The sequence below is a fragment of the Cibotium barometz genome, chromosome 52, assembly GCF_041138505.1.
Source record: "Cibotium barometz isolate CiBa-2024 chromosome 52, ASM4113850v1, whole genome shotgun sequence".
Lineage (NCBI taxonomy): Eukaryota > Viridiplantae > Streptophyta > Polypodiopsida > Cyatheales > Cibotiaceae > Cibotium > Cibotium barometz.
In genome coordinates this window covers 20,286,070-20,358,158 of record NC_141097.1, presented here as the reverse complement: position 1 = coordinate 20,358,158, position 72,089 = coordinate 20,286,070, and the positions used below count along the sequence as shown (strand labels likewise).

The window sequence follows — 72,089 nt, the reverse complement described above, 5'->3', positions numbered from 1 at the left end:
AGGTTTAGCAATTCTGCTTATGGCTCTCCATGCTCCTCGGCTTGCTCTTTCAATCCATTCAGACAGATTAGGAAGAGGATTAGTGCAGAGGAAGGTGGTTTTATGGTTTTGGGAAACCCACTAATGGTTTTCCACCTAGTTTTATCCTTTGGGCAATAGATTGATGGGGATTGATTACCCAATGGTCAAAAACAAGCTTTATTTCATCCATACATAAACAAAAATCCCTAAACGTGTTCTTCTTCAATTTAAATTCAAGAAAATTACCAAAATCACCTCTGTTTTTGTCTCTTTCACCTCTTTTCATTGCTTTCAAGAAAATTAAATTACACCAAAGCTCTGATACCACTGCAACCGGACCTTTAATTTTCTTGAAGAGAATAATCAAAAGACTCATAAATTAAATCAAATATCAAAACAACTACTTGAATTAAATGGAAAATTAAAGCATATAACAAAACATAGAGTAAGAGAAAGAAATACATCACCAACACAAGAATGGGTGCAATCTTCCCCCCCCCAACGTGAGTGGCTTCTTCTCGCGTGGGTATTTGTGTTATATTCCAAAGTAGGCTTTCAGCCAAAAATAAAGTACATATCCATATTTGGACTTTGCCATTTAATTAGCCTTTGTCCTCAATTAACCTTTGTCCTCAAACCTTCTAAGGTTTGTGCAATTTTTCTAATGCAATAATCTAACTTGTGCACATATGCACATTACAAAATAAATCAACTAATGCTCGTATGCACACTGTACAATAAATTGACGCGTGCACACACACACATCACACTGATGTCAAAATAATATCAAATGCCATAGTACAGCAACAAAACATTATGAATATAATCTGTCCACACACCACGACCCAATCCACCATCCGTGCAACTTTTAATTTTCTTGAAGAGAATAATCAAAAGACTCATAAATTAAATCAAATATTAAAACAACTACTTGAATTAAATGGAAAATTAAAGCATATAACAAAACATAGAGCAAGAGAAAGAAATACATCACCATCAACACAAGGCAACACAAGACTGGGTGCAATCTTCCCCCCCCAACGTGAGTGGCTTCTTCTCACGTGGGTATTTGTGTTATATTCCAAAGTAGGCTTTCAGCCAAAAATAAAGTACATATCCATATTTGGACTTTGCCATTTAATTAGCCTTTGTCCTCAATTAACCTTTGTCCTCAAACCTTCTAAGGTTTGCGTAATTTTTCTAATGCAATAATCTAACTTGTGCATATATGCACATTACAAAATAAATCAACTAATGCTCGTACGCACACTGTACAATAAATTGATGCGTGCACACACACACATCACACTGATGTCAAAATAATATCAAATGCCATAGTACAGCCACAAAACATTGTGAATATAATCTGTCCACATGCCCCACGACTCAATCCACCATCCGTGCGACACCTAAATCGGTACCCTCGCACTGTGCAACACCTAAATCGGTACCCTTGCACACCTCATCACCTAAACTCATAAACATAAACCACGTCAGTAGTAACAATCAATTGACATCACATCAGTCAATCCTAACGTGTTCATGATGAGAAATAGGCATCATAAAAAATATATACAAATTTAAATGACCATGATTATTATTCAAATAACATGGGTCATAACAGCCCCCCTGTTGGGAATCAACTGTCCTCAGTTGCGTAATCAATGAGTGGATGGCTTCATGGCACAAGTGGAGGACAAGATCATCACATCAAACAATTTCTAAAAATAAAACCAAACAAGTGAACGCATGTGAAAAGGATCTAAGTGTCCCATACCACATAGGTACCTTCCACATACAAACACTTGCTAGTGAAAGATAGAAGACATAGATACGTCTGGGGTAGGCATGTAAAACCAATCTAATGTCCCATACCATAGATTAATTCCACACGACACTACCTTAAGAATAGAAGTTTGAGACAGAGTAGCTAATTCCCTCTGAAACTCTCATTCCGACATAACTTTTCTCTATCCTCAAAATTAGACTACAAGTCTTATTCCAAAAATGAATTAGGTCGAAATGGAAATTCTTATCAACTTAAGATTGAAAAATAGTCACTTACATTACTGTCAATAACTTGATGAATTCTGGGGATTTGTTCTTGATCTTAATCTTGTAATTGTCTAACTAAATTCTCAGGATTTGTTTTTGATCTTAATCTTGATGAATTCTCGAGATTTGTTTTTGATCTTAATCTTAATCTTGATCTTGTAATTATCTAACTAAATTCAAAAATTATAGTCTTTGAATAGGTTTATAATTCTTGAATTTGTGAATCTTACTTGTAAACAATGAAATCTAAAGGGGATCTTGATCTTAAGCTTAATCTTAAACTTGAAATCAGAACTTGAATAATGATAGACATCTTGCGTCCTAGTTGATAGCAAGAACTTGATATACTAGTAATGAATCTTGGCTTAGATTAAAAATACTTGAATGGACGAAAATTGAGAGATTAGTCTTTAATTAATCATAATTGCAATTCTTGAATAAATCTTGTTCGTAAGGGGTTTAAATCTTGTTCTTAAGGGGTTTAAATCTTGTGGTTGAATATATCTTTGACTTAGAGCAATTCTTGGTCTAGAAATAATCTTGTACTTGGATAGATCTTAAACTAGAACACTTGAAAATTTTAACAAAACTTTACTTGAATTGGTATAAACTTCGTAATTGTGATTGGTATACAACTTAAGCTTGGTTTCTAGTCACTTGAGAGCTATTTCTTTACTTTTCTCATCATCACTAAATTTGATGGTGAAGCAATTGATAACTTGAATCAAAGACTGGAGAAACTTGCTTGGTTCTTGAATTCTTCAAATTGGTCTTAATCTTCTATGAAATGTCTAGCAATCATTTTTACTTGAATTTGGGCAACTAGATCTTAAAGATAACTTTTGCTAATCTTGTCTCGATCTTTCTAGTTAGGCCACTGTATCTAAAATTCTTTTCAGGAGCTAAGGTTTTCTAACTAGGTCTAGAAGAAAAGAATATTCAGAAAACAGATACAAAAGCAAACAAGAAGTATACAATAAATAAATTTTTTTTACACATACCTCCACCTTTGGTTAATGTGTCGAGTGCGTTAACTTCTTCGGTGTCAAGCATGTCCTTTTGTGCAATTTGGTTCTTCTTTCTAGTTGGGCAAGATTTAGCATAATGTCCCAACATCTTACACCTGAAACACTTGACAATAGGTAGCTTGGATATGATGTCATTGGTCAGGCCATGCATGTCAGATGCTTCCACAATTTTAACTTTCTTCTTAATATATTTGTTTATTCTAGATAGACGTCGTTCAATCTTTCTTTGAAAGTTGTCTCGATGCTCTCGCTCTTGATTCAAAAGAATATAGAGAGAATCAAGCTGTTCCTGAATAGTACGATAATGTTGCGGATATTCACCCATTTCCTGACAATTAAAAAGAATAGAAAAAAATTTAAAACAAGAGAAAAGATAGGGTTTCTTATCTCATTTGGAATGTCGTAGATGTGAATCCTGCCAAGTTAGCTCAATACACAAATGCATAAATTTTTAAATTTTTTTTCAAAAAAATAATTCATGTACCCTTTAAAATTAGAAAACGAGCCGTAGGTTAAAGCTTCATTTTAATGATATCTTCACTAACAAGCTGTTTATATTATTCGAACTTCACGAGGATTGAGAAAATAACATTACTCACAAGAATTTGACAACTCTGAAAATTTCTCTTGAGATAAGTTCTAAAAATCTGTAGAAGAAATTCAAAGTAACTATATGTACATGAGATTCTTTTCCATAAAATATGATGGGAATAGTCAAAAAATATTTTTTTCGTTTGTAAAACTTTTGATTGGTCTCATTTGTAAAGCTTTAAGCATATTGGAAAGCTTATTTTAAAGGTTTTAAAACTTAGTCAAAAGCTTATATATATATATATATATATATATATATTAAATCTATGAAATTTTTATGGTACTTAATAAGCTTAATAAAGCTTTTAGCTAACATAAGCTTTGTAATAACAAAGCTCTCTTTTTATTTTTTAAAGCCTCAAAAAGTATAAAAGAATAAATCGTGGTCTGAAAAAAAATTCCTTCTCCCCTGAATTCGCAACTCTTGCCGCCGGCCACAGGATGGAGAGAGGAGAAAAACAAAACAAAAAAAAAAATCTATGCCTCCTGGGTTTTTACGCAAACTGAAAATGTTCTCCCCTCCCTAAATTCACAACGATCGCCGCAGCCGGCCGGATGGAGACAAAAAAACGTGCTGTCGCCCGGGTATGAAGGAGGGAGAGAGGGGAAAGAAATCAATTTGAAAATTATATATATATATATATATTAGTCCAAGATTTGCGCCCAGCGTAGCGCAGCGCAGCGGAGGAAAAAAGAAAATAAAAATTTAAAAGTAATTCTTTTTTTTAAAAGCAACTCTTGAAGAATTCTCATCCCTCTATTATAGAAATTGAGCAAAGGGAAGGTTTAGCAATTCTGCTTATGGCTCTCCATGCTCCTCTGCTTGCTCTTTCAATCCGTACAGACAGATTAGGAAGAGGATTAGTGAAGAGGAAGGTGGTTTTATGGTTTTGGGAAACCCACTAATGGTTTTCCACCTAGTTTTATCCTTTGGGCAATAGATTGATGGGGATTGATTACCCAATGGTCAAAAACAAGCTTTATTTCATCCATACATAAACAAAAATCCCTAAACGTGTTCTTCTTCAATTTAAATTCAAGAAAATTACCAAAACCACCTCTGTTTTTGTCTCTTTCACCTCTTTTCACTGCTTTCAAGAAAATTAAATTACACCAAAGCTCTGATACCACTGTAACCGGACCTTTAACTTTCTTGAAGAGAATAATCAAAAGACTCATAAATCAAATCAAATATCAAAACAACTACTTGAATTCAATGGAAAATTAAAGCATATAGCAAAACATAGAGTAAGAGAAAGAAATACATCACCATCAACACAAGGCAACACAAGACTGGGTGCAATCTTCCCCCCCCAACGTGAGTGGCTTCTTCTCGCGTGGGTATTTGTGTTATATTCCAAAGTAGGCTTTCAGCCAAAAATAAAGTACATATCCATATTTAGACTTTGCCATTTAATTAGCCTTTGTCCTCAAACCTTCTAAGGTTTGCGCAATTTTTCTAATGCAATAATCTAACTTGTGCACATATGCACATTACAAAATAAATCAACTAATGCTCGTACGCACACTGTACAATAAATTGACGCGTGCACACACACACATCACACTGATGTCAAAATAATATCAAATGCCATAGTACAGCCACAAAACATTGTGAATACAATCTGTCCACACGCCACGACTCAATCCACCATCCATGCGACATTTAATTTTCTTGAAGAGAATAATCAAAAGACTCATAAATTAAATCAAATATCAAAACAACTACTTGAATTAAATGGAAAATTAAAGCATATAACAAAACATAGAGCAAGAGAAAGAAATACATCACCATCAACACAAGGCAACACAAGACTGGGTGCAATCTTCCCCCCCCCCAACATGAGTGGCTTCTTCTCACGTGGGTATTTGTGTTATATTCCAAAGTAGGCTTTCAGCCAAAAATAAAGTACATATCCATATTTGGACTTTGCCATTTAATTAGCCTTTGTCCTCAATTAACCTTTGTCCTCAAACCTTCTAAGGTTTGCGTAATTTTTCTAATGCAATAATCTAACTTGTGCACATATGCACATTACAAAATAAATCAACTAATGCTCGTACGTACACTGTACAATAAATTGACGCGTGCACACACACTCATCACACTGATGTCAAAATAATATCAAATGCCATAGTACAGCCACAAAACATTGTGAATATAATCTGTCCACATGCCCCACGACTCAATCCACCATCCGTGCGACACCTAAATCGGTACCCCGGCGCACTGTGCAACACCTAAATCGGTACCCTTGTACACCTCATCACCTAAACTCATAAACATAAACCACGTCAGTAGTAACAATCAATTGACATCACATCAATCAATCCTAACGTGTTCATTATGAGAAATAGGCATCATAAAAAATATATACAAATTTAAATGACCATGATTATTATTCAAATAACATGGGTCATAACAGTCCCCCCTGTTGGGAATCAACTGTTCTCAGTTGCGTAATCAATGAGTGGATGGCTTCATGGCACAAGTGGAGGACAAGATCATCACATCAAACAATTTCTGAAAATAAAACCAAACAAGTGAACGCATGTGAAAAGGATCTAAGTGTCCCATACCACATAGGTACCTTCCACATACAAACACTTGCTGGTGAAAGATAAAAGACATAGATACGTCTGGGGTAGGCATGTAAAACCAATCTAATGTCCCATACCATAGATTAATTCCACACGACACTACCTTAAGAATAGAAGTTTGAGATGGAGTAGCTAATTCCCTCTGAAACTTTCATTCCGACATAACTTTTCTCTATCCTCAACATCAGACTACAAGTATTATTCCAAAAATGAATTAGGTCGAAATGGAAATTCTTATCAACTTAAGATTGAAAAATAATCACTTACATTACTGTCAATAACTTGATGAATTTTGGGGATTTGTTCTTGATCTTAATCTTGTAATTGTCTAACTAAATTCTCAGGATTTGTTTTTGATCTTAATCTTGATGAATTCTCGAGATTTGTTTTTGATCTTAATCTTAATCTTGATCTTGTAATTGTCTAACTAAATTCAAAAATTATAGTCTTTGAATAGGTTTATAATTCTTGAATTTGTGAATCTTACTTGTAAACAATGAAATCTAAAGGGGATCTTGATCTTAAGCTTAATCTTAAACTTGAAATCAGAACTTGAAGAATGATAGACATCTTGCGCCCTAGTTGATAGCAAGAACTTGATATACTAGTAATGAATCTTGGCTTAGATTAAAAATACTTGAATGGACGAAAATTGAGAGATTAGTCTTTAATTAATCATAATTGCAATTCTTGAATAAATCTTGTTCTTAAGGGGTTTAAATCTTGTTCTTAAGGGGTTTAAATCTTGTGGTTGAATATATCTTTGACTTAGAGCAATTCTTGGTCTAGAAATAATCTTTTACTTGGATAGATCTTAAACTAGAACACTTGAAAATTTTAACAAAACTTTACTTGAATTGGTATAAACTTCGTAATTGTGATTGGTATACAACTTAAGCTTGGTTTCTAGTCACTTGAGAGCTATTTCTTTACTTTTCTCATCATCACTAAATTTGATGATGAAGCAATTGATAACTTGAATCAAAGACTAGAGAAACTTGCTTGGTTCTTGAATTCTTCAAATTGGTCTTAATCTTCTATGAAATGTCTAACAATCATTTTTACTTGAATTTGGGCAACTAGATCTTAAAGATAACTTTTGCTAATCTTGTCTCGATCTTTCTAGTTAGGCCACTGTATCTAAAATTCTTTTCAGGAGCTAAGGTTTTCTAACTAGGTCTAGAAGAAAAGAATATTCAGAAAACAGATACAAAAGCAAACAAGAAGTATAAAATAAATAATTTTTTTTTACACATACCTCCACCTTTGGTTAATGTGTCGAGTGCGTTAACTTCTTCGGTGTCAAGCATGTCCTTTTGTGCAATTTGGTTCTTCTTTCTAGTTGGGCAAGATTTAGCATAATGTCCCAACATCTTACACCTGAAACACTTGACAATAGGTAGCTTGGATACGATGTCATTGGTCAGGCTATGCATGTCAGATGCTTCCACAATTTTAACTTTCTTCTTAATATATTTGTTTATTCTAGATAGACGTCATTCAATCTTTCTTTGAAAGTTGTCCCGATGCTCTCGCTCTTGATTCAAAAGAATATAGAGAGAATCAAGCCGTTCCTGAATAGTACGATAATGTTGCGGATATTCACCCATTTCCTGACAATTAAAAAGAATAGAAAAAAATTTAAAACAAGAGAAAAGATAGGGTTTCTTATCTCATTTGGAATGTCGAGCTAGATGTGAATCCTGCCAAGTTAGCTCAATACACAAATGCATAAATTTTTAAATTTTTTTTTTCAAAAAAATAATTCATGTACCCTTTAAAATTAGAAAACGAGCCGTAGGTTAAAGCAACATTTTAATGATATCTTCACTAACAAGCTGTTTATATTATTCGGACTTCACGAGGATTTAGAAAATAACATTACTCACAAGAATTTGACAACTCTGAAAATTTCTCTTGAGATAAGTTCTAAAAATCTGTAGAAGAAATTCAAAGTAACTATATGTACATGAGATTCTTTTCCATAAAATATGATGGGAATAGTCAAAAAATATTTTTTTCGTTTGTAAAACTTTTGATTGGTCTCATTTGTAAAGCTTTAAGCATATTGGAAAGCTTTTAAAACTTAGTCAAAAGCTTATATATATATATATATATATATATTAAATCTATGAAATTTTTATGGTACTTAATAAGCTTAATAAAGCTTTTAGCTAACATAAGCTTTGTAATAACAAAGCTCTCTTTTTATTTTTTAAAGCCTCAAAAAGCATAAAAGAATAAATCGTGGTCTGAAAAAAAATTCCTTCCCCTCTGAATTCGCAACTCTTGCCGTCGGTCACAGGATGGAGAGAGGAGAAAAACAAAACAAAAAAAAAAAATCTACGCCTCCTGGGTTTTTGCGCAAACTGAAAATGTTCTCCCCTCCCTAAATTCGCAGCGATCGCCGCAGCCGGCCGGATGGAGACAAAAACGTGCTGCCGCCCGATATGAAGGAGGGAGAGAGGGGAAAGAAATCAATTTGAAAATTATATATATATATATATATATTAATCCAAGATTTGCGCCCAGCGCAGCGCAGCGCAGCGGAGGAAAAAAGAAAATAAAAATTTAAAAGTAATTCTTTTTTTTTAAAGCAACTCTTGAAGAATTCTCATCCCTCTATTATAGAAATTGAGCAAAGGGAAGGTTTAGCAATTCTGCTTATGGCTCTCCATGCTCCTCTGCTTGCTCTTTCAATCCGTACAGACAGATTAGGAAGAGGATTAGTGAAGAGGAAGGTGGTTTTATGGTTTTGGGAAACCCACTAATGGTTTTCCACCTAGTTTTATCCTTTGGGCAATAGATTGATGGGTGATTACCCAATGGTCAAAAACAAGCTTTATTTCATCCATACATAAACAAAAATCCCTAAACGTGTTCTTCTTCAATTTAAATTCAAGAAAATTACCAAAATCACCTCTGTTTTTGTCTCTTTCACCTCTTTTCACTGCTTTCAAGAAAATTAAATTACACCAAAGCTCTGATACCACTGCAACCGGACCTTTAATTTTCTTGAAGAGAATAATCAAAAGACTCATAAATCAAATCAAATATCAAAACAACTACTTGAATTAAATGGAAAATTAAAGCATATAACAAAACATAGAGTAAGAGAAAGAAATATATCACCATCAACACAAGGCAACACAAGACTGGGTGCAATCTTCCCCCCCCAACGTGAGTGGCTTCTTCTCGCGTGGGTATTTGTGTTATATTCCAAAGTAGGCTTTCAGCCAAAAATAAAGTACATATCCATATTTGGACTTTGCCATTTAATTAGTCTTTGTCCTTAATTAACCTTTGTCCTCAAACCTTCTAAGGTTTGCGTAATTTTTCTAATGCAATAATCTAACTTGTGCACATATGCACATTACAAAATAAATCAACTAATGCTCGTACGCACACTGTACAATAAATTGACGCGTGCACACACACACATCACACTGATGTCAAAATAATATCAAATGCCATAGTACAACCACAAAACATTGTGAATATAATCTATCCACACGCCACGACTCAATCCACCATCCGTGCGACATTTAATTTTCTTGAAGAGAATAATCAAAAGACTCATAAATTAAATCAAATATCAAAACAACTACTTGAATTAAATGGAAAATTAAAGCATATAACAAAACATAGAGCAAGAGAAAGAAATACATCACCATCAACACAAGGCAACACAAGACTGGGTGCAATCTTCCCCCCCCAACGTGAGTGGCTTCTTCTTACGTGGGTATTTGTGTTATATTCCAAAGTAGGCTTTCAGCCAAAAATAAAGTACATATCCATATTTCGACTTTGCCATTTAATTAGCCTTTGTCCTCAATTAACCTTTGTCCTCAAACCTTCTAAGGTTTGCGTAATTTTTCTAATGCAATAATCTAACTTGTGCACATATGCACATTACAAAATAAATCAACTAATGCTCGTACGCACACTGTACAATAAATTGACGCGTGCACACACACACATCACACTGATGTCAAAATAATATCAAATGCCATAGTACAGCCACAAAACATTGTGAATATAATCTGTCCACATGCCCCACGACTCAATCCACCATCCGTGCGACACCTAAATTGGTACCCTCGCACTGTGCAACACCTAAATCGGTACCCTTGCACACCTCATCACCTAAACTCATAAACATAAACCACGTCAGTAGTAACAATCAATTGACATCACATCAATCAATCCTAACGTGTTCATGATGAGAAATAGGCATCATAAAAAATATATACAAATTTAAATGACCATGATTATTATTCAAATAACATGGGTCATAACAGTCCCCCCTGTTGGGAATCAACTGTCCTCAGTTGCGTAATCAATGAGTGGATGGCTTCATGGCACAAGTGGAGGACAAGATCATCACATTAAACAATTTTTTGAAAATAAAACCAAACAAGTGGACGCATGTGAAAAGGATCTAAGTGTCCCATACCACATAGGTACCTTCCACATACAAACACTTGCTGGTGAAAGATAGAAGACATAGATACGTTTGGGGTAGGCATGTAAAACCAATCTAATTTCCCATACCATAGATTAATTCCACACGACACTACCTTAAGAATAGAAGTTTGAGACGGAGTAGCTAATTCCCTTTGAAACTTTCATTCCGACATAACTTTTCTCTATCCTCAAAATTAGACTACAAGTCTTATTCCAAAAATGAATTAGGTCAAAATGAAAATTCTTATCAACTTAAGATTGAAAAATAATCACTTACATTACTGTCAATAACTTGATGAATTCTGGGGATTTGTTCTTGATCTTAATCTTGTAATTGTCTAACTAAATTCTCAGGATTTGTTTTTGATCTTAATCTTGATGAATTCTCGAGATTTGTTTTTGATCTTAATCTTAATCTTGATCTTGTAATTGTCTAACTAAATTCAAAGAAAAGAATATTCAGAAAACAGATACAAAAGCAAACAAGAAGTATACAATAAATAATTTTTTTTAACACATACCTCCACCTTTGGTTAATGTGTCGAGTGCGTTAACTTTTTCGGTGTCAAGCATGTCCTTTTGTGCAATTTGGTTCTTCTTTCTAGTTGGGCAAGATTTAGCATAATGTCCCAACATCTTACACCTGAAACACTTGACAATAGGTAGCTTGGATACGTTGTCATTGGTCAGGCTATGCATGTCAGATGCTTCCACAATTTTAACTTTCTTCTTAATATATTTGTTTATTCTAGATAGACGTCGTTCAATCTTTCTTTGAAAGTTGTCCCGATGCTCTCGCTCTTGATTGTAAGAAAGCATTATGGGCCCAAGGCCATGGACAACTAGTAAGTAGGTGTGAACTCTTGGGTGGAGTATAAATACCAATGTAAATGGGATTATGGCTCATTCATGATAATGTTATCTGTTCCAAGAATCAATGGTGAGCTTCTCCCATGAGATGCTAAGTGGTGACTCCTTCATGAGCCACTCCCTTGGTGAGGGACTAACCCACTCCTGTTACTTTCTTTCATTGGTATCAGAGCATGGCTTTTGATCCATGATTTTAATTTTTCTTTTCTTCTTCTCATTTTGTGAAATTTCTGCTTCATTTGATTCATGGGGGAAGGGGATATGGCTAAGGTAGAGTTTGTGGTTCAAATCTGAGCACATGGACCTAATTTTTTTTGAATGAGTGGACCAAATTGGGGAAAATTCACTAATCTTGATTAGCAATTGTTAATCAAAAATGTTTTTCTGTTTGGGAGCTTTCTTGCAAACCCTAGCCATGGAATCTCAACATGAGCAAAGGGCATTGAGTCTCCAAGTCAATTGGGAGTGAAAGCAACTTTTCAAAGCACACCAAAGAGCACCAGAAGAGGGGCGGCCAACTGCAGCAGCCCGCCTCAGAAAACGTGATTTTTCAAGCTTACAAAGAGCTTGGCTTACTAAGCCAAGCTCCCCATTGAAGCTTGGGTATGTTCTCTCATGTATGTAGCAATGTTTTATGAAGTATTTCACCTATTTTCCATGAGCAATGGGGCTCCCAATGTGGCTGAAAATCACTACCAAAGCTGCCCACATTTTTCACCAAAGTGACCCTAATCTTCATCTCCTTCAACAAATTCAAGCATTAAGGCTTCCCGGGTGACATTGGTGAGTTGCTCCATCACTTCCTTACAATTTTGAAGCATTCTTTCAAGCTATGGAGTGAATTAGGGTTTTATTACACATAAAACCTTAATTTTCAGAAATTAGACTTTAATCATGGCCATTCATGCTCTTCTTTATGCATTATGAATGCTTGAATGCTACACAGAGCCATTCAATGCTATGTCTTGCATATTGGCATAAGTGAGCATAGCTTTTGGCACATTTGGGGGATTGAATACATACTTCACATGATTTGGATGTTGTTGATGTATGTGGAAATGTATTGACATTGCCATGAGTGGATGTGATGAAGGAAGCACTATGAACCATGTATTATGATATGAATGAGCATGAGTCATGCTATAAATCAATTGTAAGTCAACTCTACTCATTCATTTGAGCTTGTAACCACATTCCACTCACGATTGTACCCCACTTTATTCCTAGAATCTAGCATGAAGTAAGGGTACCTTGGCATTTGGAGGAGAGGCCAAGGGGAGAATGTCTTGAATCTTCCTTGCCGTTAGTGCCGGGTAACGCGGTAAGGAAGAGGATTAGGTACTTGGTGGTAAAGAAATGGCCTCAACCTTCACCTTGGATGTAAACTTGGTGAAGGGGTGAGAAGTGCTTGGCCGGGAGATCGGCAAGCATCGACGCGCTTCATCGACCACTTCATTCGACTTGAGCAAACAAGCAAATCCTCTACATCGACTTCTTATGCAAAAGGACAAAATTGATGCCATAAGGTCACATGCTCAGATGGAAAAATGATTGAGGATTGATTTGCTTACAGTGGTCAAATGCATAAGGATTTTAATACTTGATTGAGATGCTTTGATTTGATTGAGATTTGGTGCAAAAAGAGGGGAGACTATGGCAAAATTTTTACAAAATTTGCCTACTTGCAGCCAAGACAAATCCTTGAATTTCTAAGGTTTTTCAAAAGCTTTTCAAATCTATCCTGAAAGCCCTTCAATCTACCCGAAAACCTCTTTCAAACAAGCTAAAGATCACTCAAATCGGAGTAGTATTGAGCGGTCAAAGTCAAGAGTTGACTTTCAGCTAGAATAGTTGACTGGTCAAAGGCTGTTGACTTTTTCAAATATGTTTTTGGGGATCCTTACTCGTCTCGTCAAGAGCTTCACATCGATATAAAGATCACCCAAATCGGATAAGAATTGAGCGATTAACATCAAGAGTTGACTTTCAGCCGGTACAGTTGACTGGTCAAAGGCTGTTGACTTTTTCAGATCTATTTTTGGGGATTCTTATTCGTCTCGTTGAGAGCTTCACGTCGATATAAAGATCACCCAAATCAGATACCGTTTGAATAGAGAAAAAAAAATCAAGTAAGTGGTCTTTGCAAGGAGGGATCAATTACGCGCATGGAAATGACTAGAGGAGGTCAAAACAAGGGAGCCCAGAATGAAAATGATCAAAGACAACCGGAAGCAATGATGGCAACGAGCTCATCAACGAGGAATGAAGAAAGTTCAACCATAAAAGCATCATCTCCAGATGAATCTCAGCCAGTAGAAATGCCTCAATCTTTGAGAACTACTCCGCTAACAGTGGACATGATGTTAATGGCTATGGAGAGTATGTTTCAAAGGATTGAAAATAACCAAACAAATCGGCAACAACAATTTGGTGAACACCTCATGGAACGGTTCGACAAGCGACACCACTACCTGGATGACGTGATGCAAAGAGGGTTAAAAGACTTGGAGAAATCCATTAGTGAATTGGCTCCTCTCAAGCTCAACCAAGAAGCCGATATGAATGCAATGGATGGTGTACATTATGATGCCAAACATGATGGAAAGCCTTCTATGCCAGAAGAGAACAAAGTAAGACAAATGATGCCACCTCAAATGATGCCACATTCTTCTTACATGGACAAGGGCAAGAGACCTATGGGTGATGCTTCTTATGAGAGATCAAATGCTAGTATTCCAAGAACTTCATCCTTTATGCAAGATGCAAGAAGAGGGTATGAACAGAAGGGATTTAAAGATGCAGGTGATTGGCAATTGGAAGATGAGCAAATGCATAGACACTTGGGTGAAGGAAGAGTATTTGATGATCCAAGAGCACGGCAGAGGGGTTCAAGAATGCATGGTGATTTTGACAATGCTGTGAAGGACAAAATCATATTTAATAAGTTCAAAGGAGAATCAAATTCTATCGAAGACTTTGAAGAGTGGGCAAACAAGATGGATCTATACTTCGAAATCAGCCCAAGGAGCGAGATTGCCAAAGTCTACTTCGCCTCACTTCATCTTGAAGGTTTTGCTCACACTTGGTGGAGGAGGAAGCAATCTCATGGTTATGTCATCACTACTTGGGAAGAATTCAAGAATGACATGGCAGAAGAGTTTACTTCTCGCATGCAAAGGGACAATCACATTGTGGAATGGGACAAGCTAGAGCAAATCACTATCGTGAAGGAATATTCTCACAAGTTTCTAAAGCTTCTATTATACTTGGACGACTTTGATGAGCATTATCTTGTTGTCAAGTATATAAGGGGCTTGAAAGCTCCTATTGGTGGTGATGTCAAGTCTCATGAACCCGCCACTTTGAAGAAGGCAATGATGCTTGCAGAAATTCATGAAGAGAAGTACTTGACAAAGTGGGCTAGCAAAGGGAATATCAAAGGGGAAGTGATCACAAGGACTGAAATGGGTTCTCATGCAAACACAAGACCTAATCTTCCAAGATTTCCTACCGTGTATGGTAGAGGGTCTAATAGACTTCCATTTAAACCACCATTTATGTCCAACAAAGCTATATACAATGAGTCCAAGCCAGCAAATGGGGGTTCAAAAAGCAAGGTTATCAAGGAGGACCGTTTGCATGAAATGAGGCTCAAAGGTCTATGTTTCAAATGTGGAGAAAAATGGAACAAGGATCACTTCAAAGTATGCAAATCCAAGGATATTTCCATAAGCTACATTATCACTGAGGACAATGCTAATCATGAGGAGGAGGAATTCCTTGAATGCAATGATGCCTTAGGATGGGGAGATCCTCATGAGGGTGGAGGTTCTCATGATGATGGTTTTGATGAAGAAAATCCTGAGTTTCCTTTTGATCCGGGTGGGAAACTAAAGTTTGCTCATGACAAAATGGATGATGGGATGCCTCTATGCGTGTGGAATGAAAACAATAGTGCACATACTACCTTGTGTACAATCTCTCATGATGCTTATGCAGGAAGTAAGAGTGCCAACACATTGAGATTGAAGATCAAGGTGAATGGAAGAATAGCATATGCACTCATTGATACTGGAAGCACGCATAGTTTTGTCAATAAAAGGTCTTTGAACACTCTCAAAATGCAACCAACTTCTTTACCAAACAAGCACATGGTGCAAGTGGCCAATGGTGATTCAATGGGTTGCAATATGAAGTGTCAAAGTACAGAATTGGAGTTGTCCAAGAACTACTCTTGCAAAGTTGATCTTTTGGTGATTCAGTTGGGACCAATTGACATAGTACTTGGATGTGATTGGCTGTCCACTTTGAACTCTTTTACCATGAACTTACAGAAAAGTTTCATGAGTTTTGTGCATCATGGAGGGGTTATTACATTGAATGGAATGCAAGGGTCCAAGCTCTTCATGATCAATGCTACTCAAATGAAGAAAGAGTTCAAGAAAGAGGGCTATGTTTATGTACTACAGCTTTGCAAAGAGGAAGATAATAGCAAAAAGGATTGCATCGAAAATGTGGACATGGTTAAGCTACTCAAGGATTATGAAGATGTGTTTACCATGCCAAAATCAATGCCGCCAAAGAGGAGTGTTGATCACACTATTGATTTGGAACCAAATGCCAAACCAATCAACAAGCCTCCCTATCGTTTGTCAAAGGTTGAAAAGGAAGAGGTGGCAAAGCAAGTCAAAGAACTCATTGACATGGGATGGGTTGAACCAAGTCAATCTCCTTTTGCTTCTCCGGTGCTACTTGTGAAGAAAAAGGATGGTACTTTCCGCATGTGCATTGATTACCGTGATTTGAATAAGATCACCATCAAAAATCGATTTCCAATACCAAGGGTGGATGATCTTTTGGATGAGTTGAAGGGTGCCACATGCTTTTCAAAGATTGATTTGCGTTTCGGATACCATCAAATAAGGATGAAAAGTGGTGATGAGTTCAAAACAGCATTTCGTACAGAAAGGGGTCTTTACCAATTCATGGTTATGCCGTTTGGATTATGCAATGCACCGGCAACTTTTCAAGCATTGATGAACAAAGTGCTTCAACCTTTCCTCTACAAGTTTGTATTGGTCTTTTTCGACGACATACTTATCTATAGCAAAGATGATGAAGTGCATTTGAAGCACGTGAAAGAGGTTTTGGAGGTCTTGAGGCAAAACAAGTTGTATGTTAAGGAGACAAAATGTACCTTCATGGCACATGAGGTGGAATATTTAGGTCACATTGTGAGCAAGGATGGCATTTGTGTGGATCCAAAGAAAGTGGAATGTATTAGGAATTGGCCGGTTCCTTCAAACACTACTCAATTGAGGGGATTTTTGGGGTTATCTTCATTCTATAGGCGCTTTATTGCCCACTATGCAGAAATTGCAGCCCCAATGACGGACAAATTGAAGAAGGAAACCTTCTTTTGGGATGCCATTGCCAACAAAAGCTTTGAAGATATGAAGAAGATGCTCACATCAACACCTATTTTGGTATGTCCAGACTTCACCAAACCTTTCACAATAAGGGCGGATGCAAGTGGAAGAGGGATTGGTGCGGTACTTTACCAAGACCATGGAGTCATTGCTTATGAAAGTAGAAAGCTGAATGACAAAGAAAGAGAACTCCATGTGTATGAGCAAGAGATGATTGCTATACTCCATGCTATCAAGAAATGGCACCATTACTTATATGGGAGTCATTTTTATATGAGAAGTGATCATAGGGTGCTGAAGTATTTCCTCACACAACCCAATTTGTCTCCTAAGCAAAGAAGGTGGGTAGCAACACTACAAAACTATGATTTTGAAATCACATACACAAAGGGCAAAGAAAATGTGGTTGCCGATTCCTTGTCTCGTATGTGGGCCTACTCATTGTATGCTATTTCTGAGGTGCATAAAGATTGGATCATGGAGATACAAGAAGAGTACTTGTTTGATGAAGAAACCTCACAAATAGTGCAGAAATTACAGCAAGGTGTATGTGAAGAGTTACCCCATTATGAGCTGAAAAATGGTCTCCTCTACTACAAAGGAAAAGTCTACTTGATTCCTACTTCATCATTTATCAAGAAGATCATGGAAGAGATGCATTGTACTCCTATGGCTGGTCATTTGGGTGTCTACAAAACCTTTGATGCAATAAGGAAAAGTTTCTTTTGGAAGGGGATGTGGAAGAGCATTCATGCTTATGTAAGTGGGTGCCGGTCATGTCAATTGAACAAGGATCCTACACATAAACCGAGAGGTTTGCTTCAGCCATTGCCCATTCCCGAAGGCAAATGGAGTCATATATCAATGGATTTCATTACTAACCTTCCGCGCACAAAGAAAGGGTGGGACAGCTTGTATGTTGTGGTGGATAGATTGACCAAAGTGGCCCATTTCATTCCTTACAAGGTCACATATTCAGCCCAAAATGTTGCCAAGCAATTTGTTGATGGGGTTTTCAAGTTGCATGGTATGCCGTCACAAATTGTGAGTGATCGTGATGTCAAATTCATGAGCACTTTTTGGAGAACATTGTTTGAATATATGGGAACTAAGCTTACTCCAAGCACCGCCTATCATCCCGAAACCGATGGTCAAACAGAAAGAGTAAACAAATGGGTGGAAACATATCTATGCCACTATTGTCATGATACTCAAAGCACATGGGATGATTGGTTACCTTTGGCTGAGTTTGCTTACAACTCAACATATCATGTGAGCATTGGCATGTCACCCTTTGAGGCTTTATATGGTTACAAGGTCAATTTGCCTATGTTGGTGGGTACATATGAAACTTCTAACCATAATGCCAAGGAGGAAGCTGAAAGGATGCAAGCTTTGTTGCAACAATGCAAAAGTAATTTGAAGGTTGCACAAGAGAAAATGAGACAATATGCCAATGTTCATCGAAGACCATTGGAATTCAAAGTGGGAGATTGGGTTCTTTTGAGAATACCAAAGTCAAGATATGCGTCTTTGAAGGGAAGCACCAACACCAAGCTAGCTCATCGCTATTATGGTCCTTATCAAGTGATACGAAGAGTTGGGGAGGTTGCATATCAACTCTTACTTCCATCTACAACAAAGATTCATGATGTGTTTCATGTCTCTCACTTGAAAGGATATGTGGGTATGATCGATCAAATGGTTGATGAGTTACCTCCAATGAATGAAGAGGGAATGATTGAATACATTCCAGAAGCTATCTTGGGTACAAGGAAAAAGGTACTTCGCACTCGTACCTTGGTGGAGTATCTTGTTCAATGGAAAGGTTTACCTAAGGAAGAAGCTTCATGGCAACCTATTTCAGCATTGGAGGGATATGAAGCATTGATAGAGCAATATGGGTTGGTGTAAATTCAGCCACATGGAACATTCTTCTCCGAATTTGGGGTATTCATTTGAGGTTTCGAGGACGAAACCATTGGGGAAGGGATGGTTTGTAAGAAAGCATTATGGGCCCAAGGCCATGGACAACTAGTAAGTAGGTGTGAACTCTTGGGTGGAGTATAAATACCAATGTAAATGGGATTATGGCTCATTCATGATAATGTTATCTGTTCCAAGAATCAATGGTGAGCTTCTCCCATGAGATGCTAAGTGGTGACTCCTTCATGAGCCACTCCCTTGGTGAGGGACTAACCCACTCCTGTTACTTTCTTTCATTGATTCAAAAGAATATAGAGAGAATCAAGCTGTTCCTGAATAGTACGATAATGTTGCGGATATTCACCCATTTCCTGACAATTAAAAAGAATAGAAAAAAATTTAAAACAAGAGAAAAGATAGGGTTTCTTATCTCATTTGGAATGTCGAGCTAGATGTGAATCCTGCCAAGTTAGCTCAATACACAAATGCATAAATTTTTAAATTTTTTTTTTCAAAAAAATAATTCATGTACCCTTCAAAATTAGAAAACGAGCCGTAGGTTAAAGCAACATTTTAATGATATCTTCACTAACAAGCTGTTTATATTATTCGGACTTCACGAGGATTTAGAAAATAACATTACTCACAAGAATTTGACAACTCTGAAAATTTCTCTTGAGATAAGTTCTAAAAATCTGTAGAAGAAATTCAAAGTAACTATATGTACATGAGATTCTTTTCCATAAAATATGATGGGAATAGTCAAAAAAATATTTTTTTTGTTTGTAAAACTTTTGATTGGTCTCATTTGTAAAGCTTTAAGCATATTGGAAAGCTTTAACCATATTGGAAAGCTTATTTGAAAGCTTTTAAAACTTAGTCAAAAGCTTTTATATATATATATATATATATATATTAAATCTATGAAATTTTTATGGTACTTAATAAGCTTAATAAAGCTTTTAGCTAACATAAGCTTTGTAATAACAAAGCTCTCTTTTTATTTTTTAAAGCCTCAAAAAGCATAAAAGAATAAATCGTGGTCTGAAAAAAAATTCCTTCCCCCCTGAATTCGCAACTCTTGCCGCCGCCGGCCACAGGATGGAGAGAGGAGAAAAACAAAAAATAAAAAAAAATCTACGCCTCTTGGATTTTTGCGCAAACTGAAAATGTTCTCCCCTCCCTAAATTCGCAGCGATCGCCGCAGACGGCCGGATGGAGACAAAAACGTGCTGTCGCTCGGGTATGAAGGAGGGAGAGAGGGGAAAGAAATCAATTTGAAAATTATATATATATATATATATATTTTACTCCAAGATTTGCACCCAGTGCAGCGCAGCGCAGTGCAGCGCAGCAGAGGAAAAAAGAAAATAAAAATTTAAAAGTAATTCTTTTTTTTTAAAGCAACTCTTGAAGAATTCTCATCCCTCTATTATAGAAATTGAGCAAAGGGAAGGTTTAGCAATTCTGCTTATGGCTCTCCATGCTCCTCTGCTTGCTCTTTCAATCCGTATAGACAGATTAGGAAGAGGATTAGTGAAGAGGAAGGTGGTTTTATGGTTTTGAGAAACCCACTAATGGTTTTCCACCTAGTTTTATCCTTTGGGCAATAGATTGATGGGGATTGATTACCCAATGGTCAAAAACAAGCTTTATTTCATCCATACATAAACAAAAATCCCTAAACGTGTTCTTCTTCAATTTAAATTCAAGAAAATTACCAAAATCACCTCTATTTTTGTCTCTTTCACCTCTTTTCACTGCTTTCAAGAAAATTAAATTACACCAAAGCTCTGATACCACTGCAACCGGACCTTTAATTTTCTTGAAGAGAATAATCAAAAGACTCATAAATCAAATCAAATATCAAAACAACTACTTGAATTAAATGGAAAATTAAAGCATATAACAAAACATAGAGTAAGAGAAAGAAATACATCACCATCAACACAAGGCAACACAAGACTGGGTGCAATCTTCCCCCCCCAACGTGAGTGGCTTCTTCTCGCGTGGGTATTTGTGTTATATTCCAAAGTAGGCTTTCAGCCAAAAATAAAGTACATATCCATATTTGGACTTTGCCATTTAATTAGCCTTTGTCCTCAATTAACCTTTGTCCTCAAACCTTCTAAGGTTTGCGCAATTTTTCTAATGCAATAATCTAACTTGTGCACATATGCACATTACAAAATAAATCAACTAATGCTCGTACGCACACTGTACAATAAATTGGCGCGTGCACACACACACATCACACTGATGTCAAAATAATATCAAATGCCATAGTACAGCCACAAAACATTGTGAATATAATCTGTCCACACGCCACGACTCAATCCACCATCCGTGCAACATTTAAGTTTCTTGAAGAGAATAATCAAAAGACTCATAAATTAAATCAAATATCAAAACAACTACTTGAATTAAATGGAAAATTAAAGCATATAACAAAACATAGAGCAAGAGAAAGAAATACATCACCATCAACACAAGGCAACACAAGACTGGGTGCAATCTTCCCCCCCCAACGTGAGTGGCTTCTTCTCACGTGGGTATTTGTGTTATATTCCAAAGTAGGCTTTCAGCCAAAAATAAAGTACATATCCATATTTGGACTTTGCCATTTGTCCTCAATTAACCTTTGTCCTCAAACCTTCTAAGGTTTGCGTAATTTTTCTAATGCAATAATCTAACTTGTGCACATATGCACATTACAAAATAAATCAACTAATGCTCGTACGCACACTGTACAATAAATTGACGTGTGCACACACACACATCACACTGATGTCAAAATAATATCAAATGCCATAGTACAGCCACAAAACATTGTGAATATAATCTGTCCACATGCCCCACGACTCAATCCACCATCCGTGCGACACCTAAATCGGTACCCTCGCACTATGCAACACCTAAATCGGTACCCTTGCACACCTCATCACCTAAACTCATAAGCATAAACCACGTCAGTAGTAACAATCAATTGACATCACATCAATCAATCCTAACGTGTTCATGATGAGAAATAGGCATCATAAAAAATATATACAAATTTAAATGACCATGATTATTATTCAAATAACATGGGTCATAACAGTCCCCCCTGTTGGGAATCAACTGTCCTCAGTTGCGTAATCAATGAGTGGATGGCTTCATGGCACAAGTGGAGGACAAGATCATCACATCAAACAATTTCTGAAAATAAAACCAAACAAGTGAACGCATGTGAAAAGGATCTAAGTGTCCCGTACCACATAGGTACCTTCCACATACAAACACTTGCTGGTGAAAGATAGAAGACATAGATACGTTTGGGGTAGGCATGTAAAACCAATCTAATGTCCCATACCATAGATTAATTCCACACGACACTACCTTAAGAATAGAAGTTTGAGACGGAGTAGCTAATTCCCTCTGAAACTTTCATTCCGACATAACTTTTCTCTATCCTCAAAATTAGACTACAAGTCTTATTCCAAAAATGAATTAGGTCGAAATGGAAATTCTTATCAACTTAAGATTGAAAAATAATCACTTACATTACTATCAATAACTTGATGAATTCTGGGGATTTGTTCTTGATCTTAATCTTGTAATTGTCTAACTAAATTCTCAGGATTTGTTTTTGATCTTAATCTTGATGAATTCTCGAGATTTGTTTTTGATCTTAATCTTAATCTTGATCTTGTAATTGTCTAACTAAATTCAAAAATTATAGTCTTTGAATAGGTTTATAATTCTTGAATTTGTGAATCTTACTTGTAAACAATGAAATCTAAAGGGGATCTTGATCTTAAGCTTAATCTTAAACTTGAAATCAGAACTTGAATAATGATAGACATCTTGCGTCCTAGTTGATAGCAAGAACTTGATATACTAGTAATGAATCTTGCCTTAGATTAAAAATACTTGAAAGGACGAAAATTGAGATATTAGTCTTTAATTAATCATAATTGCAATTCTTGAATAAATCTTGTTCTTAAGGGGTTTAAATCTTGTGGTTGAATATATCTTTGACTTAGAGCAATTCTTGGTCTAGAAATAATCTTGTACTTGGATAGATCTTAAACTAGAACACTTGAAAATTTTAACAAAACTTTACTTGAATTGGTATAAACTTCGTAATTGTGATTGGTATACAACTTAAGTTTGGTTTCTAGTCACTTGAGAGCTATTTCTTTACTTTTCTCATCATCACTAAATTTGATGGTGAAGCAATTGATAACTTGAATCAAAGACTGGAGAAACTTGCTTGGTTCTTGAATTCTTCAAATTGGTCTTAATCTTCTATGAAATGTCTAGCAATCATTTTTACTTGAATTTGGGCAACTAGATCTTAAAGATAACTTTTGCTAATCTTGTCTCGATCTTTCTAGTTAGGCCACTGTATCTAAAATTCTTTTCAGGTGCTAAGGTTTTCTAACTAGGTCTAGAAGAAAAGAATATTCAGAAAACAGATACAAAAGCAAACAAGAAGTATACAATAAATAAATTTTTTTTACACATACCTCCACCTTTGGTTAATGTGTCGAGTGCGTTAACTTCTTCGGTGTGCGTTAACTTCTTCTTGGTTAATGTGTCGAGTGCGTTAACTTCTTCAGTGTTAAGCATGTCCTTTTGTGCAATTTGGTTCTTCTTTCTAGTTGGGCAAGATTTAGCATAATGTCCCAATATCTTACACCTGAAACACTTGACAATATGTAGCTTGGATACGATGTCATTGGTCAGGCTATGCATGTCAGATGCTTCCACAATTTTAACTTTCTTCTTAATATATTTGTTTATTCTAGATAGACGTCGTTCAATCTTTCTTTGAAAGTTGTCCCGATGCTCTCGCTCTTGATTCAAAAGAATATAGAGAGAATCAAGCTGTTCCTGAATAGTACGATAATGTTGCGGATATTCACCCATTTCCTGACAATTAAAAAGAATAGAAAAAAATTTAAAACAAGAGAAAAGATAGGGTTTCTTATCTCATTTGGAATGTCGAGCTACATGTGAATCTTGCCAAGTTAGCTCAATACACAAATGCATAAATTTTTAATTTTTTTTTTCAAAAAAATAATTCATGTACCCTTTAAAATTAGAAAACGAGCCGTAGGTTAAAGCAACATTTTAATGATATCTTCACTAACAAGCTGTTTATATTATTCGGACTTCACGAGGATTTAGAAAATAACATTACTCACAAGAATTTGACAACTCTGAAAATTTCTCTTGAGATAAGTTCTAAAAATCTGTAGAAGAAATTCAAAGTAACTATATGTACATGAGATTCTTTTCCATAAAATATGATGGAAAATATTTTTTTCGTTTGTAAAACTTTTGATTGGTCTCATTTGTAAAGCTTTAAGCATATTGGAAAGCTTATTTGAAAGCTTTTAAAACTTAGTCAAAAGCTTTTATATATATATATATATATATATATATATATATATATATATATATATATATATATATATATAAAATCTATGAAATTTTTATGGTACTTAATAAGCTTAATAAAGCTTTTAGCTAACATAAGCTTTGTAATAACAAAGCTCTCTTTTTTTTTAAAGCCTCAAAAAGCGTAAAAGAATAAATCGTGGTCTGAAAAAAATGCCTTCCCCCCTGAATTCGCAGCTCTTGCGCCGGCCACAGGATGGAGAGAGGAGAAAAACAAAAAATAAAAAAAAATCTATGCCTCCTGGGTTTTTGCGCAAACTGAAAATGTTCTCCCCTCCCTAAATTCGCAGCGATCGCCGCAGCCGGCCGGATGGAGACAAAAACGTGCTGCCGCCCGGGTATGAAGGAGGGAGAGAGGGGAAAGAAATCAATTTGAAAATTATATATATATATATATATATATATATATATATTACTCCAAGATTTGCGCCCAGCGCAGCGCAGCGCAGAGGAGGAAAAAAGAAAATAAAAATTTAAAAGTAATTCTTTTTTTTAAAAGCAACTCTTGAAGAATTCTCATCCCTCTATTATAGAAATTGAGCAAAGGGAAGGTTTAGCAATTCTGCTTATGGCTCTCCATGCTCCTCTGCTTGCTCTTTCAATCCGTACAGACAGATTAGGAAGAGGATTAGTGAAGAGGAAGGTGGTTTTATGGTTTTGGGAAACCCACTAATTGTTTTCCACCTAGTTTTATCCTTTGGACAATAGATTGATGGGGATTGATTACCCAATTGCAACCGGAATCTTATTCTAGGAATTGATTGTGGAAAAGTAGAGAATTAATTCAATCATAAAAACCATTGCTTGTAAGCTTCAACTAAATCAAATCAATTGAATAATTAAACACTTAAACAAAAATACTTAGCTCCAAAAAGACCATATTGGGTGCAATCTTCCCCCCTCTTATGCGTGGCCTCTCCCCACACAAGAGTATTTCTTTATTAGCTTTCTTTTTCACCAAAATTAGGCCATAGCTCCCAAAATACAAGATGTGCTTTTTAGAGAGCACGGCACTCTTCTTTAACAAAAATAGAGTGTCAAATTGGGACTAGGGTAAAGCCATAGGCTTTAATAAATTCCACATAAATAAATGTATCTTTCCTAAAGTTCAAAATGGAAAAATCATTTGATAAGGCTACAAGCTACTATGCTTGCCAAAAATGAAATGTGATAATCCAAGACATTTCTTCCAAAGTAAACTCTTCAATTCCCATAGTCTTCATCACCTGAAAATATAAGCCCAATTAATTATTAAATTAATCCCACAAATATTAAACAGGCACAAATCATCACCAACTCATGACTACCAGGCGTAAGTACCCCAGGAATCACCCTGCCATACAATCCTAACTGAAATAATCATAGGTGGCCTCAAACATACGTCATATACCGCACGTATTAATATTTATAGTGGTATCACCCACGATATTAACCTAGCCGGCATGACGCAAGAGTAATCTAGGCGTCCCCAAATTACTCAAGAGGGGATAAATAATATTTTTCTAGAGGACTTAAAATATATTCTCATGACATCCCTCTTGCTTGAGTTTGCAATTGTCCTCAATTGCGGATTTGCTGGGTTTGAAAAGAATGAAGAATTTCAGGGTAAACTCGGAAAAATTTCTCAGGCATCCATTTAGCATCTTCTTGTGGATGATTCTTAAAAGTCAAAAGATACTTGAAGTATTGATTACCTATCCTTGTTGTTGTTATCTCTTGGTCAATGATTGCATCAGGAACTAATACTTCTTCCTCTCCTTCAATAAGAGGTGGTTCCTCATATGTTGGGTGAGTAGGAAGTGTTCCTCGAAAAGGTTTCAAGAGATGGATATGAAAAGAATTGTGGATATTCCAATTAGATGGAAGCTCTAGTCTATAGGCCACATCATTAATCTTTTGAAGGATTTTAAATGGCCCATAATATCTAGGCGCTAGCTTCACTGTGCAGGGAATTTTTCCACACTCTTTAACAGACGCTTTTCAATTCTCAAAAGTACATAATCACCTTCTTGAAATGAAAAATCTTTGCGCTTCCTATTTGCTTGAGATGTATACTTCTCTTGAGCTCTTGCAATACAATCACGCACTTCAGATAGAATGCGATCAAAGTCTCTAACATATTGGTCGGCTGCTTCAATCTTATGAGAGAGTCTAGTAGCCGGAATAGGCAATGCTCTTCCATAGATAATCTCAAATGGTGCTCGACCAGTAGCAGTATGAGGAGTATTATTATAAGCAAATTGGAGTAGGTGTATGTACTTATCCCATGCACTAGGTTGCTGGGAAACATAGGCTCTAAGCATATCTAAGATAGTGCTATTTGTAACTTCGGTTTGTCCATTCGATTTCGGATGGAATGCCGTAGAAAAATCTAACTTAGTGCCCAAGTTTGAGAAAAGAGCAACCCAAAAGTGACTACAAAATTTAGAATCTCTATCAGAAACTATCACTTTGGGTAGACCATGATGAACAAAAATTTGCTTAACAAATATGTTCGCGGCTTGCTGAGAAGTTAGTGTCTTTTTACATGGAATGAAATAGGCTTGCTTACTAAATCTGTCCACTATTGTCCAAATCATGTCATGGTGACTGGAAGTAGTAGGAAAGCCAGTAATAAAGTCCATAGACACTTGTTCCCATGGTCTATCTGGAATAGGTAGAGGCATAAGCAATCCTAAAGCTTTGCCTTTGTAGCTTTTAATTGTTTGGCAAATGTTACATTCAGCTACAAATTTAGCTACATCATTCTTCAAATGAGGCCAATAGAATTCTCGAGAAACTACTTGAAGTGTTGCGGAAACTCCTCTATGTCCCACAAATGGTGGTTGGTGCATCTCTTCCAAGACAAGCTGTCTGTAAGGTTGAGTAACACACAATCTTTTCTCAAAGAAAAGATAGCCATCATTATGAGAATAACTTCCTTGAGGTGTCCAATTGTTTTCACGCAATTTGATCCATATTTGAGAAAAATCTGGATCAACTTCATAAGTTTCTTTCATGAGTACAAATGGTTCACTTTCAATTATGGAAATGTTGTTGATATTTGGTCTTCGACTCAAAGCATCGGCAACAACATTTTCTTTTCCAGGTTGATATTGAATCATAGGTTGGAAACTTTGAATGAAAGCTGCCCATTTGATATGCCTATCTGAAATAAGAGGTTGCGTAAGCAAATGCCTAATGCTTTGTTGGTCTGTCTTGATAAGAAATTCAGAGCCCATTAGGTAATGCTTCCAGATTTTCAAGGCATGCACTACTGCTACTAATTCCTTATCGTAAGTGCTATAATTTTGCTCTGCAGGCTTAAGCTTTCTACTTTGATAAGCAATAGGATGGTTGTCTTGCATAAGAACAGCTCCAAATCCTTTGCCACTAGCATCAGTCACTACTATAAAGAATGGTCTTTGAAAATCAGGCAGTGTAAGAACTGGTGCTTGTGTTAAAGCATTCTTGACTGTTGCAAAAGATTTATCTTGCTTATCAGTCCAATTGAAATTTGTAGCTTTCTTAAGGAGTTCAGTCAAAGGATGAGCAATACAAGCAAAATTCTTGACGAACTTCCTATAATAACTACATAAGCCAAGAAAAGATCTAAGATTCTAGGCGTAGGCCAAGAAGCAATACACTCAATTTTCTTAGGATCTACACGAATCCCTTCGGCCGACACTATATGACCTAAGTATTCATTCTCCTCTTGAAAGAAAGAACTCTTTTCAGGATTGACATACAATTCATTTTCTCTTAAAAGATTGAACACTTGTTCCAAGTGTTGTTCATGCTCTTGTCGATCCTTGCTGAAAACAAGAATGTCATCAAAGAACACTATAACAAAACTTTGAAACTTAAGGAATATGCGATTCATCATACGGCTGAAAGTAGCTGGAGCATTGGTCAAACCAAATGGCATAACCAAAAACTCATAATGACCAGTTTGGGTTCTAAAAGCTGTCTTGAAAATGTCAGATTGAGTCATACGAACTTGATGATACCCAGACTTTAGGTCAATCTTGCTAAAGACCTTTGATCCTCTAAGCTTATCAAGAAGATCATCTACCCTAGGAATAGGATATCTGTTCTTGACAGTAATCTTATTCAATGCACGATAGTCTACACACATTCGGTAAGTTCCGTTCTTCTTCTTAACAAGAAGTACTGGAGCTCCAAAAGGTGAACTACTAGGTCGAATAAGGCCTCTCTCTAGCAAGTCTTCTATTTGGCTTTGGATTTCTCTTTGCTCTAAATTGTTGACTCTATAGGGAGCTTTACAAGGCGGGGAATTTCCAGGCAATAAGTCAATACTATGATCCTCAGGCCTAGACTTAGGTAATCCTGGAGGCAGATCTTCCATGAAACAGTCACTAAATTTGGAGATAAAAGAATCAAACTTTGGACTTTTGGATGTGTCAAACTCAGTATCAAGCTGGTTAACCCATACCATATAAGTCTTATTTCTTTTTCTTAGAGCTCTCTTTGCTTGAGTGTGACTCAACAAAGGACTCATTTCTCCTTTGACTTGACACTGGAGGATAATATTTTCATTGTCCTTCCTTAGAGAAATGCTATGAGTGTCATAGTCTATAATAGGATTGTATTTGTGTCTCCAAGGCATACCCAAAATTATATCTACCCCTTGTAAAGGTGCAACTAAGAAATCCCTCTTTTCTGTTAAAGGTTTGATGCATAAATCCAAATCTTTCACCTCTTGCATGCAATTATACTTTGTTCCAGTAAATGCTGCTTTGACTTTATAGTGCGTAGGTAAAGAATGAAGATTTAGTGCTCTAAGTACCTTTTCAGAAATGAAATCATGTGTACTACCATCATCATGCAAAATAAGAACTTCATGTCCATTTATCGTTCCTTTTATTTTAAGCAAAGAATGAACATGAGGTTTACCTTCTTGTTTTGAGTAATCTGGATCGGAATTACCCTCTTGCTTGAATGATTTTTCTTCATTATCGTCTTCTTCAATCATGTTGACTCGAGCTGCTGCTGCTGGTGTTGAATTCTTGGTACGCTCCGGACAATTCGGTGCTATGTGACCTTCTTTGTGGCACTTGAAACATTTGATAGGAGATGTCTTCGGTTTGCCACCATTGACTTTCTTATTGGTACTCATGTTGCCTTTAGCTTCGTCCTTGCCTTTGTCATAACCTGGTTTATACATCTTCTTTGAAGCATAAAAAGATTTAGTAAATGGTTTAGAAGAAGTACCCTCATGTGCTTTAATCTCTTTAGGAAAACCATTTTTACGTTCTGAATTAGTTGCCAAAGATATTGCAGAAGATAGTGAATGAGGTCGAAACATATTCACATCAACCCTAATGGTAGATCTAAGGCCCGATATGAACTTCCTTTTTTGATCCTTCTCGCTGACTCTATCCACAACCTGCACCTGTAATAAAGTATTCCAGAACTTTTCTACATACTGTGACATAGTTTCCTTTTCCAATTGATGCAAGGTGTCCCATTGGTGCCTAACTTTGGACTTGAATTGTGAGGGTAAAAAGTGCTTTTTAACCAGCCGTTGAAATCTTTTCCAAGAATATGGCTTGTCACGACCTTGCTTTATTACACTCCACCATAAAGCTGCACTGTCTACCAAATGATTGGCTGCACATTTAATCTTATCACTCTCTGAAAATTTTTCTCCAGAAAAATAGTCATCTAGTTGACTAAGCCAAGCTAAAATGACCCTAGCATCCTTCTTTCCATCATAATTTTGAAATGTGAAAGCTTTCCGACTAATCTTAGATTCTTTTTGTGACCTTTGTGCTTGCAATGTAGCATTTACAGCCCTTTGAATAGTGTCATCTTTGTCATCAAAAGATAGCGAAGAGTCACGCTTGTGTCTACGATTCGAGAGCTGTCTCTCCAATTCAATACGCTTCTCTCTTTCTTCTACAATTTGATGTTGTAAAGAAAGGAGTTGCTCTTGAATTGATGGCGAGATAGGCAAATCTGCCATAGTGCTTGTGCAAATGATGTAGATAAATAAAATTTTACTTTATTTGATGTAAATAAATAAAGCAAAAAATGAGTACTTATCTTGTCTTTCTCCCACAATTTGATCTTGGTTGAAGCTGAACAAGACGTTGTTCAATGGCTGAATTGAATTCTCGTCACCTCAAACAAATCCCGAACGATTCCGCGTGATTCAAGAGTCTTGGGCTAGTCGAATTGTTGATGAAATAATTTTTCTACACTTTGAAACCTGCTGAAACAGTCCTGTAAACCTTGCCCAAACTCTGTAATATTTTTCTGAAATTTTCAAAATTTTTCAGAAGCGATTTCGGAATTTTCTGGCCTTTTCTAGGCAATTTTGAAGCTTTTTAAAACCTGTAAATCACTTTTCTGCACCCAAAAATTTTCAGAATTAGAAACCTTTGAATTTCTCTTCAAATTTGAAAATAGGGAAAAGTAGAGGTTCAAAAAGTGATGTGACTTGCATGGGGATTGGGAAAAGTAAGAGATTAAGATTAGAGAGAGATTAGCTTATGGAGATTAGGCTTGGATTTTTTTTTTTCTTCTCCACTCCACGCCGTTTTTGCACCGGCAGGCTGCCGCTGTGCGCTTGCTCTTGGATTTTCTTTTGGAGAATTTAATTAATGGCTTTTACATGCTTAATCTGCTCCGTCCATTATAGGTTTGTTCATCCTTGAAGCTTTCTGATTTCTGAGAGATACCCGTGAGGTTTTTGGCTATGAGGATTTCATCCATACGGTCAGATTTTGATTTCACTGAGTGTTTGGAAAAACCGCTTTTTGATAGAGAGGGATCGTTTTGCAGGGTGGTGAGTGGGTTTGAGAGTAGATCTAGTTTTGAATCTTTGATCTTTGGGTAAAGACCTGCAAACACCCTTCTGTCCACTGGATAAATTCCTGCACTTTCTTGATTTTTGAGAAGTTGAAGCCCTTTCCTACCTTCTCCACAAATCTCCTAGCCCAAGCTCTGATACCACTGCAACCGGAATCTTATTCTAGGAATTGATTGTGGAAAAGTAGAGAATTAATTCAATCATAAAAACCATTGCTTATAAGCTTCAACTAAATCAAATCAATTGAATAATTAAACACTTAAACAAAAATACTTAGCTCCAAAAAGACCATATTGGGTGCAATCTTCCCCCCTCTTGTGCGTGGCCTCTCCCCACACAAGAGTATTTCTTTATTACCTTTCTTTTTCACCAAAATTAGGCCATAGCCCCCAAAATACAAGATGTGCTTTTTAGAGAGCACGGCACTCTTCTTTAACAAAAATAGAGTGTCAAATTGGGACTAGGGTAAAGCCATAGGCTTTAATAAATTCCACATAAATAAATGTATCTTTCCTAAAGTTCAAAATGGAAAAATCATTTGATAAGGCTACAAGCTACTATGCTTGCCAAAAATGAAATGTGATGATCCAAGACATTTCTTCCAAAGTAAACTCTTCAATTCCCATAGCTTCATCACTTGAAAATATAAGCTCAATTAATTATTAAATTAATCCCACAAATATTAAACAGGCACAAATCATCACCAACTCATGACTACCAGGCGTAAGTACCCCAGGAATCACCCTGCCATACAAACCTAACTGAAATAATCATAGGTGGCCTCAAACATACGTCATATACCGCACGTATTAATATTTATAGTGGTATCACCCACGATATTAACCTAGCCGGCATGACGCAAGAGTAATCTAGGCGTCCCCAAATTACTCAAGAGGGGATAAATAATATTTTTCTAGAGGACTTAAAATATATTCTCATGACACCAATGGTCAAAAACAAGCTTTATTTCATCCATACATAAACAAAAATCCCTAAACGTGTTCTTCTTCAATTTAAATTCAAGAAAATTACCAAAATCACCTCTATTTTTGTTTCTTTCACCTCTTTTCACTGCTTTCAAGAAAATTAAATTACACCAAAGCTCTGATACCACTGCAACCGGACCTTTAATTTTCTTGAAGAGAATAATCAAAAGACTCATAAATTAAATCAAATATCAAAACAACTACTTGAATTAAATGGAAAATTAAAGCATATAACAAAACATAGAGTAAGAGAAAGAAATACATCACCATCAACACAAGGCAACACAAGACTGGGTGCAATCTTCCCCCCCCCCCCCAACGTGAGTGGCTTCTTCTCGCGTGGGTATTTGTGTTATATTCCAAAGTAGGCTTTCAGCCAAAAATAAAGTACATATCCATATTTGGACTTTGCCATTTAATTAGCCTTTGTCCTCAATTAACCTTTGCCATTTAATTAGCCTTTGTCCTCAATTAACCTTTGTCCTCAAACCTTCTAAGGTTTGCGCAATTTTTATAATGCAATAATCTAACTTGTGCACATATGCACATTACAAAATAAATCAACTAATGCTCGTACACACACTGTACAATAAATTGACGCGTGCACACACACACATCACACTGATGTCAAAATAATATCAAATGCCATAATACAGCCACAAAACATTGTGAATATAATCTGTCCACATGCGCCACGACTCAATCCACCATCCGTGCGACACCTAAATCGGTACCCTCGCACTGTGCAACACCTAAATCGGTACCCTTGCACACCTCATCACCTAAACTCATAAACATAAACCACGTCAGTAGTAGTAACAATCAATTGACATCACATCAATCAATCCTAACGTGTTCATGATGAGAAATAGGCATCATAAAAAATATATACAAATTTAAATGACCATGATTATTATTCAAATAACATGGGTCATAACAAGCACACATTAAGAAAATCTAGTATTTGTAATTGTGTGTTTGATAGAATACCACCTTCCATATCGGTTTGGATTCCATGTCGGTTGCAACTTCTTCATCTCTAATTTCTTTAAGGGGCTAGATATCATATCCAAGGGCCTCTGTTAAACAACATTATTTCATTGACTACTTTTTCCCTTTCCTGAATCCTAGAGGGAGAGGTGATAGGGCTAGTGAGCCACCTAAATGATGGATTTCTTAAAGCACTAAGATGATGGGAACACACACTCACAAGTTGAGAATGTGTGTTCCCACGGGTATGTGCATGGCTAGTGAGTTAAGAACGTGCATGGCTAGGTCCTAGTTAGATTTGGGAACCATGGACAGGTCTTGAGAACATGCATGGCTAAATGTATGTGGACTTGTGAATGTGCGTTGACAAGTGAGAACATGCATTCCCACTTTGGCACGTGCATATATAATTCTGACAGATCTACCACTTGCAGTGGTGGTGGAAGTCTAGGTCATGTGATGGTCAATTTTCAAATCCATTTTATTATTATGGTCATTTATGGAAAGAATATTATATGATTTTTCCTTAATGAGAATATTGTGTAGATATTTCTTGTGAGACTTAGGAATGTGATTGTGATCTAACATTATGGACTATGTTGAGTAAAGATTATGAGTTCGGGACAACCAAGGTGGACATTGGATGAGATTATCTAGCCAAGCACATGTGTGCTAAATATTTGATTTTGTATGATTTGGCCTATTATACATATGTTGGGCAATGTTTATTTTTTATGAGATGCTTTAAAAGCATTGGACTAAGGTTCAATTTTGTAAAAAACCAATTTTGGAAAAGCTATGCTATTTATGGCTCCAAGGACTAAATTTATGAATATGATTTAAATACCGCGTATGGGAGTAGAGCCACACACATCGGGGAGGAGATTGCACCCAATCTTGTGTTCTTTTATTTTTATGTTTTTTTTAATGCTATGATAATGATGGTTTATTTCTTCTATTATTCAATTTGTGAAATATGCTAATCTCTATGTACCATGGTCTTGTAAAAGTGGTATCAGAGAATGGCAAATTCAAGTATTGAATTTGGGTCATGGAGAGTTGAAGAAAAATCAAGAAATTGATTTTTACTCAAAGGTTAGTGGCTTGGAGAAAATTTGAAAGCTTTTTAACAAATTCAAAATACTTGCACGGGAAGAGCAAAATCTGTAGCAAGGGTACAAGGACTTTGGACAAAGACAAAATTCATTCAAAAGTCCAGGAGATAAAGAAGAGAAAATGTGGAAGACCCTTGGGCAAAGATTCAATGGTTTATGGGAAATTTTTGGGTCCTCAGATCAAGATTTGGATCAAGGGTTGAGGGCTAAAGCCACCTTTATGCATAAAACCACTTTTTTTAAAGAAAAACCACCCTTCTTCTCCCAAAACCACCTTCATCAATTCTAATTCTCTCCATTATCCATCTTTATGGATGGAATCAGGTCATTGAGGAGATTACTAGTCTATTTTCAAAATTGCTAAGCTCTCTATCTACTCTATTTATATATTGGAGGGCTCACAAGTATCTGCAAATCCACATTTTTTTAAAGTAGCCTTATGGGTAGTTTTACCCTTGTTTATGCTTAAGTTTAGGCTTATCTTAAGCTTAAATAAGCCTAGGTTAAGCCTTGGCTACCTACCCAAGCTATAAGCTGTAATAAATGGCTTCTTTTTAAAGCTTTACCACTAAGCTTTCAACCTTTCCAAAATTCAAGCTTCAAAACCATGCTTTCCCAAGTGAAATAAAGGCTACAAAATCCCCTGAAATTTCAGATTCTGCACCAAATAACAGAGAGGTTCAAAAAAAATTTTCTTGGTCAAAGATAGAGATAGAGGGAATTTCCATGCCATAAATTTTTCTTCATCCACAACTTTCCAATTTTTGAATTTTGGTACAAAAACAAGTGTTCGGGGCTTCTCTCCGAATTGTTGACATCAAGGCAACATTGGGTTATCATTCTTGTTGTTCGTTGGATGCTATCGACTTCGAGTGCTTCAACAAGACTTCTTTCAAAATACACGGGAGTTAGATAAGCTTGCTACCTTTTCTATTTTATTTTTGCATTTCTATATTATTTTACTTGCTTTTTTCTTTCTTTCTACAATGGCAATTTATCCACAACCACCTACTATCCAAGATCAAGTAAACGCACGTCAAGCTCAGTTGTCGAGTGAGAAGAGGCAAAGAGAAGACTTTGAACGAAAATTTACTCGCAAGAAGCGAAGATGTGCATATTTTGAATCTGATTCTTTGGATTCCGACGAGAACCCTATTCAAAGGACTATGTGAGCTACTCTCAAAGCTCAAGAGTCTCGAAAGGGACACAAGATTAGCAGAAAGGCCTTTACTTTTCAAGATTATGATGGCAAAAAGAATGCACACGTCATACTTGCATGGTTGAGCTAGCTTGATGATTATTTTTCTGGAGAAAAATTTTATGAGAAAGATAAGGTTAAATGTACTACTAATCATTTGGTAAGCAGTGCAACTCTTTGGTGGAATGTTATTAGACAGGGAAAACGCAAACCAAAGTCATGGAAAGACTTCCATAAGCTGATCAAGAAGGATTTCTTACCTCCGTCATATAAGAGTAAAGCTAGACAACAACGGGATATTTTTAGACAGCACGAAAAGGAGAACATATTAGCGCATATATTGACAGATTTTGGCAAACTTTATTGCAACTTCAAGCTATCGAGAAAGTGCATGAAAAAGAGCAAAGGAGAAATTCATAGCAGGTTTCAGGCCAGTTATTAGAGCAGAAGTGAACATGTTTCATCCTCGTTCTCTTAGCAATGTCATCTCTCTAGCAACAAATTGGGAGAAGAAAAATGGATTTTTGAGGACAAGCTGCAATTTGCAAACAGGTCCCACCAATCCATCCATCCTTGGGAAATGAGGCGCATTGCATTTTGCCAAGTATGCTGTCATGAGAATATATTTTAAGTCCTCTAGAAAAATATTATTTATCCCCTCTTGAGTAATTTGGGGATGCCTAGATTACTCTTGCGTCATGCCGGCTAGGTTAATATCGTGGGTGATACCACTATAAATATTAATACGTGCGGTATATGACGTATGTTTGAGGCCACCTATGATTATTTCAGTTAGGTTTGTATGGCAGGGTGATTCCTGGGGTACTTACGCCTGATAGTCATGAGTTGGTGATGATTTGTGCCTGTTTAATATTTGTGGGATTAATTTAATAATTAATTGGGCTTATATTTTCAGGTGATGAAGACTATGGGAATTGAAGAGTTTACTTTGGAAGAAATGTCTTGGATCATCACATTTCATTTTTGGCAAGCATAGTAGCTTGTAATCTTATTAAATGATTTTTCCATTTTGAACTTTAGGAAAGATACATTTATTTTTGTGGAATTTATTAAAGCCTATGGCTTTACCCTAGTCCCAATTTGACACTCTATTTTTGTTAAAGAAGAGTGCCGTGCTCTCTAAAAAGCATATCTTGTATTTTGGGGGCTATGGCCTAATTTTGGTGAAAAGGAAAGCTAATAAAGAAATACGCTTGTGTGGGGAGAGGCCACGCACAAGAGGGGGGAAGATTGCACCCAATATGGTCTTTTTGGAGCTAAGTATTTTTGTTTAAGTGTTTAATTTTTCAATTGATTTGATTTAGTTGAAGCTTACAAGCAATGGTTTTTATGATTGAATTAATTCTCTACTTTCCACAATCAATTCCTAGAATAAGATTCCGGTTGCATATGCAGCCTTCACACACATGTTTGATATGCACTTTAAGTGATGGAAAGTCACGCACCATGTCATGCCTTTTGAGGTGAATTAAACTATTGAAAATCAAATGACCAAACCGAGCATGCCACAACTTTGTATCGGTCTTTAATGCACTCCCATCATAAACATCCAATTTATATAAGCCAGGGCATAATGTACCAGTAATAATAATAATATCTTCTTTACAAGACGATCATGCACTATGCATCTATCATCCCCACAAACTGAATAGCTTGCTTGTGTAATCGTGCCAAAACCAAAATGAGATTTTTCTTAATGCTAGGTATATACAAAACATCCTTCAATTTATATAAGCCACGGCATAATGTACCAGTAATAATAATAATATCTTCTTTACAAGACGATCATGCACTATGCATCTATCATCCCCACAAACTGAATAGCTTGCTTGTGTAATCGTGCCAAAACCAAAACGAGATTTTTCTTAATGCTAGGTATATACAAAACATCCTTCATTGCAACAAGCATAATTTGACCAATGCCTTTGATGGCGTATAAATCATTGTTGACATACACGATAATGCCCTAGGTGCATCCCGTAAAAAGAGATAAACAACTCTCTACATGAAGTAATATGCTTAGAAGCACCACTATCAAAGTACCAATGCTTTATATGCCATCAAATACATTGGTCAAATTCCACTTGCTGTAGTGAAATGAGGTTTTTCTTAATGCTAGGTGTATACAAAACATCCTTGACTGCAACAACAAGTGGAATTTGACCAATGCCTTTGACAGCATATAAAGATAGTTCCCCAGGTGTATCCCATATAAAGAGATAAACAACCCTCTACATAAAGTAATGTGCTTAGAAGCACCACTATCAAAGTACCAAGCATGTTTGAATTTTGCCAGTGGCATGCATTCTGTGTGCTTTAAAGGACCATAAATGCCCAATCACATTAAGCTATGCTCACTAACTCATCCTTCACAGCACACCCAACATGCTATCTGTGAGACTAGCATGTTGTTTTGCTTCTTTTTCTTTTTGGCATTCTTCGATGAGGTGTTTGGGCTTCCACAATAGTTACATTGCTTTTAATGCATTTTTGGCATTCTTCGATGAGGTGTTCAAGATTCCACAATAGTTACATTACTTTCAATGCATTTTTGGATTCTTTGATGAGGTGTCCGGGCTTCCACAATAGTTACATTGCTTTCAATGCATTTTAAGCATTCTTCGATGAGGTGTTTGGGCTTCCACAATAGTTTCTTCTTGTTCTCATCTTGGGTTGAGGCTGAGTCAGTGGGGCGAAGCAGCCTTGCCCTTAGGCTTGGTGTGACTGATAGCTTTCCTAACTTGCCCTTACCTTTATGTGAGGTAACAAAAGCATGATCTCCATAATCATGCATGACCGGTTTACCTAAACTAGGATTGTTCCTCCTAGAGCAATAAGGACACCAATTGATCAAAGGAGTACAAGAGTACAAGTTGGCACCAAACAAAGGGTAGTAGAAAAGTTCTTTAAGGAATCTGACAACCCACCAAGAAATGTGGACACAAGCGAACTATCACGAATGATCTCATCTATGTTTTCTTGATGTTCCTTGAGGTTGTGATGTAAGCATCAACTGAATCACCCTCTATCATGTGCTATGTCTCTAACTTCTTTCTTAAATAAGCCTTACACGCCTCATTTCACACTTGATACCACAAAGCAAGTATATCCCATGCCTATTTGGCCAAAGGACATGACCTTATGTGGAGGATGATGTGCCTCTTGCATGATAGGGCAATCAATGCATAAGTCTATGCATCCCACTTGTCTTACTCGTGTGGGGGAGGTGCAAGAGGAACTAAAGTGCACAATGCACTTAAAGCATTAGAAATCTCATAAGGTGCTCTTGAAAGAGGAAGCACTTCTAAACCTGATACATAAAGCATCAAGTTTAAATGGTGCTCTTGAAAGAGACTACCAATGCACTAAAGCATTGGTTGTCTCAAACAGTGCTCTTGAAAGAGGATGCACTTTTGAACTCAATACATAGACCCAAAGAAGTTTTTTCACTAATACATGTCACATCATGTATGACCACATATGATAGCTGGTGCCATCCAACTTATCCTCTACTGTAAGCATGCCAAACAAATCACTACTTCCTACCATTATGTTATCCTAAACACTGCTACCATTATGTTATCCTAAACAACTACACTGCTGCAAATGCACCAACAAAATATGGACAAGAGCAAAGGAAAAAGAGCGAGTATCGACTAGAAAATTTGCTCAGGTTTTGATGGACGGTAGCGGTCATAGATGAATAGGCAACAAATGTATGAACGATCAAGCCTTCCCATCAAGGAGATAAAAAGTGCCCATGTGTAAGATCCTATTCACACCAAAACGACCACGAGGTATACACAACATGTGTAACAATACCCTTTGCTTTCTGAGTTGTATCCCACAAAAATGCATTTTACCGCCTTATCATCTAGCTTATTGCATTGTTTCTCAAGCACAAAAGCATAAGCAAGACAACCAAAAACACGCAAATGAGCTACATATTGCTTCTTGCCATTCCAAGCTTCATTAGAGGTAATTGTTTACAAGGCCATAGTGGGGAATTTATTCCTCCAACCAAAAAACATGAGACAAATCTTGGCGTTCAACCATGCAACTTGCCATCTTTGTGAGAGATCTATTCTTCCTCTTAGCCACACCATTTTGCTCGTGTGTAAGGTATTGTGCATTAATGTTTTATGCCTCTTTCAGCCATATATGCATGAAACTCCTTTGACATAAAGTCTCCCCCCCCCTCAATCTATACGAAGGGTGACAAAGTGTCTAAAGCATGTAAAGGCCTTTGACTTTGCCTTCAAACCGATAAACCCAGAGTAGTCTCACAAAGCAGAGTTATCCCTCGATCGATGGTATCCTCACAGGACCACATACATCACTATATATAAGTTATAATTTTAGGATAGCCCTTATTGATCCATCTTTTGAGAATGATGCCCGTTACATCTTGCCTAAAATGTACCCCTTACATACATGTTTGATCTAAGGAGCCTCAAGCTTTAGCAACTTTTAACACTATTTCTTGCCTTTTAAGGCACAACAAACCACTTAAATTCAAGTGACCAAAGCAGGCATACCATAGCTCTACATCACTCACTTGTGGCAGTAACTAAACAAGCATTATATGCTAATCTCTCATACTTGTCCACTTGTAAAGCCCTTAGCTTAGAGTACCAGATACCACAGTGATGTCTCCATTACTCTGATCATGAACTATACACCTATCATCAACAAATCTGAACACTAGGCCTACCCTAGCAATGGCAGAGACCGACAATAAATTCTTTTAAATGCTTGGAATAAACAAGACACAAGACTTGAAAGAGTGATTGTCCCACCATATGTGGTAGTGAGTATAACCTTACCAACTCCTTTCACTGGATATGATGTAGGAAGGAAGCAAAGATAGAGAGAAGCACAACACATAAAGTGGATTGATAAGAATGAGTAAAGTACAAATGAAGTGATATGATAACTCATGCATAATAGCATGTATACATGCTGGGGGGGGCGGGGGAACCTCCTAAGGAATAGAAAAGTGTCCCAACCCATTATTAGCTTATGTCCACACATCACTACTATATAGATGGCTACAATTTATTGAGAAAAATGCCTTTTATAAACACAAATGTCAGCACATCAAAATGCAACAAAGGAAATAAAATCCAAGCTCATGCTCACTGCTGCTCAACCTACCAACTTCACAGTAAAATATAGCAAATTTTACAAAGTGGACAAAACTTAGACATTGGCTACATACCACACCTTCAATATGTCTAGAACAAAACTTAGACGTTGGCTACATACCACACGCTCAATATGTCTAGAACCAAAAAAAAAAGGCATGGATATAATAATTGTTAATTAACAAGATGTATAATTAGGCACATGTATGATTAAATATGGATATAATAATTGATGATTAACCACATATAATTATTGATGAGTAACCACATATAATAATTGATGATTAACCACCTATAATTATTGATGAGTAACTAAATGTATAATTAAATATGTATGTCTCTCTCTTGGAGGCCCTAGATATATATAAAGAACTATTACTTATCTTTCTTTTTTAGAAGAGTCCACCACAAGGCAAGCATCTTTGTGCTGGCTGCATGCTCTCGTTGTCCGCCCGTCTCTCTGTGTGGCAACTCTCCATACTAGTCAAGGGTGCTGGCTTGCCCAATCGGATGGCTGAGATCTCATCTTCTGCCGAATCGGAGCGTGCTGGGCGCATCAAGTCCAGCAAACTCTTCTTTCCCATCTCTCAGGACAAGGCAAGGCTTGCTTTTCAAGAAATTCTCAATTAATCGCTTTTGTTTAATTATTCTGTATCTCCTTGGCAATTTTATTTTATTTTTTCTCTTGATTCAGGTCCCGTTGATATACTCTGCTTCCTACAACATAGCCTTCCTGGGTCTCGAAAAATTGTAAGTATTTTTTTTTAAAAAAATCGCATTTCAATTGTTGGGAACTGAAAATGTTGCGATTTTGAGCAATTTGAGAGTTATTTTTGGATAAATTTTCTGAATTTTTTCCATCAAGAAGTGAAGTCACCATGCCTTCGTTCCTTAGCTGGAGTGATTGATTCTTGTTATGAAAAAAGGCCTTCCAAATAAATATTGTAATAAGCAATTTTTTGATTCATTTTTATCAAATATATTTAATACTTAATCACAATAGTCTAATGGACAAGCCCAACCATTATATGTTAATGGAAATAATTGTTGTCTAATTGCCATTGCCAAGGTTTATCCACATTTTTTTATCAGTTTTTTGTATTTGAAAGCCTCTCTATATATGTTTTTTCATCTTATTATAATAGTTTCTTTTTGGGGAACTGATGTAGGCATCCCTTTGATTCCTCCAAATGGGGCCGCATTAAGGATTTGCTCGTGAAGAATGGTGGCTTGCATCACAAGCAAATTGTGGAGCCTAATGCTGCCACCGAAGAAGATCTCCTCGTGGTATATCCGACATTTCTAGGCTCGTACAAACTGTGATTAAGTTGAGATATAACTAGTTAGGTTGGTCTTAATTTTATCCATTTCATCAAGGAGTAGTAGGATAGGGCAGCTGGATATTGGTTGAAATTGTTGCTGCAAGGTGCCATATCAGGATTTTCCATACCCCTTCCAAAGCAAAAAATCAGCGAAAACAAAATTCATCAAGATTAGTCGTAATTAAACGAGATGGCTTGCTGCCTCTAGGTGCCAAAATGTGATTGGATTGCAATGATAGTTGCACTTTACAAGAGAACGTAAGATAGAACTTCTACTGCTGAATGCTCACAACAATGGCAAATATCTATGTACCCACTTACTGGCAAGAAAGAGTGCTGGTAACAGATGTTTGTTGAGGAAAGGGTTGTTTTTGGAGGAGCGGATGCTTGAGAATCATTGCGAGGTGGAGCCTTTCTAAATTGTCCCCACCGCGTAGCCAGCTGTTTCAGCCAGCAGTTAGCCGGCTGTTTTAGCCCGCACTTAGCCAGCTGTTGCAGCCAGTTACAGCCAACCAAACACTGCAAACAGCTGGTAGCTACCTGTAACCAGCTGACCAGCATATATGGAGAGCCAGGTTGAAATTGCCGTGTGGCAGTGAACCTGCTGCCCACACTCTTGGGCATACTTTCTAGGGCATTTTGGGTCCCCTCAAGTTGCTCACAGGCTGCTCTATGCTGCCTACAAAGCTCCATCAGCTTCTCCCTGTGTTACTGGGCCAATTGGGGTGTGCCTTTTCCCGTGTCACATCCTGCTGCTCGGTCACCCGTGTGTTCATGCTATCTTCCCTTCGGGTTCAGTCTGACTAAGGTGTGTGTCCATATGTACACACACATCCACACATAGCACAAACAACTAGCAGACTTACTACTGTAATCATGGCTGGAATCCACATGGTAACCACACCTCTCCTAGCCCATGTTTACAGGAGCTCCATTACCAGGAAGAGCCATATTGAGCAGCAGTATGTCTAGGATCCTAGTTTCATACTAGACCCCACACCCAGGCAGTTTGTGTGTGTCCGTGTGTCACTCTCAAAAAAAGAGAATCTATTTGTTAACTCTTTTGCCATTAGATAACTCTTCCGCCATTAAATAACTCTTTCTTTTGGTTCTAGGTGCATACAAAAGAGTATTTACGGAGCTTGAAGTGGAGTGCTAAAGTTGCTTACATCATTGAGGTAAGGTTTGCAACTAGGGAAAAGGTGAAGCTTATGCCATAAGGGCATGTAATCTTGCTTATGTGCTGTGTTTTTGACTTGATGCAATGTAATGTGGACTACTGGGACACTTAATGCGCGCTCGCGTGCGCGCACACACACACACACACACACATGCCTACATGCAAACACAACAATGGACAAAACAATAAGGATAGGATTTCAATATTTTGCAAATGCGTTTGTTTCTCTCTCTACTACACAAATTTGAGCTAGGTGCTTATACAGGGGGCTTTTTTTTTCCGAGAAAAGATCCTTTCATTAGTTATGTAAAAAACGCCCGTAGGGCTACAAAAGAGATCTCTCCTGCTCCTAACAGAGAAAAGAGCAGTGAATACATCATGGCAGCCCGGGAGACTCTCCCTAGGTGCTGCAAAATACAAGCATCAGACTAAAGGACTGAGCGGCTAAATCATACAATGGGGGGGGGAAAGAGCCAAACAGGTGGCCTGTAGTGCCAACGGGGGGATCCCGTGTGTAGGGTGTAGAACGGGCCGCAGCGCCAAGTGGTATGAAAGGCCTGGCGCCGTAAGATCGCCTCATCCGAGTCTCCCCGGATGCGGTCGTACTGTCCTCGCAGGGTGTGGATCAACTCCTGCCAAATCCCCCGAACAGTCTCTGCTGGTGGCTCCAATCTCCCCTCAAAGGCCGTGAAGCACCGGGCCCTCCAGGTGAACCAGATGGTGAGGCTGCTGAGGAGCTCCCATCGTAAATCCCTCTCCTGTGTCCAGCTGGCGGACGAGAAATCCGGTGCCGGAACCAGGCGAGGCTGGCCCCTAATAAATCTGATGGCCTGACTGCCCTGCTCCATCTCATAGCCCATAGCAGGCCCTGACGAAGTCGACCAAGCAGCGGCACCCCACGTAAACATACCCTCTGGAGAGAGGAGGGCCAGAATACGCAGCATCCGCAGCCAAATCTGCTGTGCCTGAGGGCAGTCCCAAAGGCAATGTCTCTGTGTCTCCATAGGGTGGCCGCATCGGACGCAGGCCGCCGGAAGACCGCTATAAACAAGCCAAGTGCCAACTGCTGAGCCCCTGTGGGCGACCAGCCACTGAAAAGCCGAGATCCTGCGGGCCTGTCGACTAGCCCATAGCCGAGCCCAGAAATCCTCCAGGAACTCCTGTGATAGTCCCTGCAATCGCCAATGCCCCGTTGCCGCTGGAGAAACCGTCCTCCTCGCCGTCAAGATATGCCGTCCCAACCTAACAGTATACTGGAAAAATGTGATCTCTGTGGCCTCAAGGGATGCATAAGGATCATGCCACTCGTACTCTCCGGGGTCCCACTGCAGCCGGGCCAAGGGGCGCGCTGCATATGCCCATATGCGCCAATCCGGGAGCACGTCAGCAGGGTCGGGGTCAATATGCCACTTCCGAGAAGCGGCAGCCACTACCCGAATCCTCTGAAAGGTGCACTCTGCAACCAAAGGCGACTCCACCTCCACTCTCTGGAGTTTGCCCTCATCCTGAATCTCATAATAGAGGCATCTGCCATCCTCAGTGCTAGCTTTGACAGCAATCAGGATCTCCAACTGTGTAAAGGCTCCCATCCACCGTGGGGCCACTGGCTCGAGAGGTGTGAACCACTCCTTTGAAAGTGCATCCTGAATATCATCCCTCATAATCAATCCCCCTCTGAAATGACTCAGCCTCTCCACCTGGGTCTCCTCTGGTAGATTGCAGAAAGCCTGCCAGTCTCCAAAACTACGAGCTGGGCCTGCCGCTAAAGGTCCCCAGGCTAGACGAGGCCGAGAACCCAGCATATGACCCTGCTCTGTACGAACCGCTGGGCTCCAGATGAGCGGCTGCCTGGCCCGCTCCTCAACACAAGAAGGAGGCCGCTGAGAGAGCCCCGGTCTCAGCAGCTCCCAAGCTCTCAGGATACTCAAAGCAAATCTGTCCTCCCATCCTCTACTGAGGCCTGTCCTCCTCATCTCTATGAAGATCCAGCGAATCTCTGGTGCCCAAGTACCCCCTGCAGGAGGCGCCCGGGCCTGCAGTCGCTGCAAGAGGAGCTCTTTCCAAGGCTCAGCGCCTGGAAGCAACCCCCGAACAATAAGCTTCCCCAATAAGGCTCTACTCTGATCGACTGGATCTATAATGCCCAAACCGCCCTGAGCCAGCGGAAGTGTAATAACTGCCCATGCAACCTTTGCCCGAGCTGGCTGACCGTCCCGCCCAGACCACAGAAAGTTCCTGATCAGCCTCTGTACCTGGCTGATGCAAGAGCTCGAGAAAATCCAGCAAGACGTAATGTACCACATAGTCGCTAACAGCACCTGATTTGCCACCACCACCCTCCCAGCCAAGGATAGTCGAGCTGTACTCCAATACAATAGCTTCTTCCGAATGCTCAGAAGAAGCGGGGCAATCTGCTGCTCAGGTGACAAATCGAGGCCAATCTGGCATCCCAAATACCGCACTGCTGTGCCGGGAGGAATCCATCTAAAACCGGGGTCCGGACTCCATGCCGGAGTGGGAGCACTACTGATCCAAAAGGCCACTGTCTTGCGCCAATTGATCAATGCTCCCGAAGGTGCACTAAAAACCTGGAGCGACTGCTCTGCCCGAATAAGATTGGCCTCTTGGCCATGCAAAAATAAGCCCGTGTCATCTGCAAACTCAGCATCAAGCAAATCCTCCCCCCGGACTGGGAGCTGAAGTCCTCTCAAACCAACCTCCTCTGCCGACAAATACATACTCATAGCCTCCGCAAAGAAGAGAAAAAGGACAGGGGCGAGAGGACACCCCTGACGGACTGATCTGGTCAGCTCAAAACTCGGCCCCCGACCTCCTGCAATCAGCACCTGGCTGCGAGCTGTGGAATACAAAGCTGCCACCCCTCTGATCCATCCTGGCTCAAAGCCCAGGCGTAGCATAGTGCCCTCTAAGAATCCCCAATCAACTCTATCGTATGCCTTCTCAAAATCGAGAAGCATCACGACCAAGTCCTCGCCAAGAAACCTAGCTCGGGCCGTCGCCTCCCAGAAAGTAAAGATGTTGTCAAGGATACTGCGCTCCTTGACAAATCCTGTCTGAGTAGCATGAATCAACTCCCCCAGGAAGGGCTGGATCCTCAAACTCAAGGCCTTTGCCAAGACCTTGTAGACAGTATTGAGGATCGTAATAGGCCTCCAATGCCGAATATCATCTGATACTCCCTCCTCCTTGGGGATAAGATAGATCAAGCCCTCTGAAAAGCTCTGCGGCATCACCCCAGTGTCCAAAACATGCTGAAAGCCCCTGCGGAGGCCTGGCCCCAAAAGGTCCCAATAGCGCATAAAAAAGGCCGGCGTCAGTCCGTCCTCCCCTGGGCAACTATGTCGCGGCAGGACCCTCAAGGCCTCGGCAAGCTCAGTCTCTGACAGAGGCGCACCTAAAACTGTGCGCATATGGTCTGTGACCCTCCTCTGCACATGGGCCCACACAGTCTGTCTGCATACATCTCGATCCTCAGTGGCTGGCTCCGCTGAAAGCAAGTCACTATAAAAAGCAGTGGCAATGTCTCTGATCTCCCCGAGCTCAGTAGCTATCGATCCATCCGGTCTACCAAGCTGGCGAACCCCTGCTCGCGCATGACGGGGTCCAGTGATCTCAAAAAACTCCCCAGTCACTGTATCACCAAGCTGCGTCCACTGAGAGGCCTGACGACGATAGTAAAACTCATGTCTCTGCTCCTCTGCCTCTCTAACCTCCTGGCGGGCCTGGCTCAGCTGGGACGCCACCCACTCACATGCTGGCTGCTGCTCCTGAAGGCGCTGTAGCGAAGCAAGGCTGCGTCTCAGCCGTTGCTCCCGCTCTCGAATCTCTCCCAGTCGTGTCAAAGCTGCAGCGTGCAGAAAAGAGCTAAGATCAATGAGTCCCTGGGCACACTGGCCCGCTGCATCCTGGTCAGAGCACTGACTATCATGCCAGATCCTCTCAATGTCCTCAGTGAGACTGGGGTCTGCAAGTACCCGCTCTGGGATCCTCAACTGCAAGCTGGGCTCCCGTGTCCCCTCCTCCAAAGTCAATATAACTGGCGCATGATCTGAAAATGAGGTGCCAGCAAGAATGCCGACGGAGCCCCCTCGCTCCCCCAACCAATCGCCCACATAAAAGCGATCAATCCGAGATAGATTAGTCCCTCCCTGCCGGCGATCCGACCGAGAGAAACTAAGATTGTCCTGAGACCGGGAGAAAGCCCCATGCTGCCATGCATCAGTGATCCTCAGTGACATGCAAAACCGGTCCCAAGCTGCAAGCTCCGTGCCGTGCACTGTAACATGACTGCCTCCCACCCTATCTGCCGGGTCCTCAAGCATGTTGAAGTCTCCCCCAACACACCAATGTGCGGCCTCTGGCAATGCATCTGTAACCTGAGTCCAGAACTCTGCTCTGGCACTAGCATGATTGGGCGCATAGATGTTGAGCACACCCAATAGCTCATCATGCATCCGCAGAATGACATACTGTGCTCTACCAGGCACAATGATCCCTCGATCCACAATGGCCTGCCGCCATGCATCTGCAATAACCATGCATACTCCTCCCTGTCCACCCAAAGGACCAAACCCTGCAGACCAGAAAGTGTCCCATCTACCAGGCATCACCGAACCATATCTCCGGATCCTGCTCTCACCCAAGTGGTGCTCCTGCATCATCAGAATGTCAATGCTGCCACCAACCAGGCATCTCTGTAGCTCCTGCCTCAAGCAGCCTCGATAGCGTATAAAGTGTGCTCCGCCAAGGCCCTGTACATTCCATGAGATGATCCTCATGGATGTCCTACTGAGGTGGATGCTGTCTCAGCCGTGCGGCGAGCCTTCGCAAGCGGCTTGGATGGAGAGTAGTCCCCATCCGAACGGCTGCGAGTCTGCCCACCCGGTGTACTGCAAGAATCCCGGATCAGGCGCCAGTGGCTGTGACCCATGGCGACTGCCTCCTGCTCTGACATAGTAACCTCGTGTATACTCACATATCCTGGGTCGCGTGCCAAATCTGCAACTATGCGCACGACCAAATGCCGAATCCCGGATGAATCCACACTCCCGGGATCCAAGAAAAAATGAGCCAACTCCCAAAGTCGGCCTATCACATCTGTAACCTCCAAATCGCTCATGTGATGAGAAAACTCAACTGCCTGAGTCTTCAACGTGCTGAGAGCGAGCTCTAGAGTCCACTCCCGGTCACAAGGTCCACAAAGAGGGAACGAGAAGGCCACCGCTGAGTCTAGTGCCTCCTCCCCGCGGGCCGGAGGTATCACTACATGCACTCGGATGGGTGCTGGCTCATGGGGGCCCTCGGCTCCAAAAAGCCGTGTAAAGGTATAATCAAACGCCTCCGAGCGCTGACGAATGCCGAGGCGACTCAGCCGACTGCGGATAGATGAAATCCGTGAGGCCCTAATCGGCATAGGTCTCCTCTGTGATGCTCGAGCGAGGTCAGTGCTCAGCGCCCTCCGGACTGCAGGTGAGCGCCAGGGAACTGCCTGGACCTCCCGGGAAGGCGAGGCGGGCGGAGGGGGAGGAGGGGGAGGCGAGGGAGGAGGAGAGGGAGCCGCTGCCGAGACCGGAGCGGGGGCGGGAGGAGGCGATGGTGGACGCGAGGCGGTGGGAGGGGGTGGGTGTGGGGGAGGTGAAGGAGGGGGAGCTGGCATCTCCTGGTCCTCGGTCGCTGCAGGGGTCTCCTCCTGAAGGGGAGCAAATCTGTTCCTCACGGGAACCCAGTGAGGCTGAGACTGTGGCTACTGCTGCAGCGGTATCTGGGCGTGCTGCTGTGGCTGTCTCCCTCGACGGCGCCCCTGTCCAGGCTGCCACTCCGAGGTCTCTGAGGCCTGAGCAGGTGTCCCTGAGGCTGCCTGCCGAGCCGAATCTGTGGGCGGGCCATCCGTGGCCTGCTGCTGTGGTGAGGGCCGAGGTCTCCTGCGAGGGCAGGCCTTGGCCAAATGACCGACCTGCCTGCAAATGAAGCACTGGTTCGGGAGCCCCGAGAACTCCACTCTCTGATCTATCCACCCCCCCCCTATCCTAGGTAGCTGAATGACCTTAGGAAGGGAGGAGATGTCAGATACCAACACTCTGACCGAAGGTAGCCCAGCTGCTCTGGCCACCACTGAAGCTGCTGAGGGGCCCGTCTCAAGAACCGAGCCCACCAATGCTCCGAGCCTGGAGAGGAGCGGAAGATACTCCCGGCGGAGACCAGGGAAACAAACTGTAATATGGAAGAGGCGCTCTCCCTGCTCCGCCGCTGCTGGGTCAAATCCATGTTGCCAAGGCCTGAAGAAAGCCCGAGCACCCCTGATATCCAGAGGACTCATGGCAAGGACCTTGGCAGCGCTCTGGGCGGCCTCGAACTCGATCTGATAATGTCCCCGGCCCAAGAGCTGTACATCCAGGATCTTGCCCACATCTGCAAGAAGGCGGGCCTGAAGAAGATCCCTGATCTCCCCTCTGCTGGGGCGAGTGCCGACTATACGGCAGATGGTGGAGTGAGCCTGAAGGCGCTCCACCTCTGCGGTGAGGCTCGCTTCCTCTTCCGGCGAAAGAGAAAGCCTGATGGGGATGACCTCGGGGGCGGGCGAGGGGGCTGCAGAAGAGTCCCTCTGAGGCGAGGCGGGAGGAGTCTCCATCAGAGTCTGAAGCTCAAGCGAAGGCGAGGCGAAAGCGGAAAACCTGCAAGAAGCGGGCTGCACACCAAGAGGCGGAAGGACGGATGACGATGAGGAAAAAAACAAAAACCCCTAAGGGGGGAAAACAGCACGACAGAGGAGGGAGGGGGGGGGCGAAAATCGGAGGAGAGGCCCAGAGGGGGGGGGCGGTGACAACGCGAGAAGGAAGGGGGCGGGGCGCTGCTGAAGGGCGGCGGGCGTGAAGAAGCGAAGAGGCGGGGGGGGGCGAACTGGCGGCAGCGGGGAGGGAGGGCGAACAGGCGGCAACGGGGAGGGAGGGCGAAATGGCGAAGAGGGGGGGGAGGCGCAGCAGCGAGGAAGGAGGGGGGGGCGGCGCAACAGCGAGGAAGGGGGGGGGGGGCGCAGCGGCGAGCAGAGGGGACAAGCGGGGGGCGGAAGGAGAGAAGGGACGCGAGGAGGGGGGGGGGGAGCGAAGGCGCGCAGAGCAGGGGGAGTCGGGAGCTTCAGCGAGCGAAAAGTCCACGTTTTTTCTAGGAACCATGCATTTAGGCGCTTATACAGGGGGCTTAAAACAAGAGCTTTCAGATATTTAGATCAGTTTGACAAAGTTGCTCCCTTTCCACCTTTCTACTTTTATGCAGCAGAGGTCATGAGACACCTCTTTAGAGAAGAAATATTTGCTGAGTTGGTCCAAAATGTTGTCCTTGAGAACATAGCAGCATAGAGATCCTTATGCCTCAAAATTCATGCTGTATTTAACTTGTCAAGAGATCTTCTCAATCATAAATTAGTGGAGGAAATCTCCATCCAATTAATATAATACATGCTGATTCTGGAAATTACAAAAAAGTGGGGGGAACAAACACACGCGCCGTGTGAAAATCTGAAAATAATGGCGAGGAAAAACTTACCTCTATTCTGTGTACAAGAGGAGAGTTGCGAAATCTGTCTCCTAGCGCTTTTGTCGCACGCTTGAACAAAGGAGTCAACACCTAGCTTTTTTTAACACATATTGCTTTTGACTTTTTTTTAAAGCAGTGCCTCCCTTCTAGAACCCCAAAAATGGCAAATCAAAGGTTTCTTAAAAAAACAGCACACATGCTTTTGGTTTAAGTTCTTTTAGGAAAAAATTTCAAAAATAGCGAGTTGCTTTTCTCTGTCTTTTTGGCGACCTGTGCAAGCACAGCACATCAGCATGCTGTCCATACCCGCATGCACTTGGGCACATCAGATGCTGCTCTGACCGCTCTCTCTGCTTGCTGCCCTGGGCCCACTCTTCCCGACTCTTTGTTGTGCATCCATTGGTACTCTCTTGGAAACCAGGCATGTCATGCTTTTTGCCACATGATACCCATCTTGATTAGTACAAACCCCTTAAGAGGGTGGAGGCTAGCTCACCTCCCAACTGTAGGTTCTATGCTTCGAACACCTCAAGCGAGGAGCTAAGGTTTGACTCCTAGAGATCCATGCTAGTCTGCCCCATAGAGGCCTTTGGCATGCCGATCTATGCTCCACCACATGCATGGCCGGAGTCTTGGTGGAACTATGACCAGTAGTGAGGTTATGACAATCCCATGTTTCGCTTATATAGTGCCCACTGCTGCTATAAATAACCATCATGTTATAAATAGCAAGTACACATTGATTTACTAATAATAACCTTAGCCACCTGTATTAGCCTGCTTTCTCCTAATGCCAGGGCTTCCTAACCTTGCCGGATTAGGCCACTAATCCCGAGGATTAGCACTAGGTACGCAACATTGACTGGTTGTGACTGCCACATGTTCCCGGAATACACGAAAGTGTGTCACTCGCACTACTATACTTGCCGTAGAGCATTGTCTTGTGCTGCCATGAGGAAGTAATTGGTGATGTTTAACAGACATTTTGGAACACATTTCAAATCCCCAGGAGCAATCTGTTACATGTAGAGATTTAACTTGAACTTTTGAATTTTAAAGCTTTGAGCTTCTAGCTAGTAATTGCTATCTAAAAACATGATGGATTTTTTTAATGGTTTATGTTTGATCTAAGGGTGTGTGATATGATAAACAATTTGTCACTCTTTGGAACAAACGTTTGAGAGTCTTCTGTAGCAGATGGTACTGACCTGCTGCGCCCTTTCACAGGTGCCTCCTGTTGCAGTGCTGCCCAACTTTATTGTGCAACGAAAAGTTCTTCAACCTTTCTGCAAGCAGGTTTTGTATAAAATGGTCTCAGAACTCCCATCATTTCTTTAGTTTATTGATCTTACTGTCACATGCATTAAAAGGGTATTTACTAAAGCCCCTTATCTTGGTCCTATGAATTGGAGTACAAATTTTTGGCTTGCCATGTGAAACGGCAGGACATAGCAGTATTCTGATGGCAGATTTGTAAGGGATAAATCATCATCTTTCAAAATTGAGTTTCTGAATATTGTCTTAGAACTTTTCATCTCTCTCTCTCTCTCTCTCTCTCTCTCTCTCTCTCTCTCTCAATTTTTTTGTAAAATATAAAAATGAAGATAATTTCAAATATCTAATACTTTGAACAAACAATTATTTTATGCAATATAAATAATTTCAAATTGTAGAATCAACAATATTAATACAACACAGTACAAAATTTATATTGTGAAGTAGCTCGGTGTAAAAGAACTTGAATGACGTGGTTAAATTTATGAACACTTACTATATGTAATTTATCCTTCCAAATTAATATTTAAACAACTTTTTACCAAAATCACATAAAAATGCCATTCATGTAAATACATTTCTTTAAATATTTCTTATAAAAACGTATTAAGAAAACCCCTTTTGTTGAACTGAGGTTCTATCTTAAATATTTGCTAACTAAGTCCCCACTACCATAACTGGTCAGTCTTTATCCCACAGTCTATTTTGTGCGTGCATGCATGTGGGTGTATTGAGTCGCTACCTAATTGGTTGACCAGTTGGCCCTCCTGGTAATGTGCGGTTATCGGACTACCCAGGCCATGTTCAGTGTGGGCATGCCAATGGCTGCCATGCAACCCTACCGAGGCCTGCAAACTTACTTTCATTGCTCCATTTCCTCTCTGTTTGCACATACAACCTACACAACGTATGCTTTTATCATTATGTTTTCAACCTTCTTGAATATGGAAATTTTACCTTACACATTTAGTTAGTATTTGCATCAGTCACACCTGGCTTGAATTGCATGAAAAGTTCCTTGTTACTGTAAAATTAGTACTGTATGTTAATGCAATAACATGCTATGAAAGCATGCATGATGACAGGTAGGTGGGACAGTACTTGCTGCCAAGCTCGCAATGGAGAGAGGCTGGGCTATCAATTTGGGAGGAGGGTTTCACCATTGCTCAGCAAAGGAAGGAGGTGGCTTTTGTGCTTATGCAGATATCACACTATGTCTGCAGTTTGCCTTTTGCGAATTATCCATATCAAGGTATATATTTCTATTCATAATTATTAAATATGCTGTATTTAAAAAAATGATCAGGTCATTTTTGAAAATTGATCAAATCTCAAAGAATGGTGTATGATTAAGATCCTTATAACTTTGTTTTTACTTTTGATGAATTGTATTCTTCTTGAGAAGCATGCCAGAATGTGTTGAATTAATTTTCTCAAAGTTTTTGCATTGGGACCTTACAGGGCAATGATTATCGACCTTGATGCACATCAGGGGAACGGCCATGAGAGAGACTTTGCTGGGGATAGTGAGCCTCTCATCTTAAGAGGGCCAGTTCAAATTTTCCTAGCTTGTGTGGAGGGTTTAGCACAATAATACTGACAATGAGTTACACAAAGCCATCCCAAGCGCACACCCCCCCCCACCCCCTCTCCTTGTTCCAACCCAACACATACAAATATAAGCTTCTGTCATTATATGTTTTTTTTTTTTGTGCAGAAAGGGTTTACATACTAGATGTGTACAATTATGAGATTTATCCCCGGGTAATATATTTTTTATAAATTGTTTGTTTCCATCTAAAAACATTTACTTTTTGTTCTTATGGTGTTTGTGGCACCTGCCATATGACTGTGACTAGGACTCGGAAGCAAAGAAGTGGATCAATCAGCAGGTTGAGCTGCCGGTAAGAGATTGCAAAAGAGGACTTTTTTAGACTGGTAGGTAGGTATAAGCTTGTGCTCACAGGTATTTTGCCCAATCTACACAAGTCTAATATGGTTAGAATTTGTGGAAATGCTAGAGTGGGACAACCACCGAGCTCTATTTGCAACGGCTGCAAAAAGAACTGGAGGTATATTTAGCACATTTCAATTCTAAATTTTTAGCCAAGACACTAAGGACTGCAATTGGCATTGTAAGGTAATGAAAAACTTCCGAATTGGTTGAAATTGTTTGCCAAATTGCTGATTTTATGCAAAGTTGTAATCAGAATACTTGTCATGTTTCTCACTGGACATTCTCAAAATTGCATCACTTTTTTCAAAGAACATCTTGAAGCAGGGGTGCTTTTCACATTTGAAGCATATCTCCAAAACCCCATATCAGAATGGGTTGTGAGGGCACACCTTATGGCATAATACATACATGCATAAGTGCTTACATATGTGAGGCACAGCTTATGGCATAATACATACATGCATAAGTACTTACATACATATTTCCATCTATATTCATTCATACATTGGTGCGTACGCATACATACATGCATACATGCATAGATACCTAGATACATGCATACACACATAGAGACGTATGCACATACATACATGTATATGTACATAGGTACGTATATAGCTACATCCCGACAAGCCTAGGGTTAGGGTTAGGGCTAGGGACGTGGAGACGTGGAGGGTTCACACGTGGGCTAAGGGCGCTAGCAAGATGAGGTCTAGATTGGCTAAGAGCTTATAATTATTATCCTAGAGCTAATAATGGCTGAAAGCTTATAAATAAAGCAAGGGCCAATAATAGCGAGGTTATTGCCATATAAGTGACCTTGGGCACTTATGAGTTATTGCGGTATCCATGCCGTAGACAAGAGGGCTACGAGGGGCATGCAAGGCCTTATGGCTATGGAGCTGCAAGGTGGGTGGTTTGGCCTAGTGGTATGGGACGCTAGATTTGGGCCATCATTTAGCAAGCAAGCTCTCCGCAATCAGACCTCAGGCTCGAGGGTGAGTCCAGAGGATTCTACATTGGGTGATGAGTCGCTAGCCACAATCTATAGTAGTCAAGCGATACGTACAATGTCGGGTCTATGAAACCTCGTTAGGGTTTCAATTCTAGGTCAAATGATCCATTGTCCTTCAGGATCTCTATTAATGGGATTGCATGGACTTTTGGTAACCTTAAGTTCATTTTAATTTGGTGGGGTGAAAAGTAGTTGGAAGCCATATGTTGTTTTAGGTTGTTCGAGGACATGGGACATAACGCAGAAATTGATAGGGAGTTTTATGCTTGCCCTAAAAGTAGACATGAGTAACTATTGATTGTGTGAAAATATGATCACCGTTTAGTCTTAGATGAGGATTACACATGGGATGTCACATGCACGGTCGTGCCATGGCTAATCCTCAGCATGAACGATGGAATCCCTGATCTAAGTCAATGTTTAGGTCATCATTAGCAGTAGGAGCATTACCATCAGTAGTAGCACCATCAGTATCAAATCAGTAGCATCATCATCATCATCATCATCATCATCAACATCATCATCATCATCATCAGCAGTAGCAGCAGAACCATCAGCACCATCATCATCTTCGCATGTACAGACAACCATGTCACCTTTTTGTACAATATTGAATATAGAAAAACCTTGACACCAACTGTCTCTCTTCTTCTCTCTCCTCTGCCTTAACCATGTTTAAATCAGCATCTTGTTCTTAATTAGGTTTAGGGCTATTGATCAGTACAGCAAGGCTTCCTCGCATGCAACAAGAAATTTTGTGGTTGGAATATTGTACTGGAAGTACATGGCACTAGGGCTTGTTTGTGCATTAAGTGGACTGGTGTTTGCAGACAACTAATGCAAGATGCCATTTGATATGATAGTTGAGTTGTGTTGTGGGTCTATGCTAGGGTGGTTATGGTAGAGCTTGTTGCAATTTAAGACTGGATGATTCAGCTCTTGGATGAGAGTTGGATTGACAATAAGCAATTGGATCTTTGTACTAGGGTTTACAAGAGGAGTCTTACAGTGGCCTAGGTGTCACGATTGTGACGTGTTTATATATCAGATTCTCTCTTCATTGCTGATTACTGTTGCAGATACAAAGAGTTACCAGCCAAAGGGAACCCCTACCCTCGACTGGTTGCGACTCTTCGTCAAAGGATGTACCTCTTCATCGAATAGCCACATCTCTTCGACGAATGGTTGTATCCCTTAGTGAATGGTTGTGCCTCTACATCGACTGGACACATCCCTTAGCCTAAAAGTTGTACCCTTTCGTCTAAGGTCATGTAAGGACATGCCTCTTCAAATGTGTCTCTTCATCTCCTATATAAGAGACCTATTGTACTCAGTTTAATAACAACAAGTCAATTCAATCTTGTCTCAAGTGTTCTCCTGAAGGTTCTTGTTCTAAGTTAATTACTTAAGTAGTAATTAGTACACAATATGCAGGATTAACAACATAATCCTCACAGTGGTATCAGAGCAAATTTTTTCCTACCCGTGGGTTGTGAAGCCCTCACCCTCTCCGCGGCACTCCCTCATCCACCTCTCCTTTCGGTGTTGTATGGAAGAAGCAGAGCGATGGTGGACTTGGCGTGAATCCTTGCTTGTAGTAATGTAAACAAGTACACAAGGTCTCACACCCATATACACGTATTGTGTGTATAGCAGAGAGGGACCCCCTGCAGTATTTCCGGAATGCCCTCCCTCCCTGCTGCCGGTGGCGTTCGCAACATGGCAGGAACTGCCCCCTTCGCTGCTGACTATGGAGCCCCCCTCTCTTCGCCTTGGGTGCTGCCAACGGGCGCTCTTGCTTGCTGAGCGTGGCTGCCGGTTGTGAGCGCCTTACTATATGCTGAGCGTGGCTGAGCGTCACCTCCACTCCTACTCTGTGTGCTACTATATGCAGTGACTGCTGGTTCAACACTGTTCGCAGCGACCCATTCGGCGATCAGCCTTCGAAGCGTCACCTCCACGCGGCGATTCAGCTTTCGAAGCGTCACCTCCACTCGGCGACGGCCTTCGAAGCGTCAACCTTCAAAAAAAAAAACACCAATACACAACATTAATAAGTGTACTGCCACGTGGAATCTTTAAAAAAAAAAAACCCAAACAAAAAAACCACCACCCGGCTGTCAGGATGTCGCCTAGTTCTTACTCGCCTCCTTCTCTCCAGCGAATAAGCGCCCTTCTTCCTGGCTGTTCGTGGGTTTTCCTGGCTTTGCCCACACCACATATCTTGTGTGCTCTCGCCCCCTACGTGCATGCGTCATGGACAACTTCCCGGAGGAACCCGACATGCACATCTCTTACCTGAGTTACATCGACGAGATCCCCGAGGCTGTTCTTCCCGAATACAGCCCTCCTCGTGCCCTCACTCCGGATTCAGTGCCACTACCCGCCGATGTTGGGTGGATTCCAAGTTTTTCAGCCTCTCCTATCCCAGCATCCCCGGCCTCTCAGGTGTACCGCATTCATGTCAGCAGCCCGCATGTGACCGAACCCGACACTTGGGCGATTTGGACTATCTTCCTCACCTGCGAGCCACTGCATCTTACTCATTTCGAGTATTTTTTATCACAGTACCTGCAGTTGGCACACTTTCTTCTAGAGTGCAGTGTGGATGGCTTACGCAATGTCTCCTCCACGTGCCCTCCTGTGACATTTTACTGCGAGATCTTCGTCCCCGACTATACTCCATTATCTCCAGTACCCAGTTCTTTGGAGGAAGCCAATGCAGTAACTTCGGAGGACGATCCCGACGAAGTGGAAGATCCCGACTTCGCGTACGAGGACCTTATTACTGCCTCTCCAGCAGCTGTTCCTTCCATTCTCCATTTCGGGTGGACCTTTCCTGCTTCACCACAGTACTCTCTCTGAGTGCTTCAGATGTCGACGTCGCACGACAACGTGCCACCCGCCGATCCTCAGATGGAAGCCTTGCTGATAACTACTCTCCAACAACAGATGGAGGACTTGCAAAAGGCATTTTTCGACGGAATGGCATCAATGAGATCCCAGATGGACGACATGCAGCAGCGGCACCAACATCAGCGCGAGGGATCCAGGAAGTCCCAGCGAGCGCATCGTTCGCATTCTCCACAGTCATCATCATCATCCTCGGTGGGCCAGCAGGACGATCCCTTACCTCCTCCCGATCCGACTGCCGAGGTAGACAATGCTGAACTTAAACTTTTATATAAATTAATGACCACAGCACAAACACGAAAGATGGACATCAAGTTACCCGAGCCCTACAATGGCCGCCGTGATAAGCGGTTAATCGATCATTGGCTCTACAAAATGAAGGTTTACTTCTCGAATACTGAATTGCCCGAGAACAAAAAAGTAGCATTGGCCAGTACCCTTTTGAAGGATACCGCCTTCCTCTGGTGGCGACGCAGGATTGCAGATGGCAAGTCTACTCCAACGTGCGATAAATTCCGGCGTGCTCTTCGCAAGGCTTTTGAGCCTGCAAATGCGAATTTTCATGCCAGGTCTTCTCTCCGCCGCCTGAGTCAAACTGGCTCCGTGGCCGCGTACATCTCAGAGTTTCAAAAATTGGCTCTGGAGATAGAGACACTCAGCCCCTCTGACCAGCTTCACAGCTTCATTGACGGGCTTGAACCCACAATCCAAGACGAAGTCCATAAGTATAATCCTGCCACCCTGGATGAAGCAATCTCGTATGTCGAGCGCATCAGTGATTACCGGCGTCCTCCCAGGAACTTTTCCTCCGGCGCCCGTTCCTTCCAGCGGAATCGATCCAATGGGACTAGCCAACCCCAGCGTCCTAATTCTGGACAACCGAACTCTCGGCGACCATATTCTGGACAACAGTCCTTCCGGCCGCGATTTTCCGGGCAAACTTCCGCGTCAAATGCAGGATCCTCTCAGACCGAATCCTCTGGCAGCAGCAGAAACCGAGATCGGTCTCGACAGGACCGTCGCAACAATGATCGGCGCAATTTCAAGCGAGAACCCTCTTCAGGACAGCAAACCTCTTCATCGACTGCCCCTTCATCCCAACCTAGTCGCCCAGGCCTCTGCACAATTTGTTCTGGCGATCACCGGTGGTATGAATGCCCTCAGCGTCCTAAACCCTCCAACACTCGGCGCAATTCTCAGGTGGACAGTTGTCACCATGCTGATCATGACCCGCCTCCTGTGAAAGACAAGAACAAACAGATGGCTTGTTCTGTTCGCGTTTCAGAGTTTGTCAGTACCCTGATGCTTAATGGCCAAAGTACCAACCCTGCTCCAGTGAATCTGTCCAAACAGGTCCTTAGTCTTCTTGGCTTCATTGGCGACCATCCCATCAATGTGCTGGTGGACAGTGGCTGTTCCACTAATTTTGTGGGCACTTCTTTGGTTCATAAGCTTCGCCTACAGACCCGACATTTTGTGGATGCTTTTCAAGTGGAGCTTGCTGATGGTTCCTTCCTTAATTGTAACCAAAAGGTGCAACAGCTCCAGTTCCAGATTCAAGATTACCAGGATCACCTTAATTTTTCAGTGATGCCGTTGTCACATTATGACATGATATTGGGACAATCTTGGCTGTATCGATATGATCCGGTGATTAGCTTTCGTTCCCATTCAATTCAATTATATCATAATGGTCGAGAGCTGGAACTTCATGGCCTTTTCAGTGCCAAACCCATCACCATTGTTTCTGCCCTGCAAGTCAAACGTCTCGTTCGCAAACGTGACAGTGCAACATCCTTGGTCATGTTACGGGAGATTGAAGCAGAAACCAGTGAGCAATCTCAAGCCTCGTCATCAACTACTGCTTACTTGGAGCAACCCTTCTTCAGGCCTTTTCAGGATTTGTTTCCGAATGATCTTCCGACGACATTGCCTCCTCGTCGTCTTGTGGATCACCCGATTGATCTTATCCCAGGTCAACCTCCTCCAACCCGAGCTCCATACCGTGTTTCTTACTCTGAATCTCAGGAGATACAAAAGCAATTACAGGAGTTGCTGGACAAAGGTCACATCCGTCCCAGCAAAAGTCCTTTCGGAGCCCCGGTTTTACTTGTCAAGAAGAAGGATGGATCAATGCGGCTTTGCATTGATTACCGAGCTCTCAACAAGCTGACAATCAAGAACAAATTTCCTTTACCTCGCATCGATGAATTGTTCGACCAACTACTTGGTGCTAAGGTGTTTTCCAAGATTGATTTAAAGTCCGGCTATCATCAAATTCGTATCCGTAATGGTGATGAATACAAGACAGCCTTTCGGACAAAATATGGCCATTATGAATTCTTGGTCATACCTTTTGGGTTAACCAATGCCCCGGCCACTTTCATGACCCTGATGAATGAAATTTTTGGGCCATACTTGGATAAGTTCGTGATCGTTTACCTGGATGATATTCTGGTTTTTAGCCGATCTATGGTCGATCACAAAGAGCATTTACAGATAGTCTTTGAAGTACTACGCAACAATGTGCTGTACATCAACAAAAAGAAGAGCGAATTTTTCAAAAACCATGTGGAATATCTTGGTCACATCATTTCTGCTAATGGGATTGCAGTAGATCCTAAGAAGATTCAGGCGATTGTGGATTGGCCTTTGTCCCTCACCATTTCAGATGTTCGATCTTTCTTGGGACTTGCTAACTTCTATCACAACAAGGTGCATAGATTTTCGGAGATTGCTGCCCCTTTGACAGAACTGACAAAGCTGGACAAACTTCAGTGGTCTTCAGAAGCTGAGCAATCCTTCAATGATCTCAAGCATGCCTTGACGACAACCCCGGTCTTGGCCATTGCAGATCCCACTCAGCCCTTTGATGTAATGACAGATGCCTCCGATCGTGCTTCTGGTGGAGTTTTGATGCAGAATGATCGTGTCATTGCTTTTGACAGCAGAAAGTTTTCAGCCATTCAAAGCAGGTATCCTGTGTATGATAAGGAGTTTTTGGCAATCGTGCATGCTTATCGAACATGGAGACATTATCTTCTTGGAGCAGATTCAGTTGTACGTACAGATCATCAATCTCTGACGTATATTTTCACTCAACCTGTTATGAACTCTCGACAAGGCAGATGGGTGGAATTCTTGGCTAATTTCCACATGATTATTCAGTATGTTCCTGGTCTTCAGAATGTGGTTGCAGATGCCTTAAGTCGCATGCCTCGAGCCATTAATTTTGCCATCACAGATGTGCAAATGGAAATCCCTGCTTGTTTCAAAAATGAATATTTGACGGATAGAGATTTTGGAGATGCGTTCCGTGCTCTCAAATCTTCTAATCCCAGTCCTGCAGAAATGAACATGTTTGCAGCCTATATTATCATAGATGAGTTGCTGTTCTTCTCTGACCGCATTTGTGTACCTCACAATACTTCATTGCGAAAGATTCTTATTCAAGAACATCATGAAGTCCCTTATGCTGCTCACCCTGGTATCAACAAGACATATCGACTTTTGTCTGCTACATACTTCTGGCCTCAGATGCAGCAAGATGTTATCAAATTTGTCAAAGCTTGTCATTCATGTCAAACAATGAAAGCCTCTCGACAACTTCCTCAAGGGTTACTTCAACCATTGCCAGTTCCCAATGAGAGATGGGAAAGTATCAGTATGGATTTTATCACCACCTTGCCTCGTTCATCCAAAGGCAATGCTCAAATTCTTGTGGTGGTTGATCGATTTTCCAAAATGGCACATTTCATTCCTTGCAAGAAAGCTGCTTCAGCCCCAGACGTAGCGTCATTATTCGTGCAACATGTCTTCAAATTGCATGGTTTACCAAAGACCATCATTTCTGACAGAGATCCAAAGTTCACTGGACATTTTTGGACGTCTTTGTTCAAATCTCTTGGCACGAATTTGTTATTCAGTTCAGCCTATCATCCTCAAACAGATGGACAGACTGAAAGAGTCAATCAGATTTTGGAAGAAATGATTCGACATTACATTCAATTCCGTCTGGCATCATGGGAAGATTATTTACCACTCGTGGAATTTGCTTATAATAATTCCCATCATTCAGCAATTGGATTAACTCCATTTCAAGCCGCATATGGACATACTCCTCTTGTGCCTACAAACTTTGTTTTGCAACACAAAGTGGCGTTGGCAGATCAGTTGGTTCAGGAGATGCAAGATGTGCTTGTACAAGTTCGAGATAAATTGGTCCATGTGCAACAAAAATATCAAAAACAGGCCAACAAGCATCGTCGACATGCAGAATTTCAAGGAGGAGACTTGGTCTTATTATATGTAGCACCTCACCGCTACAAAACAGTGAAGTAGTTTTTCCAAAGTTACGACCTCGCTTCTATGGGCCTTTCAAGATTCTTGCCTGTTCCAGACTTATCTTCTTATGTACCAGAAATTGAAGATGACCATATTATCCTTGTTCCAGAAGTAATACTTGACGTAAGACAGAAGGAAACAAGAAGAAAGTTGACTACATAATTTCTTGTGAAGTGGATGGACTTGGATGAGTCTGATTCCACTTGGCAAACAGATGAAGAAATGCAGCAGTACCCTAACCTTCTTCAGGAGTTCTTCGACAAACGGATGTCTATCATTTGACACATGGGTTTTATTTTAAATGGGAGGGAATGTCACGATTGTGACGTGTTTATATATCAGATTCTCTCTTCATTGCTGATTACTGTTGCAGATACAAAGAGTTACCAGCCAAAGGGAACCCCTACCCTCGACTGGTTGCGACTCTTCGTCAAAGGATGTACCTCTTCATCGAATAGCCACATCTCTTCGACGAATGGTTGTATCCCTTAGTGAATGGTTGTGCCTCTACATCGACTGGACACATCCCTTAGCCTAAAAGTTGTACCCTTTCGTCTAAGGTCATGTCCCTTCATCAAAGGACATGCCTCTTCAAATGTGTCTCTTCATCTCCTATATAAGAGACCTATTGTACTCAGTTTAATAACAACAAGTCAATTCAATCTTGTCTCAAGTGTTCTCCTGAAGGTTCTTGTTCTAAGTTAATTACTTAAGTAGTAATTAGTACACAATATGCAGGATTAACAACATAATCCTCACACTAGGTAAGAGGTAGTAGACTTGAGTAGATGCTATGGTTCGCTTACATAGGCTTGTCTCCTTATGTATTCACAAGGACATCATTGAATAGGAGGAGGGAAGTAGGTTACGTCCCGATAGGCCTAGGGTTAGGGCTCGACATGTAGACTAACCTAGGTTAGGGTTCGGGCTTAGTTGGGGCATTGGTTCATGGAGGGTTCACACATGGGCTAAGGACACTAGGAGGATGAGGTCTTGATCGGCTAAGAGCTTATAACTAATATCCTAGGGCTAATGCTGACTAAAAGCTTATAAATAAAGAATGAAAGCTTATAAATAAATAAAGTAAGGGCCAATAATAGCGAAGTTATTGTTATATAAGTGACCTTGGGAGCACTTATGAATTATTGAGATATCCACACGGTAGACAGACACGGTAGACAGACAGGAGGGCTACTAGGGGCATGCAAGACCTCATGGCCATGGAGTTGTAAGGTGGGTGATTCAGCCTAGTGGTATGGGATGCTAGGTTGAGGTTATCAATACCAAGCAGGCTCTTGGCAATCAGACCTCACGCTCGGGGGTGACTCTGGAGGACCCTACGGTTGGGTGGTGAGTCGCTAGCCACAATCTATCATGGTCATGCGGCGGTTAGGATGTCAGGTCTATGAAACCTCATTGGGGTTTCGGTTCTAGGTCAGATGATCCTTGGACGTGGTCTATGGAGACCTTACACATAGACATAGACTTAGAGACAGAGAGAGGTACATAACATTTGTGCATGTATTTATGGGCACACGTGCGCACCCGCACCCATTTGAGTACTCCCTTGATGCTTTTATTTGAATAGGCACTTACTAGGAGGTTTAAGTTGATTTCTTTGTTTTTTATTTTAATAATGAAGTTCTTTAAATTTTGACGATGCTTATCCTGTACAAAATAGGTTGCTCAAAGTGCATTTCAACCACAGTTGATAATCTACAATGCCGGAACAGATATTCTTGCTGGGGATCCACTTGGGGGAATGCTTGTAAGTTTGTGAAGTTTCCTTTGTACAGGGGAGTATCTTATCCATGCTTAATTTGGGCTTCCATCTTCAATGTCAAGGGCTGTTTTTTGGTATGATATCTATTTTGAAAGAATTTGCACATGCTTATTGAAAAGTATAACTAGATGCAAAGAACACTCTTTGTAGGTATCGCCGGAGGGTGTCAAACAACGTGATGAAATGGTTTTCCGATTTGCCAAAGAGCAAAATATCGCGATTGTAATGCTGACGTCAGGTTTGCTTGCCACTGCTTTTCTTCTCCTTTTGTGTCTGAAACTCTTAAGGGTATGAGTCTTGATATACGCTGTCCTTTCCTTATATAGAAATGGATTGGTTTCAGTAGGTGGAGTTCAGCTTGTCCCATTTACATTAATCGGGATTGCTGCACTTAGCCCACTGAGGGTCCAGCTTGTCCCATTTACATTAATCAGGATTGCTGATCTGAACCCTACTATTTGCTTTATGTTTGGAATGACATGGTTTCATTTTGTCGGCATGCACATGTGCATAGAAAGATTGTTTGTACTCAATTTCCGTTCATACCACTAAACATTCTCTTTGAAATAATCATGTTAGTAGCTCCTAATAGTTGATATGTGGTGAACCGTGGAAGACGTCCATAATTCCCCTTTGGGCATTTTTGTGGTCTCCCCTCAGTGGTGGATATGGCTTCATGAATCTTGGGTCTATGAGATATGTGGACCTCCAAGATGCCCCGAGACAAGTCCCCCGCAGGTGTCTAGATGCAGCTTATTGTGTGGAGGTGGTTATGAGGACTCCCTAAGGTGGGGATCCCTTGAGGCGAGTCCTTGTCTCTCTGGCTTTCTAGCTTAGCGTTTCCCATGGTGAAAAGAGATTGGATGAGTGGTTGCTCATGTCCTTTGATCTCTTTGGCCCCTCATGAATTTTCTCATGTCTTTGCACCTCATGCAAGATACTCAATGACTCAGCAAAGTGGATCAAATCTCTCCCTAAATAGTCAGTGGCAGCGACCCCTGATCAGGTAAGTATGCTGGTCATCAAAGGACTGGATGCTCCTGGTCCCCTATCTCCCACATATAACATATCGTGCATACTCGTAGTTCTCAATGTTCTCCAATGGGCGCCACCTGCTGTAAGGTCTCCACATGCCACGCCCAAGGATCGTTTGACCTAGAACCATAACTCTAATGAGGATGGTCTGCCCCGACCCTTGGAAATCCTGAGCATCTCCAAGTGTCATGGTATTTGCATAAATCTATATGCCATCACTGTGAGAAAGTGATCTTGCTATAACTGGGTTGCATGGTATGTTTTCATGACAACCAGACCTCATCATTGGTGAGATGGCATCCGTCACATGGCCTTCATGAAATTCTGGAGTCTGCTCCCTCACAGGTTTGCAAGAGAGCTCAGACTTCTGCAGGACGTCACTCATGCTTGATCTGGACTCTCAGATAGAACCCTCAACAGGTCTGGTAGCACGCCTGCTAGTTGGTTTGAGGTCTCTCTTGTGACTGTTTGGCCATCCTTTGATTGGTATCTGCATAGAAGTCATCGAAAGGATATCAGCATGTCAAGTCTAAAGGGGATATCGAAGCTTTGTGCTTGTTCGTGGGGCTTTAGGGTGACAGCAGGCCATTCCACGGCAGCTGGACTCGATCTAGCAGATTTGCTTGCTAATCCTAACACCATCACTAGGTACTGTTTTTTCAGGTGCCAGATTTGGCAGCATTCCTGTTAGGGAATGCAATGATGGAGTTGATGGTTTGAGCTTTGTGAATAGACTCTTATGGAGTTAAAAAATTGCATGTGGGTTTGTCTTTATTTGCAAGCAGGTGGTTATATGAAAACAAGTGCGGGAGCCATAGCAGACTCGATTATTAATCTCTCGACAAAGAGGTACATCTCTTTGGGGTCTGCATCTGCCCAGGGGTGAAACATAGATAGCATTGTGTTTGATGCAGCAAATAAATTGGGCTCATGGCCCCCCCAGAAATTTCCAATGTAAATACTAAAGAAAGTAGAAAAATTACACGTGCACATCTACATCATTCTGTTGTACTATTTTCTGATATGTATCAATATAATGATTGCTGCACTTCATCACCATTGTTTCGTCTGCGTTGCAACTCTTACTTCCACTTATTCATGCTCGTGGGTTTCCACTTTGAGGCTAGGCCATGCAAAACATTTCCCTTTGTTAAATTTGATTACTTGTGCTACTTAACAGAGCCAAAAGACATAGTGGATTTTAAATCAAATCTCATATATGGAAATATAAGTTAACTAAAGTACACAAAATCATGCATGATTGAAGACCATTCTCAGCTCATGAATCCGAGCTACGGTTTGAGAGTTACTGGCAAACCAAAAAAATTTAGCGATATCATGTCTCTAGAACTAGCAACTAGGTCCCCAAGCTCATAATGATACGTTTTCTGTACAGTACCCATTTATGCAATCAAAATGAGATTTTAAAAATTTTATAACTTTAGAAAATAGTGAGAGCGGTTGTTTTTCATCCAGTTATATTTTTGGACTTTGCATGATAGACATGCAAATGATGATGATTTTCTTGAAGTTTTTTATATAAAGAGAGTTTTTAGACAAATAGTGACCATGATGTGTTGTGTTTCTTGTGATCCTTTTCACCGAAAAAACTAATCTATGCAATAAATTTTTAATGAGAAAAGTATCATTTTAACACCTTTGCCACACACCCTTTCTTAGAAAAATAATATATATCATATTAAGTATATTGGAAGAATGGATGCTCAAATCACATATCCCTTTTGAAGGATTATTCCAAATGTGCCTACATGATGTTTACAATAGTTTCTTTTAAGAAAGAAGTGTCTTTTTATAGCTTTAAAACAAGTGAACCGAGCTTGAAGGTTTTGGGTTGAAAAATGTAGCCTCTAGCGAAGAATAAATAATGAATCGATTAAAGAGATTAGTTTGCTTGATAATACAAGTCAATTAGCATTCAATAATTTATTGATGGCACTAATATTTTATTGCTTAATTATATTTAATTCATAATTCATATCTAAAACTATTTGATTTTTAAAAAATTAAGGCATCTTGATCTTGTGGTAGTTAGATTAAAATGGGAGTAAAGATCTAATATTAGAGATGTGGACTTACTTGACATCTTTAATCTTACAAAAAGGATGGCTATTAAGAGCCTTTAAAATCTAGGTGAAGATAGTGGAGTGTTCTTTCAATCAAGAATGTTTATATCTTCAAGATATTTCATTGTCCTATTTGGAAAAACCACCTCCTCTCTACCATTTTATTTCATGAAGTCTTTTTGAAGACAATATCCTCATGAAATTCATATGGACTTTCTGGATTTGCATCAAAAACCTCACCACTTGGAGAAGGTCCCTCTTAAGAGGATGCAATAATCCTTTTAATGTTTTAGTGTAGTTCTTATTGTTGGAAAGATTGATGTGTCCTTGGGTCAAATTAAACAGAAGCCTACTTACTTTAATAAAAGAGGTAGAGTACATAAAATTTTAAAGAAAATATATGGAAATCTTGCAAGTAGATCCAAGCTCAATTTAATCTATCTCAATGTGACAGACCATTAATTCATAGTAGAATCCAATATTTCTCAAAGGGAGTCCTTTCTCTCTTAAAGTCTACAAGTGGATCTACCAAAACAGACTTCTCTCCATCTCCCCTCTCTCGAAAAATCTAGGGCTTAAAATTTAGATCCAAAAGAGAGAGACGAGTTTCAAAACATCTAAGTAAAAGCAATTCTAGAGAAAAAAAATAAAGCTATAGCCTTCTTTGGCTAATTCTTCATCATGTTGTGTGGACAAGGCTTAATGAATCACTCCATGGGAATTGAAGAAAGCATTTATACAGATAAATGGAAACTATTTAACAACTTTTTTTCACTTGCCCTTCCAATAAAAGTATTTGGGACTTTGTGTATAAACTAATTCAACCTATTTATGTCTATAGGTTGTCTTGAAATGAAGTGATAGTGAGAGAGCATCAATCACCTAAAACATTATAAGAGCAAAAGCAATATGGACTATATGGTTACTAAAAATAAAAGATTGTTTTAGAATCTTAGAATTTATCCTTTTCTTCCAATTAGAATCTCTTGTTTTTAATAAGTGTGAATCATCTTCAAAGTAAAGAGTCTGAAATAAACAAGAACTTGAAGTTGCTGTGGAACAGAGCCTTAGAAGAACTCGGCTCCTTATGTGATTTAGTGGTAAACATAATGAAAGAAATACAAGAAACTGCTACCAATAAACTCCATGACTTGCACCACTATCAAAACAACATGTTAGCTACATTTCCTCTTTTCCATTTATGCTCACTACTCTTTGGTGAATAACAAGATAGATTAGCTTTTATGTAGTCTTGATGCTTATGTGCTTCTACTTTTTTTTAAAAAACAATAAGGTGATGGCTCTCTATCCACACTCTTTTTGTTGGCATGTCCGCGCATGAAATACCAGATTTCGCGTGACTGCTGCTAATGCGCTCTGACATCAAAAGGCTCGGAAGAGTACTCAAGAGACAGGCGTAGACTTGGTTCCACACGAGTAGAAACAGGTTTGCAATTTATGATTTGGAACCGTTCTAAGAGCTGCTGAATGTATCTTCTCCAAGATAACATGAAGCCCCCCTAATTGGTATAAAATGGATACCCAAATAGTAATGCAATCGTCCCATGTCGGAAACATCAAATGAGGAGCCCAAAGCCTACCAGGCACAAAGCCAACCCATGTTGAGCTCAGACAATTAGGCTATCCCCCCTGTTGGCAAGTTTTCTTTACTTTTACTTTGCATTCTTCTCTTTGTTTTCATTTTGTACAAGCTCACTTAGAGATGGTGATAATCTTGAGGGAAGCTATTTGAATGTGCAAGCTCACACCATCTCTCTTCTACCAAGAGTAGTACCTTTCTAAAAGGAATAATGGTCTAAATCTTGACGGCAATGCGATGATGTTACTGCAAGTTGATGCATAAATGTATATGTGTACTTGGATGCTACATACAACACATACATAAAATGTATGAGTACTTGGACATAGTATAAACATATAGTTGGTGGAGATTGTCACATGTGTAGCTTTTATAGAGATGATTTCTCTTAACCAAAGCACCAGGTAGGCATAGTTAACTGAATACTGGTTTGGTTTGGAACATAGAGCCATGATTACGGTTAGTTTATCATTGAGCCCCAAAGCAAAGCCAAATGTATCAATTGTATGCTATAAAAAACTACAGAAATCCAATAGCCCACCAAATGAGCCTGCAGCAGGATTATTTATTAGGGTTAAACTTCCCATTGCATGATAATCAACCTGCCATTAGGGTAAAAAGCCTGCTATGTTGAATCAAAAGTTCAAACATAATACTCGTATTGTTTGCCATCATTGAGTAGAGTTACCCTTCCAGTTTGCTATTTTAATGATCTTAATCTATGACATAAGAAGAAACCTGATACATCTTCAGAAGCTCGGAAGCTTCACTAAACCACGCACGCGGTTTTGCAAAGGATTTGGATCTCCTTTTCTACCTTGGCCTCCATGCATTGAATGGTCTGTATGCGGTGCAAGTAGAAGAAGCAATGGTAAAGAGGGAAGGGATAGAACTTTGAAAAGTATGGGTAAAATTTTGTTTTGTTTTGTTTTTGAGTTTTCTTTTGGTAAAATTTTGTTTTGTTTTGTTTATGTGTCTTTTGGTTGGTGTGCAAGAGAGAGGGGAGAGGTACTGAAATTAGAATGACACCTCTATCCACTATGGGAGTGGATGGAGATGGGTGGGTAGATTCAAATCAAACCCCCAACACCTCTAAATTACATCTCCATCCACTATGGGACTGGGTAGATTCAAACCCAACACCTCCACTTTGGGAGGCGCGGATGTTATCCACGGTTACAATCCGAGAGGTAGAAGTTGAGAGGATAAATCATGCTACCGCTAATTTATATTGTGAAAATACATCTTCATTAGCCACTCAACATGCATTCAAGAAAGGCATGTAGGTTAACACATGGTAGAAAGGCATGTAGGTTGTACCCACCATGTGTCAAAAACCCAAAAACAAAAAAAAATCCAATGTAGGTAACCAACTCCTAACAATAGTTATTGTAAGTTAAGAGAGAGTCTACGTGTTCCTTTAGTTAGTAATCAAGGGGAATTTTTCATATATAGGTACACACATTAAAAACGTGTTTAGTGGGATAAGTTACAATATACTGCCAGTGACATTTTATAGTAATATGTCTATTGAAAATTTGAGGGTTCAATACTCGTTACTAAGTATTCAAAAGATTTTAGTACAAGTGGGTGTGTGTGTGTGTGTGTGTGTGTGTGTGTGTGTGTGCGCGTGCGCACACACGCATGTGCACGGGAGAGAGAGAGAGAGAGAGAGAGAGAGAGAGAGAGAGAGAGAGAGGTTGGGAAAGGGGCAGAGTGAACACATGGGAGTGCAAGGAACGGATTCTAAAGGTTAAGAAGTCGCCTCAACAAAGAGAGAGAGAGAGAGAGAGAGAGAGAGAGAGAGAGAGAGAGAGAGAGAGAGAGAGAGAGAGAGAAGTTGGGAGGGAACATAGGAAAGATAGGAGAGTGCAAGAAATCAATTTTAAAGGTAAAAAATTCACGTTAAAGATGAGAGAGACACAAAGAGAAGTTACAAGTGGAAGAAAGTGAGAAAGTATGTGATCCATTTCCCATCATCATTTTTAAGTAAAAATTTATTTACAAAATATGATGCTAAAATTTCTTTACTTTAAAAAGGGAGGCTAAAAAAAGGGATTCTTGATACGTTTAAATTTTCATTTACAATGAATGGTTTTTAATTCTAATCTTGCATTTGAATTGGAACGTTGAACAAACTATAGGTGTGATAAGTGGTGTGATACTCATTTGGTTTAATTGGGGATGCCTACTTAGATTGTGTGTATACCATGCTAGTTAACAGGTATCATGGGTGATGTCATAGTAAATACTTGTGAAACTAATATTCTTGGTATTTATTCTTGTTGCACCATGCTAATGATTAGGAAGATTGCACCCAATGCTAGCGGGTCACTCATGTTTGGAGATCGTACTCCAATGCTTGTCTTGTGATTTTTCTCGTCTTGTGTTAATTTCAAGCTTGATCCATGGCTATGCCTAGGGTGATTTTCACCCTAGGCATAAAAAATCACCCATGGATCAAGCTTGAAATTAACACAAGAAAAGCATTGGGTATAATCTCTCCCGCAAGGTGACTGTCTCCATCTCCCTCACATGGTATTTAAATATTATATTACCCAATGTAATACTTGGAGCCGATAATAACTTGAACATCTAAAATTGGGTCTTAATATATAAACTTTAACCACATTCTTAGCAATTGCATTGAAGCTTTGCACACACACACACACACAAAAATGTGTCCGTGCACATGTGAATTACATATTCGACAGCCGACCAATATGTACAAAGCCAAAATGGGACATGGAATTCGCCAATCCTCAGCTAAATCTCTATCAATAACTTCCATCTTGCTCACATTTTCTCATCAAGACCTTCCAAGTGCATTACTTCTAATAATTAATTGAAATGCCCCTTTTCAGCGCCTAATTGTCTTGCCTCCGCCACTTGCTGCCTGTGCAGCGCTGCATACCTATCGTTTGCCACCTCCTCCCTTTCCTCTTGTTCATAGAACCTTCATTTCTTTCTATTATCTTTTGGGTGCAACTATGTGTGTGTGTGTGTGTGCCCCCATCTTCTAACCCTTCCTATGCCATCTATACAAACTCACAAGGGGAAGAATGTCAATCGTTCCCAGCTTGCAAGTCTGGATAAAGGAAATAAAGCAAAAGTTACCTCCAGACTCCCAAAAAAACAATAGCTCTTAGACAGAGACCTCTGGTCTCTCGTAACTGGATAGAGGGAGCTTCCACTTTTGCTTCGCCTACCCCTGTGCCTAACACTTTAGGCAATATTACAGGAGTAGGAAGGATGTGGGTTGCGATTGTGAGAAGTGATTACACATGATGCAGAGAATTCCATGCACAGAAATATGGTTG

General features: G+C 40.2%; 1 protein-coding gene across 1 annotated transcript; it reads left to right on the top strand.

The window, feature by feature from the left end:
• Positions 1-41,089: 41,089 nt before the first annotated feature.
• Positions 41,090-66,144, top strand: HDA2 (histone deacetylase 2). Its single transcript, XM_086788783.1, has 13 exons — positions 41,090-41,307; positions 41,405-41,460; positions 41,880-41,997; positions 43,148-43,210; positions 51,991-52,059; positions 53,124-53,290; positions 53,500-53,564; positions 53,756-53,802; positions 53,898-53,942; positions 54,060-54,110; positions 63,949-64,035; positions 64,201-64,288; positions 65,871-66,144. The coding sequence occupies exons 1-13, from the start codon at positions 41,146-41,148 to the stop codon at positions 65,969-65,971; spliced, it is 1,119 nt and encodes a 372-aa protein (XP_086644909.1). The 5' UTR covers positions 41,090-41,145; the 3' UTR covers positions 65,972-66,144.
• The last annotated feature ends 5,945 nt before the right edge of the window (positions 66,145-72,089 follow it).

Bases quoted from the DNA above. Each gene is read 5' to 3' on its own strand.
- HDA2 (XM_086788783.1), top strand. From the start codon at position 41,146: ATGCTCTCGTTGTCCGCCCGTCTCTCTGTGTGGCAACTCTCCATACTA. The intron at 41,461-41,879 runs GTAAGTATTTTT...GAACTGATGTAG, and splicing joins TTCCTGGGTCTCGAAAAATT to GCATCCCTTTGATTCCTCCA. The intron at 53,943-54,059 runs GTAAGAGATTGC...TGGAAATGCTAG, and splicing joins ATCAGCAGGTTGAGCTGCCG to AGTGGGACAACCACCGAGCT.